The sequence below is a fragment of the Manacus vitellinus genome, unplaced genomic scaffold (genome assembly GCF_001715985.3).
Source record: "Manacus vitellinus isolate BGI_N305 unplaced genomic scaffold, ASM171598v3 scaffold_24_pilon, whole genome shotgun sequence".
Lineage (NCBI taxonomy): Eukaryota > Metazoa > Chordata > Aves > Passeriformes > Pipridae > Manacus > Manacus vitellinus.
In genome coordinates, this window is record NW_021939798.1 from 2,333,206 (window position 1) to 2,403,183 (window position 69,978).

General features: G+C 52.2%; 1 protein-coding gene across 1 annotated transcript; it reads left to right on the forward strand.

Annotated features, from left to right (window-relative positions):
* Positions 1–30,876: 30,876 nt before the first annotated feature.
* Positions 30,877–58,355, forward strand: PIK3R5 (phosphoinositide-3-kinase regulatory subunit 5). The gene is given in 19 exon segments (XM_025895146.2): positions 30,877–30,973; positions 39,780–39,880; positions 41,268–41,336; positions 42,083–42,221; positions 44,513–44,582; positions 45,746–45,920; positions 46,437–46,590; positions 47,040–47,123; positions 48,261–48,782; positions 48,785–49,025; positions 49,122–49,269; positions 49,374–49,505; positions 49,747–49,872; positions 50,652–50,745; positions 51,971–52,047; positions 52,664–52,757; positions 54,317–54,399; positions 54,594–54,703; positions 55,731–58,355. Coding segments are annotated over 19 exon segments (2,658 nt in total). The 3' UTR covers positions 55,873–58,355.
* Positions 58,356–69,978: the final 11,623 nt, after the last annotated feature.

Sequence of the window (69,978 nt, forward strand, 5' to 3'; positions counted from 1 at the left end):
CCCCTGAACATCCCCCTGTGCTGCAGCCTGGAGGGTGGACAGGACCTGTCCTCAGTGCTGGCACCCTGCCCCCATCACCAGCCTCCGGGGTGGGAACCTGGGGGGTGGCTGCATCTCCCGAGCGCCTTTCCCAGCACGGACACCGAAAACCCACGTCGCTGTTTTTCTGATCTCGTCCCTGGCCGCCAATTAGCACGACGTGAGAACCTGTCTCCCTGATGACCGTGCCCGTGTGACTCCTCGATGCTTTAATTGCCGGGTTTTCAGCAGCCCGGCTGCGATGAAATGGTGATTGTTGTGATTGTGTGGTGATTGTTGTGATTGTGTGCCGGGCAGTAACTAAAAGATGCAGCTCTTTGGCGAAGCCTAATTAGGAAATAGGGACACTGTTGGGAATGGCTCTGCGATGCGATTTTCCTAATGAAAGCTACTGAATAGGCAGCCTTGTAATGAAGCACAGACTCGCAAGGGCACTGCCAATTGCTCTTCTCTAGTGTTAATTTTGTATTTCCTCCCCATTGTTTCTAATACCCTCTTGGAAAAGCTTGAAGATAAAATGCTTTATTTTCTTACGCCTCGTATCCTGTTTGGCAAGCAGCGATTATAGCATGTGCATCTGGAATACATGAGTGGCCAGGCATGAGCTCCTTCAGACTTGGTAATCTCTGATTTCAAGGTCTGCCACTGAAAAAAAAAAAACCCACCACGAAAATAAAGCAACTTCAGCTTGCAGATGATCAGCTCCCTCGTGGTGTGGCACAGCAGGAGATGCTCGGCTGAGGTGGCAGATGTGAGGCTGGAGAGAGCTGACTCTGAGTGATGCCCCGGGGAGCACAGTTCGTGTGGAAGCAGCGTGGTGGGGTTTCGTGGTTTCATCTCAGCTGTCCTCTCCTCGCACGTGCTGTGTTTAACCTGCTGCATCTGAGAGTTCACCCAGGTTTGAGGCTCCTGCTGGTAAGGCAGAGCCTGGAGGTTGGATCCTGCCCGGGGCAGCTGTGGCTGAGCACTCCCACCTGTGCCACACCGTTCCCGGAACAGGGCTGGAGAGCCCTCCGGTGTGCCCGGGGAGGAGCAGGCTCTGGTGCTCCCTCCCCAGCTGTGCTGAGCTGGCCAGGCAGTGAAAAGGCCTGCAGATGTTTTTAGCCAACAGATGTGAGCATGAGCCTCTTGCTGAGCTAAAAGGGGAATAGGAAAACACTACCTGGCTGGGTGGTGTGGTGCTGTGACAGTTATCAATGACTGTGGGTGCCGCAGGGACACCACCTGTGTTTGTAAAGAGAGACGGGGATGGGACTTGGCTTTCCCTCAATTTAATTGCCCAAAATTCCCACAGTGCTTGGGGTGAGAGCAGCTTGGGTGCTCCTAAAATGCTGCTGGTCCTTATTTTGGGGTGGGTTTAAGCAGAAGTGAGTGGAGCCTGGCATGAGCAGCTCATGTGATGAGGGTGGCTGGAAATGGAAGGACGCGCTGGAGCGTCGTCCCCCCGGTCACGCCGCTCACTGCCCGACGCTGCTTTGTCTGGGCAGGAAGAGCTCAGCCTTAACCTGATCTTGTGACTGTCCTTAGCAGCTGATGGGGTAGGGAATTTGTCATCTTTTTTAACCTGCGTTGGGGGGTTTCGTGCAGTCACATCAGGGCATTTTCACTCCTGTGTCCGTGCCTGTTCCGTGGACAAGGGTATGGTTGGTGTGTGCACACTTTAGGAAAGATGCTGTTGTTTTGAGCCTGCAAAAGTGTTTTTCATCCCTTCCACAAAGGCCCATTCTTTGTTGTCTCAAATTAGGATGAAACGCTTCCCCTTTCAGCTGCTTCCCCCATTGCTCGATGTCTATTTAAACCCTCAGCCCAGAGGCTTCTCGGCAAACAAGCTCTCATCCTTTCAGGTGGCATTTCCCTTTTCTCATTGTTTCTGGCAATCTGTACATGTGAAACTTCACAAATGTTTCTTCATTCTCGGTGTCTTTGTGTTGATAAACCTCATAAATGGGCACACACACCACCCACAGCCTCCCCCTGCCTGGTGCAGTCACAGCATCCCTCGGGTGCAGAGGCGACCGAGCAAACTCCAGCCTGGCAGACCCATCCCTGCTGCTCCTCATCCAGCTGTGTGAATCCTGCTTATCTGAGGGAGTTTCTGCTTGAGGTTTGCCTCCCTGGATCAGTTAGCTGGGTTGCAATCAAGGCCAACAAGTCCCCAAAGGGCTGCTCATTAAATGGAAATTGTTCCCAGATGGGTCTGGTCTGAATGCCGGTGGGTGCTAATCCTTTAGGGAACTCGGATGGTGTGAAGGAATGGCTCTGTGGGTCTAAATCTGCTTTTGCTGGCACAGAGCACACAAGAGCCTGGGGATCTCTGTGGCCCTGAGCTGCCGGATGGTGGTGCAGGGTTTAGAAGTGATGGCAGGATAGCGAGGATTAAACAGCATCCCACCTGCTCCTTGTGGTCTCCAACCAGAACATCACCACGAGGGTGATTCTTTTTAGGATGAAGGGAACAGCCTTTGACTGGGGAAACTGTATGCTTACAGTCACCATCATGCCAGTTCCCAGGAGCTTGGCTCCTCGGGAAGAGCTGGGATGAAGGACTGGCCTTGTCCCTGTCCCGTGATGCTCCTGCCCATTGTGGGAGGAACCAGGGGCTGGAAGGGGTTCAGGCTCCATGAGCTGCTGCGCTCCTTGCTCCTGTGACACGTGCCTGGGGGGGCTTTGGGGACTTGCTCTTCGTGTGAGAACCAGCAGGTTGGGGCTGTGCCAGCCTGGCTGGAGGCACTTCACAGGTGGGCTGCTCTTGGTGCTGCTCGTGGCTGTCATGTCACTGAGCCAGGGGGAGGGGATGGACAGTCATGGATAGGGCCTTCATGTGGAGAAGGGGATGCCTCTTGGCTTGCCTTCTCTCTGGATTTTTGGGCTGATAGGGATGTAGCTCTGATGGCTGTATTAGGCCAGCCCAAAGGATGGTCCAGCTCAGGGTTCTGCCCTCAGGCTTGGACTTTGCTCATTGCAGTGGGACTGGCCCAGGCTCTCCAGTCCCTGCAATCTTCCCTCTGTGCAGCCTGCCCTTCTTCACATCTGCAGGTTTGGCACATCTGGGATGCAGCAGTGGCCTCCAGCACTGAGTCTGCTTCTTCCCAGAGGTGAACACTGGGTTTGGAAAGGTTTGAAGTCCTGGGCTCATTGTTCTCCTCTCAAATGTAAATGTGAATGCTGCCCTGATGTCTGTGCTGTTGGTTGTCTGAAGGTGCTCAGGGGATGAACAGCCCAGTGGGGTTGGTCACTATTGGGTGGGTGCCCTCCTCTCCTTGGGCTGTCTCCTTGTTTGGACACTTCCTTTCTCCTCTATGACTGTGATGGTGGTGCTGTGGTTGTATTGAGTCCTCTGGTCAAAGTGACCCCTGTGGGAGCTTGGGAAGCGTGTGTGAATCTCAGCCTCACTTGCCCTTGGCCCGACGGTGATGGGGAACAGCCAAAAATGTCCTTGCCATCATCTGTCTTTTGTGGTGCTGCAGCCAGCGGTGCTGGAAGTAAATTGAAGGTTTTGGGCAACCAAGCCAGGGACTGAAAAGGCTCCTGGGTTCCCAGCAGGGCCTCCACAATGGCAGGAAGCAACTTCTAAAGCTTCCTTTGGATACACAGGGCCTTGGGGGAAAGATTTACTTGCTTGTTTATGCTGTAAGTTAATCTATTTAGTAGGTTTGGCATTAAAGCTCACAAAAAGCCCTCAGAAATGGTCACGCTGTTTGTTTGTAGGGCTTTGTCTCTCACTTACTTTGTTTCACAGCTGGAGTAGTTAAGCAGAGACAGAGCCAATTGAAATCTCACGTGTTAACTTGTTTTTCCAAATAGGCTGAAGGAATTAACACCAGTTCTCACTGTCCCTCACCACAAGGGAGCTGTGGGGGGAAGGCAGTGTGGGGCAGGGGTTGGGTCCCCTCTGGGAGGGATCCTTGTGCTCTGTGCCACCTTGCTGGCATGTAGGATGGGGATGGTCCCTGGCTCTACTCTGGCTAATTTTTGCAAAAGGAAAAACCAACAAACCCAAACCAACCCCCAAACAACCCAGCACCCCTCCCTGTGAGCCTCTGTAGCAGAGTAGGGAGCAAAATGACATGTTTTTTTAGGTGAGAAGTCTTGGGAAGAGTTTAGAGTAGCACAGAAAAGTGCTGGATCAATGAAACAAAGAGTGGGTGATGAGAGTTTTTCATGATATCTCAGTATCACTGTTTCCCCTTGTGTTTGATGCTATCCTGAATACAATAGTGCCACCCATCTGTAATCTTGCACTGTAAAAGTGGATTTTCCCCATGAACCATGTCCAAAGAAGCCCCACATACACAGAAGGTGATGTAGGAAGCACGGGGGACAGCTGGGGTTGAGGTCTGTGCCTACAGCAGTAGGTGCTGGGCTCCCTCCCAGGCTGAACAACATTTCCTTGCAGCATCTTCATCTTGGGAGGGAGCCCAGCACCTGCTACATGTGGACATGGACCTCACCTCCAGGTGCCCACATGCTTTTGGGAGGGTGTCTCCTGCTGAGCATGGAAATACCTCCAGTCTTATCACCTTTACCTCATGTGAGTGGCCATAAGACCCTTCAAACAGGGATGTCTCCTCGTGGTCTGTCCACCACCCTGGGAAGTGTTGGGAGGGACTGTTTGATGCTGTCATGTCCTTCACTTCCTTCTTGGCAGGGGCAGCTTGGGCTGCTGCCTGTATTTTGGGAAACACCTTTTTTCCCCCTCCCTAAATTCTGCACTTGCTGAATTTTTTTATTTTTTTCCCCCGGTCCTCTCCTGTGACACCCAGCAACTTCTCTGCTCAACTTCCACCTTCCCTGAAGAGCAGCCCTGGAATTTCCATCACATCCTGCTGACAGCACCCAGCACCTTGCTGGGCTGTGACCAGCACCACGGGCATCTCCAGCCTAAATCTTCTTGGGCTTGAGAGAGAGCTTGTAATTGACTGTGATGTTGGGTGAAACTTTAACCTTTATTAGTCTTGTGATAAAGACTGATAGAAGCTAAAATTGACACTTGCATCATGTGGCCAGGGGTTTTCATAATTGGTGCCAGGAACAAGTACATTTCCTCTCTGAAAAGTGAGTATATAAAACTGATCTTCTCTTACTCAGATCAGTTGTGTGTCATTGCTGTTGGGGGTTTTTTTTTTAGGAGAAAAGGGCTTTTCTTACCCTGGCTGAGTTCTGCCAATCTGATGCAGCCCATTGAGTGGTCGTGGGTGAGGTTGGGGTTGTTGATGTCCTGGGTGACCTCTCCACACCCATCACAGGCTGGCTGAGAGCCCTGTGTGGATGCCAGGCAGGTGTCCCTGGCTGCCTGGCACTGGTGGCAGAGCTGCTTTTGCTGATGAGAGCAAGAGGAGAGGAGATGGGCTTTGACTCTGCTCCTGGCCAGAAAGCAAAGCCTGGGCTGCTGAAACCTGCCAGCCTTGGTCTGGTGGGTCAGAGGGTGAGCAAAGTGCTGATGGAGGGGAGATAAAGAGCCCAGGGTAGGGCTGGTGTCCCCCCTCCTCCCCTTTTGTTTTTTTTTTTTTTTCTTTTCAGAAAGTTACTGTTAACATCAAGATGTACTTTACAATGATGAAATCTGAGAAATTACCACAGACTCTGTAGCTGCTCATTTGCCTCAAGGCAGGAGGATTGAAAAGGCAATGGAGTGCAGACTGGAAGGGCCCTCAGGACTGGAAACACTGCTGAGGGTCCCTCCCTGGCCTTGGGACAGGGAATACGTTCCCTCTGTCCTTCTTTCTGAATCTCTTCCTGCTTGTTCTGCCTTCAAGCACATGGGCACAGATAAGTCTCCCCCTCTTTACAGCAGCCTTTCTGTGACTAAGTTCATCCCATTTCCCACCCCCTGCAGACCAGAGCATATTTTCTCCCCATGCTTCAATTTGAACCTTGTCCTTCACCATCTCCAGGAATGGGACTTCTGCAGTTTCCTTCAGAAACCATTGCAAAAAATAATTGACTTTATTCTAAAGCATCAGGGAGAAACATCCCTCCCTGTGCCTTTCACCTCCCAAAGGCTGATAATTGAACCACACAAGAGTGTTGTGTCACAGGAGCTAAAAATAATGGAATATGGAGATGAAGAGTGCCAGTGGTGAGAGCGTCTCTGATTGAAAGGACCTGCAGTGAGTCACTGGGGTTGCAGACAGAGAAATGTCATTTTGGAGGAGAGAAGGTACCACAGCAACTGTTCTTAGTGGGACTAATTTAGAGATTTGTATTTCTCAGCATCAAAATACATCGTGGCTTTAAAGGGGTAGTGAGTGGAATTCCCCCATTGTCTGTTTGTCAAGAACACACCAGATCCTGTCCTGAAAAATGGTAATTGTAAAAAAGAAGGTTTTAAAAATAAGTCAAGAGGAAGTCTCAGTTTGCAGAATGGCTGGTGGGGAGGTTCACAGCCAGTTCTGTGCTGGACACTGGTGCTGATGTGGTTTCAGTTTCCCCTAAACACTGTGCTGGGGTCTGCTGCTGGTTGTGGTCTCCACGTAGTCACCCTGTTCTCACTGCCAGCCTCCTAACAAGGGAGTCACTCACGTACAGAGAGTCCCAGAATAGTCTTCAAGTGTCTTCAGCTTGTGTGAGTCTGTGATAACATCACAGGCTGCTTCTGTTCCTCAAGGAAATGCATCGTTAGGGTAAAATTCAGGCCTGGATATGGAAGCAACAAACCTTCAAATGACTGGTTTGAGCTCAGGTCAGGTTGAGATGCAAAGCCAAAGAAAAATTTTGCAATTCCCACTTAATTATTGTCGAATGTCTCTAGAGGAGGGACCACCCAGATGATGGGAGGGATGGAGCAGCTCTGCTGTGAGGAAAGGCTGAGAGAATTGTAATGGTTCACCTTGGAAAAGAGAAGGCTTTGGGGTGACCTAATTGTGGCCTTTTGGTACCTGAAGGAGCTACAAGAAAGATGGAGAGAGATTATTTACAAGGGCCTGGAGTGACAGGACAAGGGGGAATGGCTTCAAACTGACAGAGAGTAGAATTCAGTTAGAGATTAGGAAGAAATCCTTCCCTGGGAGGGTGGGCAGGCCCTGGCACAGGTTGCCCAGAGAAGCTGTGGCTGCTCCATCCCTGGAAGTGTCCAAGGCCAGGTTGGACAGGGCTTGGAGCAACCTGGGCTGGTGGAAGGTGTCCCTGCCCATGGCAGGGGGTGGAATGAGATGGGCTTTAAGGTCTCTTCTAACCTAAATCATTCTGTGATTCTTGACATCTCCTGTTGTCTTCTGCTGTCCAGCATTAAGGAGGGTGGGTGCTGTACCCCCACTGCAGGTTTGGTACCCAAATGCTGAACCCAGAATCCACAACTGCTGAGCTGCTGCAGTTCTCATGCTCTTCCAACAGTTCCTACGAGACCCCGGGACTGGAAAAGGGGGTCTCCTTTGTTTGCATCCCACACCTTCACTTGCTGCCAGCACTGCTGATGGGGAAGGTGGAAGTGATGCAACAAAACCAGTACATCCATGTTTTAATCCAACACTTGTTCACCTTGGCTGGATTGCACATTACTGAGACTCCTTTTCTCTTTCTTTATCCAACTGCAGCTAATGCTGCACAGGGGCAGACTCAAAGGATCAGAGGGGTTTTGTGTGAGCCCTGAGAGTCTCCTGAGCTGCACGTGGTCTCCTTGAAGTTGATCCCATGGTATCTCCTGCAAATGACTAACTGCTGTGAGTTCTTGCTAAAACTAGAACCAGTGCATTGCTCTGGACTTGTCCTGGTGTGACCAGAAGCTGAGCCTGGTGCAAACTCAACCCTTTGTGCTGCATCTCCATCCAGCCCTTGCACTGTGTCTTGCAGTTGCTTTACCTCAGTGTCTCTGGTCAGGCTGAGAAAGAGACTGTTTTTCCTGCTTCATTCAAGTGAAAATAAGCTCCTAGAAATGAACTCCCTGGAGCTGGAGCCTGGTCAGTAATATTGTGATGAGAAGTTCATTACCAGGATGATCACATGGTGATGGTTTCACTCTGAAATCACTAAAATTTTGTTGTGGTTGGGTTTTGTATGTTTTAGGGCCAGCCCCACCTGCCTGTCAAACTTTTTCTTACTAAAGAATGACTGAAAAATACTGACTCAAGAGAGGAGAGCCAGTGACAGCCCCAAACATCAGCCTTCAGGCAGGATCCTCCACGGGCAGTTGGATGCTGGAGCTTCCTCATTCCTCTGCCATCACTTCAAATCCTGCTCGTGTCAGTCAGCCTTGGCAGGGTGGGTGAGAGACTGGATCTTCCCTCCAGGAGGGATGGGGAGGTGCTTGGTTATAGACACAGGGCAGTTGATTTTAATAACCTCAGGGCATGGTCCATGACTGGGAATTGATGTGAATTCTGCCCCTGGCTGAAGAACCAATGCAGATTTGGTGTGGAAATGAGACCTGTGCTGCCCTGTCCCACACACTCTGGGCTCTTGGTGTCCATGACTATTTGTTGCCAGACCTCACATGCTCCAAAGAACTCTCTTATTTGTGTTTTCTGGATTATCAGTGCTCTACTGCAGTTGATCTGTGAAATAGCCCCACAAAATTGACCTGAGGCAGTTTTGAAGTGCACATTCCATCTTCAAAGGTGGGAATAACTTGGAGCAGAGACTTTAGAGTGGCGCTTGTAGAGCTTTCTGGGACTGGTGGTTTATGGAGAGCTGCTCACTCCAGCCTCTGGCACTCTTCCTCAGAGCTCACACCTGACTGTCCAGAAGTGGAACTCTAGTGAGGAATCCAGGGAATTTTCAGCAGAAAAAAAAATCCCTTGTAAAAAGGTTGGCTTCTGCTTTTGTTTCCTATGAATTAAATTTGGGAGGGTGGGAAAGAAGTAAAGCTAAACTGAGTGAGTCTAATTGCAATTTCCATGTTCCCATTATTGCATTATCTGAGCTTCTTACAGGCTTTGAAACATTTGGTTGTGCAACTGCTGGCTAAGGAAGGAAGTGTGATTATTCCTGTTTTGCATGTGGGAAGCAGCTTAGGAGAATAAGGATGGGAGTTGCCTGGCTTAAGGATGCCTGCCTAAAAATTTAGGCCTCTAATTTAACTTAGTTTATGGGCCAACCCTGAAGTGGGGTTCAAGCTAGATGGGTGAGCTGCCCTCCATAGCAGGTGCTCTCTCTGTCTGTAGAGGTTGATTTGTTTAGTCACCTCATTTTTGCATAGGTAAAGTTGGAGGCAATGAATCCTGCCCTGGGATAGACCCAGTGTGTGACCACGGAGCTTCACAGCAGAGCAAAGAGTTGAGGTGGATTTTCTGAAGTCACTGAATAATTTTTTTTTAATTTGTACCTTGGTCTCCATCAATTTGGGGGGCTCAGGATGATATTCCTGAAGTTCAGAGCCTTAATTACATCATTGTAAGAAATAAGATACCAAGAGTTTTGGCTGGTCTGCTTTGCCTTGGCGTGTTGTTGGCTTTGCAGCAGGTTCAGGGTGTGAGGGACTTTCTTCATTTCACTGTGCACTTTTTGTGCTGGTCAGAGCCCTTGTGGGGACGCCAGCAGGGCTGCTGGGGATCCAGGGTGTTCAGAGAAGGTGTGAAACTCTGCCAGAAAGTCTGACTGAACAGTCACTGTGCATGTCAGTAGGAGAGCTGCCTCCAGCTCTGGGGGCCCAGCTCAGCAAGGACATGGAGCTGCTGGAGCAAGTCCAGAAGAGGCACCAAGATGATCAGAGGGATGGAGCAGCTCTGCTGGGAAGAAAGGCTGGGAGAGCTGAGATTGTTCAGCCTGGAGAAGAGAAGCTTTGGGGTCACCTAACTGCGGCCTTCCAGGACCTGCAGGAGCTACAAGAAAGATGGAGAGAGACTGGACAAGGGGGCAGGGCTTCAAACTGAGAGTAGAATTCGATTAGAGATTAGGAAGAAATCCTTCCCTGTGAGGGTGGGGAGGCCCTGGCACAGGTTGCCCAGAGAAGCTGGGCTGCCCCATCCCTGGAAGTGTCCAAGGCCAGGTTGGACGGGGCTTGGAGCAACCTGGGCTGGTGGAAGGTGTCTCTGCCCATGGCAGGGGGTGGAATGAGTTGGGCTTTAAGGTCTCTTCCAACCTAAAGCATTCTCTGATTCTGTGTTTCTGTGAATAAGCTCCTCCTGGACCACAGCACAATGCACCTGACCATCCACAGCCAGCTCTGGACAGCTCAGCTGCAACTGAATCAACAAGATCAAGCATTTTGTAGGCAAGTAATGGCAGTTTTCTTCTTTAGATGATGGCGAGTGTCAGCTTGCTGTTAGTCTTGCATCCCCAGTGGTTCTCTCTCCCTCTCTGAGGAACTGCACTTTGGGGATTGTTTGGAGGGGAGCTGCTTAATCCACTCACATGGCAGGGCTGTCCTGCTCAGCAGTGTTAGACCTGCTGATACCTTCTCTTGGGCCCCTGCTCTGAGGCTGCAGCTGTTTCTTGCTACTGTCTGTGTGTGCAGTGGGAAGTGTGGGAAGTCCTGTCCCAGCCTGACTTGCTCTGACACTTCCTTACCAATAACTTGTGCCCAGTGGAGGAAGCTCTGAGAGAAGAGAGGCTGGTTAGGGTGGGGCCAGGTTAAGAACTACTTGATGAATGACCTGAATGGCTCAGGAAAGTGAATCTGCCCATCTGCATGACCAATGAACTTAAGACTTTCTCTAGTCATAACAAGCCATGAAAACAGGCAGCTCCATCCCTCAGACTGAAGGAACCCTGCCTGAAAGGCTGAAGCTGCAGGTGTCTGTTGAGGAGTATGAATGGCCATTGACACCAAAATGCTGACAAATTTTCTTAGTAGTTCATCCCAGAAGAGCAAATGTTGACCTTCCCTTATTTCTTTTTTCCCCAAGCCATCAGACTGCTGGACAAAGGCCCTTAAAACCCATGAGTTTCCCTCTGAGGACTGACTCAACATACCCATAGAGCCCCCTCTGAGTTTTGCTGTGAGGTTTTGGTCCATCTGAGACAGTGAATTTTCCCCCTTTGCTCTGGGAAGTGGGAGCCCTTAAAGATGGCACGTCTTGTGATGGCTCTGTGTGTTGTTTTCGCAGTAACTCCCGGGGAGGTGTAAATTATGGATGTTGTGTTCTGACCTTGTGACTGTTCCTATGCATCTCCCTGCTAATTAATGCACTGTAATTCCGGTGCTAAGAGATACTACCTCTAAAAATACCTAGAGGTGCCTCTCTGGTGAGAAGGCTACGGAATGCTTTAAGACCTGATCCATTCTTTAGCTGTGCTGTAGAAAGCTTCTGGTAATGGGGCTTATCAAACCCCCTTGGGGAAGGCATGCAGGAGATTTTGCCCTCTAAATGGGGGTGAGATTTCCATTGGTGTCAGCAGAAACCCAGGCTACTGTGGCTGTAAGGAAAGCCTTCTGTGTTTGGAGTGATGCTTGAGTCTGCCAACCAGACTGGAAAACAGACCCAAGCTGCCTGGGGCCAGTGTAAATCCTGGCCCTCATGCCCACACTGAGCAAATGAGGGGAAACTCTGGTGATGAATCATAAAATCATTAGGATTGGAAAAGATCTCCAAGATCTTGAAGTCCAACCTTTGAATGAATACCACCATGCCAACTAAACCATGGTGGAAATGAGCAGAAAGAATATTTCCTTCAGAACTTGTCAGTGGTTGAGTTTGGCTCCTTTAGCATCAGTGTGGGGAGAGTCCAGCTCCCTGGACATGCAGGGAGGAGTGGATATCTTGGCTCCCCTGGGTCTACTCCTCCCCATCACAGGATGGTGCTGCACGGCCGTGGGAAGGGGCCAAGGGAACTGACCCCTTCAAACAAGGAGAGAAGGCCCCAGGATTGCTTGAGCCCGACTTAGCCACGTCTGTCATCATTTGGGGGAGCACAGAAAGTCATTGCTTGGACCTGGGCAGCTGCTTTCACGTGTCTGTCCTTCCCCAGCCCCTCCATCGCTGCCCAGGTGCCCTGCTGTGGTGTCTCACAGCCTGGTGAGTGCCAGGGGACACCGCAGTTATTTCTGACCAGGTCGTTTGTATGTGGTCTTTATTTTTGTATTTTCTTGAACACGACTGTTGAGTTTCCTGGAACTTGCCTGCCCCAAACCCGAGCCCTTTGCATGTTAGGTTGCGCAGCGTGGCGGGTGCCGCCGGCGGCTCTCGGACGCGGCAGGAGGGTGAAATCATCGTCCAGAATAGGAAATGGTGGCACAACTTCCTCTCCCCCGGCTCCAAAGCACTTCTCCTTTTGGCACCAGCAGGCGGGAAGGTGAAGTAAGAAGATCTCTGTTGCAAATGCAGAAGTGCAGGTTGCTCTTGGAAACCATCTCCATGGGCAAAGCCCTCGCTCCGGCCGGTGAGGAGGGGGGTGTTTCTGTGGGGATGGATTGAGCCGTGTGGGTTGTGGCTTCCTCTTCAGACGGGAAGTCTGCTCGGTGTGTACCGAGAGGCAGAGGGTGGGTGGGCTGCAGGCTCTGCAGTCCTCGCTCTGGACAGTTGCCTTCTCCTGTTCTGCCCTTGGGAACCAGCAGTCCATGTCCTCACTTGCCCGTGCGTTATCTCCGATGTCAGCCCTGCTCATGGAATGCTAATCCCACAGATCCCACTTTCTGTGATGATCTGTCTTGTGCTGGAGAGAGGGAGAGCCCTCATCCAAGCCCGAGCTGTGCCTGTGTGGATGCTGTTGGCTGTTCCCAGGGGGTGCTGCTGGGGAGGGATCAAGGCTGCCGGGGTTTTGGCTGGAATTTTCTTTGACCTCATTTGATTACTGAGTCCTGGGTGCTCAACAGTAGGGGAAAAAACACCACAGGGAAAGTAGCTCGTGCAAAAACACCTACAACCAATACATTTCCAGAGACACAAATGACTTTCCAAGGTCACACGACAGATCCTGCAGTAGACCCTGAGCCTGAGAACGACTCGGCCGTGGCACAAGGCAGCTGAGGGGGTGTGAGGGGCCGTGGGGGGAGGTAGGAGTGGACCCATGGGGAAAAGCAAAAGCAGTTAAGGGCATGCCATGGATGAAGATGACTGAGGGTCATCTCTGTCATAGGTCCCACAGCCCTCCACAGCAGATCTTTCCTCTTCCAGACTGTGCTGGGCACAAGATTTCTGCTGCAGCTGCTGGGGCTTGGGGTGTCTGGTGGAAGGAAGAAGGAGCATCCCCACCAAGGAGAGCAGCCTGTGCACCTTTCAACCCAGCTTTGCTTCTGCTGGAGCAGGGTGTTCTCCGGCTGTTCAGAGGGAGGGTGAGGTTGGGAGGGGCTGGAAGGAAAGCTGTTGTTGGGACTGTTGTGTGGAGAGGAGGTGCCATCATGAGGGAAGTGTCTGTGAGCATTGGCACTGAGAACAGGCAGAGCAGAGTGGCTGTGAATGGCACAACAGCTGGTGCAGGACCTCGGTGCTCTTCCCAGACCTACCAGGGATTTGCCCTGGCACCTTGGGTGAGTTACCTTTTCTCCTCTTGGCTTTTCTCAACCCTTTCTCCTGCCAAGGGCATGTTGGAGCAGCGAGTCCACATGTTTGGGGCCACAGCACAGGCTGCCACCCCCAGTTGTGCCAGTGAAGGGGGATCAATAACTGACAGTGCTGGGCTGCCAGATGTCCTAGTGCAGAGGTGTTGTTCCTGTGAATTTTGCTTCTCCTACTTGAGCTCCCCTGCAAGAGGACTAGAGATAAGATTATGGAATATAGATAGCAGATTATGGAATATTTACATGTAAACAACCCCAGAGGTACGAAGTTTGTAGCCCTGGTTAGAAGGGTCTGTCCAGTCCTGTGTGTCACTGACATCTTCCAACATGCACAAGGCTGTGATCTAGATCTGCTGGAGGACTGAGCTTCTACAAGTAGGGCTGTTCTGCTCTATTCCAAGCTGAAATGGCCAAACCCAGGGCTAAGACATATTTGATTTGGGTGGATTATAGAGTATTTTCAGGTTTGCCTTTCTTGCTGATGTGAGAAGTTGTGGTTCAACCTCTGTTGCTCGGTTGGGTTGTGAGTCTGAAGCCAAGACCAAGGGCTGCAGTTTTGTGTCTGAGGTCACCTGCAGCATGGGGAACATCTGCCTGGTGACACCTCACCTTGGACTGGGGATTTTGTCTTTGAAAGTCAAAGCAATCCCAGAAGAGCCACCTCCATCTCCCCAGTGAGGGTGAAGCCCGTGGCAGTGCTGCTGAAGGGGTGGCTGCAGGGGCACATGTCCCAGCTCCTGGTGTCACCACAGCACTGTTCCTGCTGGGCTCTGGAGCTGCTGTGGTGCATGTTTGATCACAAACAGGCACAGCAGCTCTGCCATGATGCACACACAGTTCTCTGCACTGTTTGGACTCTGTTTCTTGGTATCCAGGTTGCTGCTGAAACTGCTGAACTTCTAAGAGGACTCTCTGTTTGGGATGGGATGGTCTGTAGCACTAAGGGATGAATGCTGGATCCCTTTGACAGTAGATTTAAGCCCAGATCTCTTGTGTCCTTGCAGGCAGCCCAGGCTGCAAAGCCATTCTGCCCTTGCCAGGGATGCTGCAGTGCTTTAGGAGTGGTCATAGGAGTGAAGAACATCAAGTCTCTCTGGTGACCAGTGACAGGACCCCAGGGGATGGCTGGAGCTGTGTCAGTGGATGTTTAGGCTGGATATTAGGAAAAGGTTCTTCCCCCAGATGGTGGTGGGGCACTGAACAGACTCCCCAGGGCAGTGGGCACAGCACCAAGGCTGCCAGAGCTCCAGGAGGGTTTGGACAACGGTCTCAGGCACATGGTGGGATGTTGGGGTGCCTGTGTAGGGCCAGAAGTTGGACTGGATGATCCTTGTGGGTCCCGTCCAATTCAAGATATTCTGTGAAGTAGATAAAGCAAAGGCTTTGTTTGCCACCAGAATCTTCAGTGGGGTAAAGTTTCATGTGTACAGGACTGAACCTTCTTTCTAAAACTAAAGGCAGGAGGTAAATGCACACAGACTCTGTGCCTGCCTCCTCCAGCCTCTGAGCAGGGTGGCACCCGGGGGCTGGTCCTGTGTGAGTTCCTCTGAGGTGAACTCCCTCCCTTCCAGGTGGTGGGTTGTTGTGGGAGTGAGAAGCTCTTCCAGCCTGGGCCGTACCTGACAGCCCGATGCTTCAGAAGATTTTTATTTTCCCCCCTTCCCCAGCTCTAACTTTAACGGCCGCGCTCGGGGATGAGCACTTTGAAGCCTTAATTGCAATTATGAATCTTCCTCTGTTCCCAGGTTTCCCCTAATTGGCTTCCTGTGAGAGTTTACAAAGCTGGTAAAAACAAAACTGCTGGTTTTTTTTTTCTGTGGGGGAGTTGGTGGCGTGAGATTCCCGAGCCCAACTAAAACCCTGCTCAGCCGGGACCTCTCGTGTGCTGCCGTGCGGGGCCGTGCCCGCCCCGTGGCCAGATGCTCACAAGGGTGGCATTATCTAAAATGTAAGCTGATTTACATGCTTGCATTTGGAAAGTGCTAATCTATTTCGATTTTTTTTTTTCTCCCCCCTTCCCCCCCCCCCACCTCCCCTCTCTTTTTCTTTTCAGCCCTCTCTAATCTTCTGTGCTCTCTGCCAGGTTCCCAGCTCCTTTGGCTGGAATAGGCCCCAGCTAAATCCTTTATCTGTCTATTTGGCAACCCTGGGCGAAGTAGTTAGCAAACCAATGACACTTTTCCTGGCTCATTAATTAGATTTACTGAGCTGAGTGGTTGCTGCTGCTGCAAGAGTCTGCACAAGGCAGTTCTGTATTTTGTTTCTTAGAAATTTGGGGTTAAAAAAACGTAGTTCCAAAGCAGTTCTGGTACTAGTGGTTGAATCCATGGTTCCCCTGCGTGCACTGCTGTTGAGAACACGTGTTTTTCTCATGTGTAGCTTTATTTCTGCAATTTGCTGCTGCATGAGCAGTTCTGGTTGTGTGTCACAATTTTACTGCTCAAGAAGTTTGAAGATGTGTACCTGGGTACTGTGCTGAGTGCTCGTGGCAGGATGTGATGGTTAAGGCAAGTGGTTCTTGTGGGTTAGAAATAACCTCTGTGAAACATTAGTATGTTTTTATGTATTATAAAAATGCTGCTTGACATGTCCTGCTCTGCCAGCTTTGCCTGCCAGGGTTATAAATGGGATTGGGAAGGCTACAGTAGGAAATAAAAATGACAGGATGAAAGAAAATTATGCTTTCACCTTTACCTGCCACTGCTTTCCAGCTGGTGGCTGAGGGAGTGTGGTGCAGCAGGAGCCTCTGCTGCTACTTTTGGAGGGGGAAACCGAGGCACAGAGAGGTCTCTCCCCATGCCATGGCACCAGAACTTGGGGTTTTATTGCAGACTTTCGGTTCCCTCTGTAACCACTTGACAACACTGTTGTCTTCTCAGCTTGAGCAGTCTGTGAGGAAGGTGAATGTTGGGGTCTTGTCATCCATTGCAACCTGGGAACCCAGTGCCAGGGTGCTGGGGCACCCTGTGGAGGCTGAGGGATGCTCATGGTGCTGATGTGCTGCTGTTGCCGTGATCCCGTTTACAATTCGGGGTCACTCAGCCTGTGTTGGGGACAAGGGGAGGAAGGTCCTGGGCAGTATTTAAGCTCCTCATGTGTAGGGCACTTCATTTGTTGGTATAAACCTCCAAAACTAAAATTGCTGACTTGCCCGTGACTGGATGGGGTGATGAGAAAGACTGATGGATGTGTCTTGCTGGCTTGTCCTCCCTGATCCTCAGGGAGGGGCACTGCTGTGGTCTCCCACTCCTCGAGATTGCTGAGGCTTTCTGTGTAGAAAGGGACATCCAGGAGGAGACTCTGAGTCCCTTTGCCTGTTCTCAGTGGAGCATTTGACCCAGGTAGATTTGTGTGCTGTGAGATGGCATCTCGGGGGGGTGATCCTGCTCCTCCCCTGGGCACAGCCCGCAGTGATTGAGGCTCTGACCGTGCCCAGAGCCCAGAGCAGGGTCTGCCCCATCACCTGGTGTTACTGGACGTGAGAGGGTCTGGTCCTCCTTTCCTGGTCGTTGCTGGGTGGGAGCAATCGGGGGAAGCACTGCCGAGCCCGGGCTCATGCAGAGGTAAGTGCCTTTAGCACAGGTTTCCTAAAGTGACCATCCCTGTTAAATTTTAGTGTGTCGTGTCCAGTAGGAGACAACTGAAAGCTCTGAAGGGAAGAGGGTGTTCAGCAATTTTTAAAAGCCAGGGTTGGTACCAGCTTCAGCCGACAGACCCCAAAAAGGCTGCCTCGAGGAAGGGCTGGCTTTGTGGCTGCATCCCTGGGCTCCTGGAACTGCTTTGCTGCTGTGGCTGCAGGCACAGCCAAGCAGGGATGCTCCATGCCCTGCCTGATCCGTTACCCTGCCTGCTAAATCACTTCAAACCGGGCTGGGTGGTGCCTTGGCTGATCCAAAGTGCCAAGCCCGCCGGTGATTTGGGGCTGGCACTGCTTGTGCTTGTGAAAACCATCACAGTGTGTAGAGAGGAAGAACCGCCGCAGTTCCTGGAAGGAGTTTTGTAGGCAAAGAGCTGGGGGAGGAGAGCAGAAATAGCTGCGAAGTGTCACAAAGCTGTGACCAAACGCAATTCGCACTTAACCCACTTGAGAGTTGCCCTCCCAGCGAAGCAGCGAGGGTTTATCTACCGAGGACCCGCCGCTGGGAGAGGCGAATTGCCTGCTAATTGGCTCTGCTAAAGGTGGAGGGGCCAGGCTGGCTAATTAGACTGATCTTTACGCCTCTCCTGTTAATTTGGAGAGTGGAGGATATTCCCCGAGGGAGGTGGACTTCCCAGGGAGGTGACCCCAGCAGCTCGCTGGGTCTTTTGATCCCTGCCGGGGGCGAGCCGGGGTTGTACAGCTGTGAGACACAAGCCTGAACTCTTGTCAAAATAACCCCGCAGTTATTTCGAGTTAACATTTTGAAGTTAAAAGCAAGGAAACAACTTGACGTCTCCCTGGAGGTAAGTGAGAAGGGGAATAGGTTGCTGCCGGCCTGGGAGTGCTGGGGTGGGAAGTCCAGATCTGGGTCGAGCATTCCCCTGTGCTGGCAGAGTGACCTCACTTGGCTGAACCTGGGCTGCCTGTTTTCTAAAGAAAATTAAATTAAAAAAAAATACCACTTAGGCACTTCTCAGAAATAGTCCCCAAAGCAGCCAGCTGAATTCAGGTGTGACCTGAGCTGTGAGTGTTGCAGATGACATGGAAAGGGTGGAAAAGCTGAGAAAAGCACAGAAAAAAATGTGGTGACTGGATTTTATAGCAGCTCTGAGGATGAAATGCTCTGGGTTTAAGGTGCTGTCGGGATCACAGACTCACAGCATAGATCAGGTTAGAAGGGACCACTGTGGGTCATCTGGTCCCACCTCCCTGCTCCAGCAGGGCCATCCTAGAGCACACAGGACAGGACTGTGTCCAGGTGGGTCTGGAATAACTCCAGTGAGCGAGACTCCACATCCTCACTGGTCTCTGTTCCAGTGCTTGGCCACTGCACAGGGAAGTTGTTCTTCCTCATGTTCAGGTGGAACTTCCTGGGCATCAGTTTGTGCCTGTTGCCTCTTGTTCCATTGCTGGGCACCTCTGAGCAGAGCCTGGTGCATCCTCTGCCCCCTCCCTGCAGATGCTGATGGATGTAGGACACTGGTGTGGCCCTTGTCCTGCCACAGGCTTCCTGGGTGACCTGGCCAGAGCCACTTTGCCTTTCCCAGCAACCTCAGTTCCCTGTCACTGCATGTAAAAACAGTAGTGCTGTTTTCTTCCTTGGAGGAGTGATTTGAGGATAAAGGCATTAAATAATGCCCAAGTCTGGTGCTGAGGGAATAGGAGGTGAATAATTCCCAAAGGTTGTGGCTCCTGGGGGGAGCTGGTGCTAATCTGGGCTTTGGGAATCAAATATTTCAACCTTACGGCTGTGACACGTTGTTTCTCCAACACAGCCTGGAAATTGTTTAAACTCTCAAAGCTCTGCAGGCACTGGAGCTGTGTTCTCTTTCTGCAGCTCTGTAATAAAGCAGGATGTGTCCAATGCCTCACTGGAGGGGCTCTATCCATACCTGTGCCCCTCACAGGGCACTGATGCACCCCCCTGATCGGGGGCTGCTCCAGGAGGTGACTGTGGTGAGCAGGACTGTGGGGACTTCCAGGCACAGGGTTGGGAACAGAGGAAAAAGTGATGGGAACAGAGAAGTTTAAGATTGGCATCCATACTGTGGTGATGCAGGATGGCAGTGGGGGACCTGCAGGCTTGAAACCAAGGCCAGGGCCTTCCGAGCCAGGCAGGGACTGTGTGGAGAGGAGTATGATTGAGGCATTGTGGGGTTCTGGGGCTCAGTTGGGGTGTGATCTAAATGCAGCTTGTCATGGCCCGGCCCCTCCTCAGAAGGATGGATGTTTGGGAGCTGCAGCTGGGGTGTAACACACCCCCATCTGTGCTTGGGGTTTGTGTCTCGGGGCTGTGAGAACCCAGGATGTCAGGAGCTGCACCAGGAATGCCCAGAATGCTCCAAGCCCTCCTCCAGACCCCTGTGGGGTGGGATGTGACTGACTCTGCCCGGGGGTGTCAGTGCTTTGATGGGAATGCAGGAGGAGCCTGTTGCATCAGTGTCCCCATGTCCCTCAATGCTGCTGTCTCTGGGGACTAAAGGGCTTTTTTGACCTGCTGGGACCCAAACCCAAGGAGCATCAAATCCCCAAGTTGCCCATGGGCTACCTCTTCTACCACTGGTTGTCCCTTTTTCACAGTGAGAGGAGAAGGACCCTGGTGATGAGCCCATGGGGGACATGACCAAGAGATCTTCTCTGGCATCCTCCTCCTGATGAAGCCCATTCACATCTGCCTCATGCTCGAGTCTTGGAGGAAACCCTGGCAGGTGGGAGCACAGCAGGATTTGGGTGCTCAGCTCCAGCACCACCCCTGTGGTTGGCACCTTTTGCAGTGAGGATGCACTTGGATGACATTTTGCTGGTCGGCTCCCTGCCCCCAAACAGACACTGGGGACAGGTCCCATCAACACTTGAACTGGTCTCCCAGTAGGGAGAGCTGGTGACAGCCCTGCTTCATCCCTGGAAATCTATCCCTCTTGGCAGACCTAGATTTGGGAGAATCAGGCATGGACAGGGTTTGTTTTCATACCAGGGGCTTCCAAGTGCCATTAATATCTGCTCCAGTTCAGCTTAAAAACAAGATTGGAGGAGTTAATCTGATCATGGTTTGCTTTGGGGCTGGGGCCTCTGTTTTGTTTTGGTTTTTTTTTTTTATTAGATAAGAAAATTCAATGTTGTGAAGCACTGGACTGGTTCTTACTTCAAAGAGATCCCCAGGCCATTCAGAGCAGGTATTGCCACTGCAGCACAATTATAGAACAAAGAAAAAAAAGCAGAGACAAAACTAAAAACAGGAACCAGCAGATAAACAATACTCTGGTGCTGCTGGAGCTGAGCTGGGCCCTTTCCTGCCCTCAACCATCTGGACAGTCAGCAGTGAGGCTTGAGGGAGCTCAGCTCTCCTGGGCAGCTCTTTCCAGCTGGGAAATGATTGAAAAACTTTTCCATTCATAAAAAAAAATTGTCAGGGTATGAGCTGAGCACCTGGGTGTCCTCAGCCAGGATGCCCTGAGTTTACCACTCTGACCCAGGCAAGAATTTTTGCCTGTCTGTACCATGGGGTTCATGCCTTGCTCCTGATCCCAGGAAGACACAAATGTTTCCATAGGGAGTGAAGAATTGAGTGGCAGTGACTGGTGAGCTCTTGAGAAGCAGGAACACAGTCAGTGCTCAGTGGTTTGGCTGCCTCAGGGATGCTGGAGGAGGGCAAACCAGGAGAGGAGCATCCTTGGCAAATTCCTGCCTGGGTACCACTTTTCCCAGCTGGTGTCATGGAAAACTGGTGAGATGCTGATTCCAGGGAGAGCCAGCTTGGTGGGACTTGGTCTAGAGTCTGGTGTGTGGAGGAGAATGTCTCATTTAATCAGAAATGAGAAGTTTCTTTTTTTTTTTCTGGTTTGATTTTTACTTTTTGAATCATGGTCAGATGAGTGCAAACACTGTTTCGAAATGATGAGTTGCAAAGTTTCATTCTGAGTCCTCGAGGACCCCCTCTCTCTGCATCTCACCTTGTGCACCCTCCAGAGCAGATGCATTTCATTTTAAATCCTGTCCACTGAGGAAGCCACTCACCTCAAGACAGTTTCTCTGATTATTTTGTTCTTTTTGCTGGTTTTTTTGCAGCCCTGTTTCTGCTCTTACTGTGATTTAGTTTGCTGCTCTGGTTGCACACCCTTGGGAAAACTTGACCCTAAAGTCAGGGTCAAGCATCTCCATTATCATCAGGTGGTCCTAAGACCACCTCGTGTGCTGACCTGCAGCTGAGACATGGCAAAGCTTCATCCTTGGCAGCTGGTACTCGATGCTGGGAGCACGTCTGGACTCGCTTCACACCAGTGAGAGGTGTGAGTCCTGCCCCTGATGCTGTAAAACATCTCTGCGACTTTATCAGCTCAAGGATAGGGGATCCCAGAGCAAAGGACAGCTAAGGTGGGCAACACTAGGGCTCTGCTTCTTATTTTTTCTTTCTTTCTGCATGGCTTTATCTCCAAAAGAAAAAGCAGTTACACTTTGGAGTTATTGCTGTTTGTTTGCACCTCTTGGTTTTATGTTTTCGAGTTCACAGTGTCTTCATCTCCCAGGCACCAGCCTTAAGCTCTGGCTGCTAACGCAGGTCATCTTAGGGATGGAATTTGGGAAATCCCGTTAAATAATTGCCCTTTGCAGCAACACAAATGGCTTGGATGGAGGTGTTTGTGTGGAGCTGACTTGTCTTAGCCAACAGGAAGCTGAGAAATGCCTTTCTCCTCTGGTCGGCTGAGCTGGGGGCACTCGGTGCCAACTGAGCAGAGCAAAGCTGTACCGGGAGGGGCTGGGGTGACAAACCACTTGTGATTGCCGTGAGCAGCACGGCTACTACGGGATCTACAGCAGTTGCACGACTTCCCTGAGGTTCGCAGTGTCTCTCCCCAGCCGCCCCGGAAACCTCTCCCCTCTTGTGGCTCTGCACAGAGATGCAGCTCAGGGCGGCCGTGCAGACCCCCACCCCTGGTCACCCGCTTCCCCAGCCCCTGCAGCCCTGCTTTCCATGCACAGGGTGTTGTATTTTGGGTTTTTTTTTTTGGTGGTGTCACTCGGGGCTATGTGATGCTGAGCGCTGCTGGCTCCGACACCGCCCGTGCGAGCGCGGAGCTTCGTGGTTGTTCTGTCCCTTTCTCGCCTTCCCCCGGGTCTTGCTGCCTCGTGACCCGCTGTGTTTGCCCTTCCCTGAGAGCCCAGCACCGGTGTGAACCGTGGTGCCAGGCTGGGAAAGGCACGCTGAGCAATAAAAAGTCAATCCTGCTGGTATTAGGGAAATTCCATCTGGATTTCTAATTTCTATCCCCCCCTTGCCTCCCCTTCCCGGCAGCGTGGCCCTGGGGTACACAGTGCTCTGTATCTCCAGGTTTTAGATGTTGTATGACACCTTAGATGTGGGTTTGTTGTTGAAGGTTTGTGTTGAAGTATTAGACACAAAACCGATGACCAGAGGCTGCTTATTTCAGGAAGATGGCAGAGCCATCTGCCTCTCCTGGATGTTATCTTTTCCTTGCTTGGATGATGGTCCATCCTTCAGTTGCAGTGTGTTTTTAAGGTCTTTCCTAAGCTGGAGCCCTTTCTCCTCTGACTGCAGGCGTTTCTGCTTCATCCTGGTACATTGTGTCCATGGTAGCAGCCTGACAGACGGAGCAACAGCACAACTGACTGCACAGATGTTCAGTTGTTAGGTCAGACTTAACTTTCAAACTGTCTTACAGTGATGCTCTCTGTGCCCTGGCTGTGGACTAAGGATGGCCACCACTGTGCCTTCCCATTTTCTTACAGGAATGTGTATTGGGAATTAATTTGGACTTCTTTCTGCAAAGAAGCATCTCATGACCTAAGTCCGTGGCTGGGTTAATCCACTCCAGCTCTGCACAGAGTTGGGTGACTGCCTTGGAGCTAATTCACACTGCATTTAGTGGAGAGAGACAGAAATGTCCTGGCAGGACACGGAGGACCATCTTGGTGCAAACTGAGCAGCCCCAGGTAAGCATCTCACAGAGGGGTGTCTGAATTTAGCTGTTGGCAGTTTGCTGAGATGAATCACATCTCACGTTTCAATTTCTTGGGCTGGGCTGAGCCCCCCTTCCTGCACTGCTGCCAAGAACACCCCCAGCCCCACGATGCCCACTGTGTGTGCCTGACCAGCCCTCGGGGGGGAACAGGCAGCCAAACCTGGGTGTAAAACCTGGGTGCTGTTTTACCCATTTTGCGTTACCTTCTGTGGGTGCCCTTTGATACTAAAAGGACTCTGAAACTGCTTTTGCACGTTAGGTGCTTTCCCTGCTCTGTGCTGGGAGTCTCTCATTCAGCCCAGTTCTCAGACACAGTGAGAACAAGGAGTGATCTCTGTGTCTTAGTGAGCTTTCCAGTTCTCACGTTTTCTGGTGTAAATGAGGCATTGCAGTTCAGGAAAGCAACGACGTTGCCCAGCTGCTCAAGGAGGGCTTGGTCCTGTAGTGTTCTTTATTTCCAGGGAACTGCCAGGCTTCTTGTATCTCTCTTCTTCCCAAAACAGCATTTACTGCTAATAAATCAGATCTTGATTTCCTACTGTGAGCGTGTAGGGATGTCCTGTGCCATTCCTACCCCTCAGCACTGTTGTCCTGTTTTCCTCTTGTACCATGAATTTTATCATCCACTTGAAGACAAAATCCCTGCCTAAACCTTTCTTTCTCACTTCACTTCCAAACATTGCAGTTTGCTCAGAATCCTGCATTAATGTGTCAATCCCACAGCAATTTTAAGGTTGATGGTTCATATAATGGCTTGTTGCTCATTTATTACATTGAGACTTTCTACATGTGCTGCTGTTCCAGGCATCCCAGAGCGGGGGACTGATTGCTGTGAAAATCTTCCTTCCAGAGTCATTCAAGAAATAGGTTGTATCTGTTGCTTGTGGGATCTCCAACTCCTGTCCTTCCCAGCAGAGATACAACCCTGCAGCTGGATGGCTGGAATGTGGAGTTTGCCAGTTTTCAGGGCAGCTCATTCCTGGCTGCAGTTTTTCATATCAGTGTGGTTGGTGAACCCTCCAGACACGCCGTGTGTCCAGGAGGCCACATGCTTTCCTGTGTTACCTGTTCAAACCAATGCCAAGTTGACCTTTTGGTGGTTTTGGTCTTCTGAAAAGCCACCTTGGTCTCAACGTCTCTATCACCAATGCCTTTTTGTGTGGATGAATTCTCCTTGGCTCGTGCTGCTTCCTGGATCCTCACCACCCAACCCCTGACTGTGCACTGCTCCTTGGAGCTGTTCCTGCTCTGGTTCTTTCAGTGGTACCCTGATGGCAGCAAATACTCCCAGCACTGGCCCCAGTTGGATTTGTTTACCCCTTTCCAACCCCGTGCTGGGTGAACCCGTCCTGTTGCCCCTTCCCAACAGCCTGTGTCATTTCTTTCCCCCTAAATCCTGCTCTGGATGTGGCTTGCTCAGGGACCAGTCACTGAGGTCTTCGTGTCCCCTCTGGGAGTAGAGCAGGAATGGGCTGTCCAGGTTCCTGTACATCTCTCAAGGTGACTGAGCCAGATTTGTGCAGACAGCACTCTTTTTCTTTCAGAGTTGACTTGTGTCCTGGAAGATCCTTCATTCTGGTGTCCTCTTCCTTTCCTTCATCTGCACTCCTAGGAAAGGAGGAGGATAACAGAGGTGGATAGTGTATTTTTTTCCTGGTTTTGTTGGTTGTATTTTTCTCTGTGTAATACAGCAGGGAGCATCATGGGGACCCTGCTGTGGTTCACATTTGTAATCTGTCCTGTTCCAAGTTGTTTGGCTCCTCGCTCTTTGGACAAGGGGGTGATCCCACAGAGTGCCCAGGCACTGCTAGGACTGACTTCTCAAGAAATCAGACCTCATGACAACTTTTTCAGTCCTCTCAAGCCTCTACCAGCACCCAGGGGCAATGGTGGTGATGCTCTCACACGGCTTGGGTGGGTGAGTAGGTGTGTGGGAGATATGAGTGGTGACACATAAGTGGATTTCTCTCACGTTCCCCCTCTGTGGCCTCATCAGTGTTGGTTTTGGTCAGCTTGTCCATGGCCAGAATTCAGTAAGGGCTTGGTCTGGGTTTTGGAAAAGATTCTCCACGTTCCTTCTCTGTTGCCTGTTCCTCTGTTGACTGGGGGAAGGAGACTCCCCACAGGAGAGGTTTTGCAGTCCAAGGAGTGCAGGCCACTCATGGTCCCTGCCATGGCTCAGTGTGCTCTTATCCTCAGGGTGAGAGCAGCTCCTGTCCTTGCTCAGCGGGACAGGAACCCGAGGCCCTATAAGGCAGCCGGGATGTTGGATGGTGCACGCTCCTTTGCGAGCACCCTCAAAGGATGTTTGTCAAACCAGTTGCCTCCTGGATCTTTTGACACGCTGCCTTTGTGTGGTTTGAAGGAACATCTTATCACCTTCATCTCCCTGCTCTTTGCAGAGCACTTACTTGGTGGTAAACACACGCAGGCTGAAGCTTGAATCTTGAAAATCGCAGGTTCCTCCCCTCCTTGCCCCGATTTCTACAAAGGCTTCCTCCAGCTGCTCCCTCCCTTGGCTCAGAGTTTCTATCTTTGGCTCCCCTATGGGGTGTAGAGGAGGCAGTAAAATCTTGCAAGTAAAGGGTAGTTGAAAACCAAGATTTCTTCTGCAGTCTAAGAAAAACAGCCACTTTTGCCGGAGGAGCAGGTACCACACGTGCCCTTTCTCCACTGTGTGGCATAGCTGCGTATCCAGCTCCTCCATGGCAGTGAGGATGCATCTCCTAAAGCTCCCTTCCTGCCTGTTGCCCACTACCCCTTTGGGGGATGAAATGGAGGAGGCAGAAAGCTGAGGTGTAGCTCAAAGGAGATGACCTTGCTGTGGAGCTTGTATGAGGATCTCGCCCTGAAAAAAGCTCTGCTTAGAATCCCTTTGCTTTGATTCCAAATTAAGTGGTTTTCCTTCTGTTGTAGCATCAGCCCAAGCTCCTCTTTTCTTTAGTCTCTTGCCCTTGTCTCCCCAGTGCCCTAAGCCCTTTGGCAGCATCAGGCCAAGTGCTGAGTCATGTCCTGGCACCAACCTGGGAGTTGGTGTCTCTGTGAGACAGTTCGTGTCCCTCCACCAGTTGTCAGTGCCAGCAAACCTGGGCACTGTGTTCACAAGCTGATCCTGATGGTGAAGGGCTTGTTTGTCCTCTCCTGTTTCCTGCATGGGATGCTCAGCCTCAGAACAACTGGGGCAGGAAAGGGTGTTATCCTGCCGTGAAGGTACCTGAGGCCTTTCTCTGGTGCTGGTGGAGCAGTGCCTTGCTTCCTTACTGCAAGGTTCCCTCTGGGAAGGTACAGAACTTTCAACCAGGTCCTTTCCTGCTCACAGGCATCTCAAGGAGGTGCTGCTGGGATTTGCCATCGTGGAAGGGGAAATGACAGCTTGCTCCGTGTTTCCTGGATTTGCTGTCTTGGAGGGTGGATTAAAGCAGGGCAGTTTTCTGGCTGGGGTGGTGCCCCCCTGGGGTATCGTGAGCAGGGGGCAGGGGTGGGCAGGGGTTTGCCCTGCTGGTTGGATTGGAGGTGGCTGGTGTCCCAGAAGGGATTGGGAACACCAACTTTGGACTTGATCTTGGAGCTCTTTCCTTCTATTCCCATCTGATGATGGTTGTCCTGGGCTCCACTGCCTCCACGTCCTTTGGATGGTGAAGATAGGACTCGTGTGGACCTTAATGCAAGAAAAGTGTTTCTCCTTGCTGAAAAGGCTGTCATGGGCCATGTCCCAACTGCGTGGGGGCCGCTGATGTCATCTCCTCGACTTGGCTGCACAGAGGGACCTTCTGGGCAAGAAGAAGTTGATGTGTTCTCTGCTCTGATACTGAGCTGGAGAAAAGCCATGGAAGGGAAAGGTCCCAGGACAGTGAAGGCAAGTGGGGGAACCAGTGTGTCCCAGCGAAGTGGAAAGTCCCTGTGATGGAGCTGTGACGCCCTGCGGGATTCCCATGACCTCAGCAGGAAAATACATTCTATATTGTTGGTAATTTTTCATAGTTTTTAAAAACTTCAGCATTTCTTCAAGCCTTGTGCCTCAAAGCGGGACAAGTGAAAATCTAAAAGCAATGATCAGCAAGTTCCTGCTTCCCACCAAGGGGTAAATGTTTACCTGTTTGGTGCTAGTCAACAGGAATACTGTGATTTACCTGTTCACCTTTGTAACTGGGACAGAGATGAAGGAAACCTCCTAACTAAACAATCTGGGATGGAATTTCCCAAAAATCTTGCATCCATGCAAGGACAATTTCACAAATACTCTTAAGATACTTTCCAAACTGTGCTTTCGTGTGCTGTGCCTTTTATCACTCACTTTAATCAGTGGGTTTTTTATCTGCTTAGAAATTTTTCAGGTGCTTTTTGGACACTCAGGCCTTCAGAGGAGGGGGTGGGTTCATCTTTGCCCCATGCCCACAACGTGGTGAATTGTTGGCCACGTGGTGAAAACAGGGCAAAACCTCGAGAGACAAATTGGTTTCTCTCAGGACGTGGGGCTGTTAAAACCAGGGGGCTTAAATGTTGTCCCTTCTGTGGCTGAGGAGGCTGTAACATCACTGGCATGATGTGACATGAAGGAGAGCAAGCCTTGCTCTCTGCCTGCCTCGCCCTGAGCTGTTTGTGGTGTGGCTGCTTCCCTGTGCCCAGATCAGTGCAGTTGTGGTTCCTGGGTTCCCCATTCCCCTCTCACTGTCAGCTCCTCCATCAGGGCGGGCTGTAGATGCACCTTGCTGCTGGTGGGTGGCTGTCCTGTGCAGGAGAGACAGAGAGGGGACTCTTGGGATGTGCAGTGGTGTGTTTAGCTTGGTTGGTCAGCTGTGCTTGGACCAGAGTGGTGTGAGGCAATGGGGACTCTGTCTAGGTGAGATCTGACCTGGTTCTTGTGAGGAGTCCAGTCTTTTCTGACCATGCTGATCCTGTAAGTGGCAGAAGGATGGCATGGGGCATTAGGAATGTGCGTGGAGAGCTGGAGATTTGCCTTCTGCTCCCAACTGTGCCACAAGTCACTGTGGGACAGCAGAAAGATTGCTTAACTCATCCAAACATTGTCTTCTCTGCTTCTTCAATGGGGACTGTATGGTTTGCACAGTGTTTGGAGGCTGCTTTTAAGGTGCAGTTGCTGGAGAATAGAAACCAACCTCATACTGGAGAACATTCCAGGCTTGAAATCCCAAGCTTGGTTTTGCAGGGCTGGGGTCTGATGCTTGAATGAGGTGTGGTGGGATAAAGCCCTTTTGCTTACTTTGCTCAGCTCTTGCCAACACTGTGCAGAGCAGGTGGGGCACTTGACCTGGGCACACTTTTCCATATGCAATATCACAGAATCATTCAGGGTGGAAAAGACCTCCAAGATTATTGAATCCAACCTTTGACCAATCACCACCTGGTTAACTAGATGAGCATTGAGTGCCACATCCAGCTGTTTCTTGAACACTCCAGGGATGGGGACTCCACCACCTCCCCTTCCAGCTGGGAGAAGAGGATGAAGGGACAGATTTTTTTTCCCCCTGCAGAGTTGCTCAACACCCTTGTAAAAAGCAAAGCATTGATCCAAAACCTTGACCTCAACACTCATTTTTCTGAGTGTTCTTGAGATGCTTAACAGGGCTTCTTGGAAAGCCAGATTATGTCCTCAAGAACTGTCCCTTGCCTTGTCATCTCATTCAGTGTGGGTGGGAAGGAAGGGAGAGTCGAGGGAATACACAGCAGAAAAGGTTGCAAAGTTCCTGCTCAGTTATGGTGGACAAATGGAGTCCTCTCCCACGAAAAATGCTTCCATAAGCACTGCCCTGGGAGAGGAGGTTTAGATTTGTGTGTGGTCTGTACCACACCAGGAAAAAAAACAAACCAAAGACTCTGTTTTGTGTTTTGAAAGTTGTGGTAGTACCTTGGTTATATTTTGTCCTTGAATTCCCTGCCTGTTGTGTGCTGGCACACGGGAGGCAGTGGGAAGGGATGACTGGGCTGGTGTGGGGTGAGGAGCGGGTTCCCCTCCGGGGCCCAAGCTGTGCCCTAAAACAAGCTGATGTGCAGGGAGGTGTGTTTTTTGTGAGCTGGGTGTTGTAAGGGGTGCCTGTGAGTCACACAGTGCTCGTAGTCACCGTTTTCCTCTTGCCACAGGCTGTGACTGAGGTGCTGGGGTGTGATTCCCTGCTCATTCAGCCGCGGCACCGCGTTCCTCGGCGTTCCTCGCGAGTGCACTGTGGATGGACAAAGCTTATGGTGAAGACCATAAGAACAGGCTGTGGCAGTGGGACACAAGAGGCAGGAGCCCACAAGCCTCTTTGGGGTGAAAAAGAGAACTTGTATTTGGCAGGTCAGTGGTTGTTCTTCTGTGTTTGCTTTCACCTGTTTGGAGCTGTTGGTACAGCACAGGAAGGACCAAGGGGCAAGGCTGGAGCCAACCTCCCCCAGTGCCTGGGCTCTTGGGGAGCCCCAACAGCCAGGCACAGCTTTCCTGAGCCTTTTTGGGGGATTTGCTGGGAATTAAGTGTGGGTGGAGGTGGCCATGCTGAGTGCACCAAGCAGGGAGGACCATGGAGGCTTTGCTGAGATCACAGTGACTTTGGGTCCTTCCAGGGCAGAGATGGGGGGCTGTGATGTGTGCAGCCACCACTGAATACTGAGCACCAAACATTGGCCAAATAAGCAGAGAACTGAGAATTTGGGGTAGCTGTGGGAACTGTATAGGTGTGTGGCATTGGTACAGGAGTGTTCTGTTCAGGGTGAAAGCAGGTGGGCTTTGTAGTGTTGGAAGATTTTGTTTCTTCTTCCTGGATTATGTTTGTGCATTTTTGTTGCTTCTAACCAAAAAGCAAAGAGTCTGTGGGATGAACCCATGTCTGTGCTTTGGGAGAGGAGGGACCCCTGCCCCAGGGTCCCTCTGGACTCCAGGGCTGGCACTGCAGGGGAGGAGGAGGGAATCTCAGCCTGATCACCAGCCTGCTCATGGCCAGGCAGATCTGAGCAGTAAATCCTCTGGGCAAATGACTTGTATGTTCAAGACCTCTCAAGACAGATGCATATGAACTGGGTGGGATAAAATCTGCCTCCCCCAGCCCAGGGTTTCAGGTTGCAGCCTGGGCTGTGGGGGGGAGGCGGGATGTGACAGGGCTGCAGCCCCGCAGTCTGCAATCGCTGTTTCACAATGTCCTCGGGTGTTGGGGCTGAGGTCCCCTCTGGGTTTTCCTGCATTGCCACAAAAGCACGTGGACCTTTTCTGGCCGCGTGGCAGCAAGGTGACAGTGCTGGTGGCCTTCCTGGCCACTTGGAATGGGTTTGTGACCGTTGCCAGTGGACACTAGAGGCGTCAAGGACAATCCATGCCTAATGCAAGGAGTAGAAGTGTGGACTCTGCTGCCACCTTTCCCAGGTTGGACCAGATGATCTTTTGAGATCACTCCCAGCCCGGGCTGCTCCGGGATTCCCATATGTGCTGTAATCTCTTGCAGTCTTATCTTCGAAGGAGGTTAACCCACGATCACCTCCTCACCACAGACACGTAAGCGAGACTCGTTCTGCCCCGCAGAAGGAAGTTGTGAGAAGGCAGAGATGTCTGCAGTAGGTTTGGGGTGCCTTGGCCCCACTGCCTCTCCTGATTGAGTCATGGACACGTGTGCCTCCTTTTCTTTGCCAAGGCTGGGAGGGACTGGGGAGCAGAGGGAATATGAAGCCAGCAGAGTGGGGTGTGTTGTTGGCTTTGGGGTTGGCAGGGGTGACACCAGGCAGTAACAGGGTGGTGATTCACCAGGAGCACCTTGTCTGCACTGCAGCAGAAGCATAGCAGTGCTCCCTTCCTCACACTTCAGCAAGGACATTGTACACAATACTAACCTTCCTGCTTCTTCCCCTTTAGGAGATGAATTAAAATGCAGCACACCACGTGCACAGAGGACAGGATCTACCACGCACTGGAAAGATGTCTACATGGGCTTAGCAGAGATGCTGTCTCCAGCAGATGGGCTGGTAGGTGACCTGTTAACCATGAGCTTGTTCTTCTGTGTGATCTGACCTACCTGGGCACCTGGGTAAGAGAGAGCTGCTGGTGCTGCTGGGGATTTGGAGGCCTTTTTCCCTTCCAGTGTTCCAAGTTATATGCGGGATCCAACCTAGTCAGTCTTCCTGGGCCTTTTGCTGCGGTAGGATGATGTTCCAAGACACTGAACAAGTCATGTTAGGTCTTACCTGTGTAAAGGCTCAGCAGAGAAGTCGTGCGTGTTGCCAGCTGTCCATGCGTGAGCGGAGGGAGGAGGAGTCTTTGCCCACCACAGGGAAGGATTCCAGTGAAGGGAAGAGGAGTCTTTGCCCACCACAGGGAAGGATTCCAGTGAAGGGAAGAGGAGTCTTTGCTCACCACAGGGAAGGATTCCTTTGTGCAATCAACCAGCCTTGCTTGGATGCTCATAGACCCCAAACCCATTGGGTTTGGTCTCTGCTGTGTTGCTGGAAGCAAGCACAGAGATATTGTTACTGACTTGATTTAAACCTGAGTCAGATACTATGGTGGCCATAAAGAGGTGAGCCATGTTCAGAGGGCTGCGAAGGGATTTGGGATGATGGTGGTGAGGGCAGAGCAGCAACGAGCAGAAGTAATATTTGAATGTCATTTTGACCTTTCTTCCTCGTGCTCATGTTTGTGAGATGCAATTAAATCACTCCTAAATCCTCTTACGGTTTAAAGAATTGAAGTGAATTTGAGGGGCTGTCAAATTCAGATTCCTTTTTGTCTTTGCAGTTCTTTCAACCCTTTCTGCTTTTCTTTTTAGCTATAAGTCAACAAAGAGATGCAAATAGTGTCCCACCTGCTGCCAAATGCCAGAGTAATCCCTTTTGCCATGCCCATTTCCTCACACCTGCTGTAGCAGTGCCAGGTGATGCTGTAGCTGTAGCATCACTTGGGGTCTTGGTTCATGCAGTTATGACCAAGACTCCTGTGTCCTTTTCATCTCCCCATGCTCTGGGAACCAGGCCCTGAAGTGTGACCTACATTCCTGGTTCCTGGCACCGTGACAACGCGTGTCCAGAGGAGTCCCATCTCGCCCAGCGAGTCATTGTGCTCTGCAGAACTCACCTCTTCCTGTAATTACGATTAATCAATTCCTGTGTCACTCACAAGCTCCTAATCCCAGCCCCTCAGAGCTGGTGTTTGAGTTAGGGAAGCCTTTAAACAACGACTTTGTAATTTTTCCAGCTCATTAGCGAAGACCAGACTGCACAGGGCAGGGACTGGGGTGGTGGGCTCTGCTGGAGGCAGCTGTGCTGCCCAGGGATTCCTCATTCCTAATGATTTCCCCCCATCTCTCCGCCTGCTGGTTCTCAGTCCTCTTCATGTGGGTTTTGCGGGGTTTGGCAGAATGACCTGGCATTCCTGGGAGAGTCTCAGGCGTGTTACACATCAGAAAGTCCCCTTTCATCCAGGGCATTTGTGCTCTTGCCAGCACTCTCCAGCGTGACCAGCGCTCCCCGTTTCCGCACCGTTAATGGCTCTGCTGTGCCCTGGCCCAGGTTCTGCTGCTGGGGACCCCCCAGGGCAACCCCTCCAGTGCCTTCCCATGGGGGCTGTCCCTCGTTTTGACGTGCTGCTCTTTCACATCCTACCCCCTTGCAGTCGGAGTAGGAAGTATTTGCAGTAACACGTACGATTCAGGGAAAACAGAGCACGGTGCACCCACACCCCATAGCAGGGCATCCTATTGCTTCTCAAAAACAGAGCAGAAATGTTTTCACATCCTTCTGCCTTCCCCATGTTACAGGCAACAGTTTCATTATCCCTGTTCTGTGTCAGATCCAGACTGTTATTTGTGGCAGGGTTGTTCCTCATGTAGTCAGTGAATACTTCTGTCTTGTTCCTAGCTGGGCCGTAACCTTCTCCTCTTTCATTTTTGACTTCTTGCGTCACTTCTATTTCCCAATTTATTGCTTTCCCCTCCTTTTTACCATTTCCGTACACCAAAATAGCACACACCACATTGCAGCTCTTTGGGCTGAGGCCTTGCTAGGGTTTTGTTCATTTTTAAATTATTTAATGGTTTATCTGAAAATTCTACAGGAGGTTGCCCCAGAGTGGGTGAGTAATCGTTTCCGAGGCGTTGTTTCCCCCCCGTGTAAGTGACTGAGTAGCTGAGGTGTGTGAAGGCAGCAAAGAGAAGAAGTTGTGAGTCTTTGGCCACCCCAGATTTACACTCTGGATGAGCCCATGGCCAGCCCTGGGGTCTAAATAGAAGATCTTTCTGTAGAGTTTATTGGAGGGACCAAATTAAAATGAGTTGTCTCATAAAAATCCCTGTTAGAAAAGTGCTTGGAAGGACAACCCCCTTTTCCTCATGGAGACCCCTTTCAGGGTTTGCCTGGTTCCTGTTGCTGGAGAAAGACCAGTGTCAAATTAGAGTGTGATAAAGGAAGAAACATATTTTACTTCTTGCTGGTGAGCAGAGAAACAGGGAGCTTTTGGTGAAGGAAAGCCCTGGTTTTGGGTCTGGCTGCTGGCACTGCTGGGAATGCCATGCTGGAAATCAGAGGTGGGAGAGAGGCCAGAGGATTGTGGTGGATGGGACTTGCTGAAAAGTCTGGAGGGCAGCCCAGTGCCTGGAAGGAGCACTGGGATCTGCTGGGAAGGAGATGTTGTGCATCTACCACAGGGCTCCACATGGGTCAGAGAGGATGATGGATGCTGGTGAGGGAGAGTGGAAGAAGGTCACTAGTGAGCTGGACAGTGTCTCACATGGTGCCCAGAAATTCAGTGTGCTCAGCTCTAAAAAGGAGAAACTTAAGATCCTGTTCCATTGCATCTAAATACCCTCAGGGGAAAGGACCAGTCTGGTGTGGGGCTCCTCCAGCTTCGTTACTGAGTGGTGAAATGCAGTGTCTGAAATACTTCCAGCTTGGGGTGCAGAATTATGGTTACTGGTTACTAAACCTGGCAACCTTTAACCTTTGAGCTGATTTCTCCAGGCTTGTCATGGGTTTTCTTGCCAAAATCACGGCCCAGGGTGGAAGTGCTTGGAGTGGCTCCAGCCCTGGGATGTGCCCCTGTACCCTGCTGCTGGATAGCCATATTCCATATCTGAGCAGCTGCTTGGATATGGCAGCTGTGGGTTGGATTGATGTGCAGTGCAGGATGTATCCCAAGGGGATGCTGTGGCTGTGAGGCTTGGGCTGTCCCCTGTCCTTCGGGCACCTCCTGCCCCTCCTTACAAACTGCTGCGAGTCGGCCCTTCCTCTGGGCAGTCCCTTGGAGGAGCCACCTTCTTCTGGGGAGGACGTAGGGGAAATGGTGGGAGAGGGTCTGGGGGAGGGAGGGAAGGGGGCTGTTTGCTTTTCACCCCTCCAGCTGTGTCACTTTGGACAGCACCAGCACCCGATGCCCAGCCCAGGCACCGTGGGCAGCTTGGGCACGATGTGGCATTTCTGCTTTATTTCTCTCCTTTTCTGACTTGACGGTTGCCCACTACAAAGAGCAGCGGAGGGGAAATGCCACCCCCTCCACGAGGCCAGGAAGGAGCTACTCTGGGAGGAGGAGGAGGAGGAGGAGGAAGAGGGCATCTCGGTGCACTTCTCAGAAAAGAAATGGCAAAGCCTCATCCTTCCGAGGCCGCCCACGGGGCCGCTGCTGCCCGGGCTGTTGGCACCGATAGCGATCAAAGCGTGAGCGGGGCTGTGCCCGGCTCCCTCCCGGCACTGGGGGCTCGGTGCAGCCCTGCCCAGCACCCCATCCCTGCTTGGAGGCTTTGCTGTGGTCTTTGCTCTCCCAGAGGGAGGTTTTCCTTTGGGTCTGTGTCACGCTGGGCTCAGTGGAATGGCGCTGTTGGATGCTGGGATAAGCATGACTTAGTCCTGCTCTTGCTGCAGCTCCACGTGCTGCAGCCCCAGGTTCTCCCAGCTGGGGACATGATGTGTTCTGGGCTGCCTGTGTTGCTGGCAGAGAAATCTGACTCATTTTCCATGTTTTAAGAAAAAATAAATAGTGCTGGGTCACTGGTTTAGTGAAGCAAAACCGGATGGATGAGCACGAGGGCAGGGTGGATGTCAGCAGTTTTTTAGCTATGGGGCTTCCTGTTGCCCTGCTGGGAGGTCTCCTGTGCCTCTTGAGACAAATTCATTGGATTTGGGGGCTGAAGGTGGAGTTCAGGTTTGTGCTGCCTGTACAAAGGGTGTCTGTAATGCTGATCTGAACACCTCTGGAGCCGGTCTCAAAGGACTGCTCTCCTTTGAGGCGCTGAGGGATTTGTGAACATGAGTTTACTTCCCACTTCCCTCAGCCAAGAGGCTCCTTTCTGAGCTCTGCAAACCCTGCCTTGCCATGGGCTTGGGTGGGTGAGGTGAAGTTTTTCCCTCCAACACAGAACTTCCTGGACCTGGCACAGCTCGACAGACTGGAGGTGATGGGGAGCTCAGCCCCTGTTTGCAGTGATGGCAGGGAGCATCCCTGCACTTGCCTTGGTGATGGGGAGCTCAGCCCCTGCTTGCAGTGATGGCAGGGAGCATCCCTGCACTTGCCCTGGGGACTCTCCAGGGCATCTCTGACCTTGCACCCTCCACACAGCCTCGGGGCCTCCCTTGCATCTCCTAGTGACAATGTTTTTTGGTAATTAAAGAGCAAGTGCAAAATTCAGGGGAAAGCCTGGTTCCAGCTTCCCACATGCCCTGGGTGCACATCTACCCTTGTCCACCCCGGGACAGGGAGGGTGCCCAGCATGGTCTGGTGCTGCTGGCACAGTGGGACAGATGCAGCTTGTCTTTGTGCTGGTGCTGCTCTGGCCTGGTGTAAAACATCACTGCTGAGTTGTCCCTGTGGTTGTTGTGCCTGGTCCTTTGTGGTGACACAGTTCAGTGTTGCAGCAGAGCAGCAGTGTAACGTCTGCTGGGGCGTGTTGAGGTGAGGGGTGGCTGCAAATAAACCTGTCTGGAAACCTTCTCACCTGGCTGCAGCCTCTCCCTGGCCTGGGGATAAACCAAGTGCTGCTCTGCAGTTCATGAAGTCTCCAGGTGCCACCACAGCCCCAGCTGTGTCCTACAGGGACACAGGACATCTGCAGAGGGGCAGAGAGAACTTCTTACTGCTGTTAAAGTTACCTTGGGCTTTTGTGCCTAACCTGGGCACATTAAGAGCATCACCTTCCCTGCCCAATAACCTTTTTGGTCTGGGTGCAGGGGATGTGGTTGCAGGGACTAACTCTGTTCCCAGTGGTGGGAAAGTGGGTGGAGTGGTGGGAAAGTGGGTGGTTGTGACCTGCACTGTGAGAGGAGAGAAGGGAATTCCCACCCAGGTCTGGATCCCTGTCCTGACTGATGCCTGGTGGTGTTGGACACTTTGCTTTGCTGTGTGGTCTTTGTTTATTGTGTGCAGGATTTCCGAGCTGCATTTTGTGCTTGAGACTATTTTTGCAAGGGTACAGCTGTTTTGGTGTGTCTCTGGTTAATGCAGCTGTGCCAGATTTAGGAGCTTGGATCCTGGCAGCCTGCTGCTTCCCAGCACCGAGTAGCTTAATCCCAGAGCCTTGCTATGTCCATGAGTTAAACAGAAATTTGATTATAGCAATATCATTCAAATATACCTGATTGCATCCTGGAGCTTCAGCTCATAGCTCCTGTAGAAGACCCAAAAATGGGTGAGAAGACCTCAGGTCTGAATCACAGAATATGCTGAGTTGGAAGGGACCCATAAGGATTCAGTCCAACTCCTGGCCCTGCAAAGAACACCCCAATAATCCCCCCATGTCCAAATACTCCTTGAGCTCTGGCAGCCTTTGCACCATGACCACTGCCCTGGGGAGCCTGTTCAGTGCCCAACCACCCTGTGGGGGAAGGACCTTTTCCTAATACCCAGCCTAACACTGCCCAGACACAGCTCCAGCTGTTCCCTCTTATGTTTGTTCCTTTATGCTATGTTTGTAAGATGCCTCTATTGAGCTTTGCCCTTGCCCCTGCTCCCTGCCCATCCTCCCAGCCTCTCCACAGTGGGTTTGCCCCAGTTTCCCCCAGGGGAAGTAGCCCAGTGCCTCTCCCTCTGCCCCATTCAGCACAAATGACTCTGTGAGCCGCTGCCACCGCAGTTTCCTCCTCCCTCGCTACAAGTGAGAGGAAGGAAAGAGCCCACGTCGTGCTGGGCTGTTGGTGTTTGTGGTTATGGTTGTGCAGGATGCTGTGTTCTCCTCTCTGGGAGATGCTCCCCATGGCCAGGCTTTGTCCTTGCAGTGTAGCAGGGCCAGAGTCTCACAGGTGAAACAATCATGGAATGGTTTGGGTTGGCAGGAACCTTAAAGATCATCTCGTTCCACCCCCTGCCATGGGCAGGGACACCTTCTCTATCCCAGGTTGCTCCAAGCCCTGTCCAACCTGATTTTGGAAACTCCAGGGCTGGGGCAGCGACAGCTTCTCTGGGCAACCTGTGCCAGGGCCTCACCACCCTCACAGGGAACAATGTCTTCCCAATATCCCATCTAACCCTGCCCTCTGGCAGTGGGAAGCCATTCCCCTTGTCCTGTTGCTTCAGGCCCTTGTCCCAAGTCCCTCTCCAGCTCTCTTGGAGCCCCTTTAGGCACTGGAAGGGGCTCTAAGATAAGTAATCCTCCCAGCTGGAGCAGGATGGGTTTTTTCAAGGCACCACGTGAGCCCAGAGACTTCTTGCCGAGGTCAGCAAAGCTCCCAGCAGCTCTGACCACTTCTGCTGGGCCAGTTGCTTACTTGACTATCTCCCAGGTGCAGGAGCTTTCTCTGGAGGATACCACGCTCTGGGACAATATTGATTTATTTGGGCAACCTGCTGGAGTCATCCCAGCTGATCTGTGTTTTTGTGGCATCCGCTGGTTTATGGAAGTGGCTCAAAGGAAAACTGGAGCATTGCTGAATTCCTGGGTCACTGGGGCTGTTCCCTCACTGACAAGATATCACAGTGTCTTGGTGGGTGTCAGCAAACCCAGGAAGATACTGGGAGTACTGGAGGCAAATTAGAAAGTGCATCTGAGCTGCTTGGAAACTTTCCAGAGGGATCTTTCCTCCACTGGAAAATGTTGATTCATTGAAAGTAAAAAGTTGTGTGGCAGCCCAGGGGATTTCCCCGGGGGAAGTCTCCTGCCCTGTTAATTCAGCTATAAGCCTGGCATAAAGCCACAGAAATAGTGCATGTCCTGGTGAGCAAACACTTGTCTACAAGTCTGGTTTTGCAACCTCAGCACTAGTTTTACTTGTCTTGACATTGGTCTTCTCCCACTGGGCCATGTCACCCTCTCCCCTGGTTTAAATTCCTCTTGCTTAGCACCCAGAAGGTGTGTAAAGGTATTTTTATGACATGTCTGTGTTTGATGAATCTGTAGCCTCTGCAGTTGGGAATAATGTTTGAGGGCCAGACAATGTGATCTGTAGGTTTGTGCTGGACTGCTGTCCCGTGCCAGCTCGTGGTGTTCTCTTCCCTGCTCCAGCTTGGGTTGGTTTTTATATCCTGGGCCACTTAATAGACCGTGTGAGTGAAATCCATTTGATTTATATTATTTTTCCTCTCTGATCTTTAGCACCTCTTTTCTGCAGTGAGAGATGCTCTCTTAATCTTGCTTTCTCTTTTGAGCTGAGACTGGGAGAGCCCCAGTTACAGCACTCCCTGAACTGTGCCGTGGGCTGCAGGTGAGCTGTGTAGTGTCCACCCTGTATTCCCTTCTGCTGGAAAAAATCCACAGCAATGCAGGATGGGGGAGATGCCAATGTGGGCCTTTCCCAGGTATTTGTTAGGCTGTTTGCTTGAAGTTTTCCTGTAATGTTTCTCCCTGGGGCTGTGTGGGGTACCCAGGTCCCTGGGAAGGAGGAGGAAGAAGGGGAGCAGGAGGTGCTGCTCCCTCCTTGCTCTGCAGATCCTGGACTGCCGGCGGCCAGCAAGCACCTCCTCCTCCCCTGGGACGTGGGGCTGGGATGAATGGAGGCAGCCTGACAGCCTTCACACAGATCATTTCCTCTAAGGCCCTCTGGGAGCTGGCCCTGGCCGCTGAGAAGAACGTCGGGAAACACCTTGGACCATTGTCACCAGTCAGATCCCAGCAGATGTCTGGGGGAAGGAGGTCGGGGGGTTTCAATCCACTGGGGTGAAGGACCCACCACCATCCCTTTGCATGGCAATTCTCTTCCTTCACCCTGCCTAATCTTCTGGTGGGGTTTTAAGAGATTTAATGAAAATTTGAAGGTGCCAAGAGATGGATTAAATGCTGGGCAGGCTTGACAGCAAAGCAGATCTGTATCTGCTGACTGTGGTGGTGCTGCTGTGTTGGTGCATCTCCAGGGCCCGGGGAAGCTGGACGGGTGTGATGCAGCTGGAGGGGATTGAATGTCTGCTGACAGGAAGCTGAATTTGGCAAGATTTGAGTGAGTTTATAGTTGGGATTGTGCATCTGGGGCGTTTGAGCCGGGGGGCAGCAGGGCAAGGGGTCGCACTGGTGGGTTGTCTGTGCCTGGGCAGAGGGAATGTGGGTTCCACCCATGCCAGGCACATCCCTCTGGCCTCTGCACGTGCACGTGGCAGCTCTGGCCTGTCAGCTACCCAGCTGGCACCTGGGGAGAGGCATCCAGCCAGGCTGGGTGTGTTGGGCTGTGAGAACACAAAGGTGCTCAGGTACGACGGTGCTGCTGAGACAAGCACCGTTGTTTGAGGTCAGATCCGTCTGGAACCAGGGTGTGAGGTTTATTCTTCTGCTGTAATCTGATGCCTGTGGTCAACACCTTCCTCCCTGACCCCTTCCCATTGTTCCTCTCCTTGAATGGGGGCTGTGACAGTGGCTCTGTGTCCCCACAGCAGGGCTGTGCCTGAACTGCTGGAGCCTGCAGGAGCTGGTGAGCCGAGACGCTGGCAACTACCTCATCCTCGTGGAGAAGATCCTTGGCAAGACCAAAGAGGTGAGCTGGGGGGCTGTCGGGGAGGGCTGTGGGCTTTGAGACATGGTCAGCTCTGTGGCTTGCCCAAAATGGAGTTTTGCTGAGCTTGCTGGGTGATTTTGGGTTGTGGTAAAGTGTTGCTGGAGCCCCAGGGCTTGGGGTCAGGCGGTGTTATGTCAGCAGGTACAGAACTCTGGTGAGAGTAATGCTGCATCTCCCACATGAGAACTACAAGGGAAAAGCCCAGCTATGATATCTGTTCTTTGGGTAGCACTGCAGATCCATGGGGTGGGTTTTGACTCCCCAAAGTGCTGCTCGGGGCACCGTGGGGCTGCACTGATGGAGCCAGCCTTCCCCAGGCCTTCCCCAGCCATCAGCTGGGAGCTGCTGGTCCAGAGCAGAGCAAATTGAAAGGTTCCTGTTGCTTTGGATGGAAACTTCTCTGTATCCCTGCCGGGCTTCCTGTGGAGCTGTGACACTGAGGACCATGGATGGGGTTTGCAGCCCAGCAGGTGACAGTGGGGTGAGGCACAGCAGGGAGGTGAAGTGGCAGTGGGGCCAATCTGTTGACCTGCTGTGGTCCCACCATGTGCCAGAGAACCTCAAGGCATCGCTGGCTGAGCAGGGTCATCCCAGGCTGTGGCAGGGAAGGCCTTGGAGGAATCCCTTGATGTGGCAGGAAACAGTGATGTGTTTCCTAAATCCCCAGCACTGGGATTCATGTGATGGGTAAATGCTGCCTTTCATTTTTTGGGGAAGAAAGGCTGCAGAGCTGATAGCAGTTAAGTTTAGCACAGTTTGGTTACATTCATTTATGTATTTTTGTAATGGTTGGAGTTGATCTTGTTGCAGAGAGTGGTTTATTACATTAGGGTTTATTGTAGGGGTTTATTGCACTTTGTGCTGTGCTCATGAACGAGGGGAGACTGTCTGCAAGTGTATCCTTGAGCTATCACTGTGTCCCTCAGTGAAATAGTTCTGCTGGGTATTCCCTGGCAAAGCCTGGGATGCAAATACATGGATTTCACTGTGCTGCTGAGCTTTGCAAGCTGTTTGCAGGGGCTGGGCTGCCTCCCTGCCTCTCCTGGCTGCCTGCTTTGAGGCACTTCCATGGAATTTCATGCAAGGATCAGGAACATCAAAGGGCTGGGAGCTTGGCCAGATCTGAGCAGAGGCAGAGCAGGAGGTTGTGCTTATCTCTCTGTCCCATTGGTGTGGATTAGTGGGGCTTTAGGGGTTGTTTTTCTGTCGGGATGAGGGAATTTGCTGGGCATGGTGGTGTGGTGGTGCAGGTTGGGTGCTCGGCTGCACTGCTGGGGAGTTCCCTGGTACCTCCAAGGATCCTTTTGGGTGGTGCTCATGGCAAGCAGCCCAGCTCATCCTCCCACCCTCGGGCTGTTTCCTACAGGTGCAGGAGAAGTGCGACTACGACCTGGTGACGCCCCTGGCTCTGCTCTTCTACTCCGCCGTCCTCTGTGTAAGTGCTGAGGCTGCTGCATGGAGCTGGATCCCAGCCCCAGGGAGGCCATGGAGCCACATGGAGCAGTCACTGAAGTCAGGGTGGCTTTGTCTGAAACACCACGACCTGCTTTGATCAGTTCATCTCACAGAAAGATTCTGTACAAGTTGATAGAGATCAGGATCAAACAACCATTGCACAAGCTGACTGAAAAAAAATGAGCTTCAGGATGTTTAAGCTATTTTTTAAAGGGTGGGCTAATCAGAAAGGGAGATGGACAATATCTCTGTGCAGAGGAGGGAAATTTTTTCATTACCCTTTATACTTGTGCAAAATACATTGACAGTGTGAATGAAAAGAAGGAGCGGAGCCTTCACAGGAAGTACTTTTTTTATTATTATTATTACTAGCACAATGCATCATTATCCCAAGGAAATCATTGCTACCAGATCCTGCAAAAGCACAGGCTGTAATGCAATTCATCTGTATGTGTCTGTGGTGGTTAAAAAGGAATTTATATATAGGCTTTGGCACGTGAGCCACAGCCGGGAGGTTGGGAAGGTGCAGAGCGGAAGGAACTTTCTTGGAGCTGTGCCCAGTGGGGATCCTTCCACCCTTCCTTGGGAGAAGATGGGGTGTCACAGGGTGAACCTCTGCTTTGCTTCTCCTCCTCCCACTTCCAGCCTAACCCCTCGAGTTTTTACACAGCACTTGCAGTTTGTGTCCTTGCCCCCTCTCTGACCGTGTCTCCCTGTGCCCCGCAGGCTCCTCACTTCCCGCCGGGCTCCGACCTGCTCCTGAAAGCTGCCAGTGTGTACCACAGCTTCCTGACCTGGCCTGTGCCCTACTGTGACATCTTCCGTGAGCTGCTCACCTTCATCAGCAATGAGCTGAGGGCCCCTGGTGAGCGCTCCTGCCCTGCACGTGCTGCTGCCACTGCTGCCCCAAAAACACCCCCTGCCTGCACTGCCCGTGTTTGCTCCCCTGGTGTTGCTGCCTCATTCCCCGCTTGCTTCATGAGTCCTGTGAGTGTGGTATCCCCAGTTACCTTGGGCATCCCAAACCTCAGTTTTCCCAGGAGGTGAGGACTCTGCCCTGCATCCTCGGGATGTGGTCCAGCACAGGGTGAGACCAGACTCCCCTGGAGGAGCAGGGCAGGGTGGTGTTTTTGGTGGCTGCCAAGGTGGTGGGAGCATCCTGGGGACTCCCAGCGTGGGGAATTAGCAAAATGGGTAACTATTTCCTGGCTGCCTTTCAGTCTGGTGGGTCTTTTCCATGGCAGAGCACGTGCTGGCTGCTCCCTCCCAGCCCTGGCCTTTGTTTGAGGTGCTCAGTGGTGCAACTGGGATGATAACAGTGAGTCCATTCACTGGTATCAAGGTGGCTGGAGCCTCCGAGCCTGCCCTTGCGTGGAGATTTCCATAGGGCTGAGGGACTCCCTGGCTTGTTCTTTACAGCCCAGACACTACCTTGTGATCCAGCTCTGACCACATCCAGCAGCAGCAGCAGTGCTCCCCTTAATTAAGGACTCCTCCTAGATGTCCTGTTGTTCCCAATGGAGCAGCTCTTCCAATTATTTCTAAAAGGCCCTTTTTCCTAATCTCCCAGTCTTTTGGTGGCTTTTGAAGAGCTGTTATCACACAGAGCAGATTCCAGCCCATGTTTAATCCTGTGCAGGGCCATGGCAGCAAGACTGACTCTGAGGAGGGTTTGAGAGGCCTTGGAGGGGGGTGTGAGCTGTGGCTGAGGCTGGGGGTGCTCCCCACCTCCTCAGACTGGGAAGCTGCTTCAGAGAGCCCTGGTGAGGGTGTGAAATGCAGGGTCTCTGTCATGGCTGCAGCATCCTGTGAGATGGGAGCTTGTAGATGTAGGTGGGATGAAATGTGCTTTCAAATGAATGAAAGGATGAAAAAAAAACCCCAGACCCTGTGCATTGTGAGCACTGGAATGGCTGCTTTACCCCCAGCATAAATGGCCATGGCCACCAGGCAGGGTCTGGTTGAGTCAGGGCTGTTTTACACACTGCTGGGAAGCTCCAGTGCTGGGGAGGGGGGGCTGCTACACCCTGCTCTTGTGCCATCACCACCATCACCAGTGCCCAGTGCTGAGTGAGCTGGGGACTTTGGTCCAAAAACTTTCCCCTCCTGTGAGCATAGTGGATTCCCCACCCTACCCAAGATGCCATGTGGGAGGCATTGGCTGCAGTGGCTGAGGAGCCCAGTGCTGCCCCTCACTGTGGCCTCTCCCCTCAGCTGGACCCAGAGCCAGCAAGAGCATGTCCTGTCCTGGTAAGCTGGCCAGGGCCTTACGGGCTCTTCCAGGCTTGTTGCATGGCCTCTGTGACCTGCTGTGAGGCTGAAGCAAAAACTTTTTATTGAGATGAGGGTAAATATTAACTGAGAACAAGCTGTTGTCAATATTTGCCAAGAATGCAATAACTTTGATCTGCTCACTGGGGCTGGTGCCTCTGCAAGAAGGGTGAATGCTGCTGTCATCAGGGGGCCTGTGTGATCAACCTGAGCCCCCCCTGGGTGCTGCTCCCAGACTGCTGAGCTGGGTTGGGATGTGGCTGCCTGCACTGATAAGGGGGCAGGATCTTGTTGATGCCATAAGATGTGCCCCAATCCTGCTGTTTGGGGGAGACACTGGCTTTGCTGTTCCCACCCAGTGCAGATCCATCTGATGTCACCTGGTTTCGGTTCCCAATGGCATCCTGGGGACAATCCCAGGGAGGCATCCAGGGCTGTGGCTGCCCACACCAGCCTCTCTCCTGCTGGGGCCAATCTGGGCTCCACCTGTGGGAGGGAAGATGGCAGTGACCTCCTGTCCATAAGTGACATCAAGGGCCTGGGGGGCTAAAGCAAGTGGGAAAAGCTGCCAAATCCATGGAATTCCCATCCCACATTAGCAGTAGAGCAGAAGGGACCAGGGGTGGAGCAGTTCTCCTGTCTCATCCGTTTTTTTCCCATCACTCTGGGCTTTTACCCTTTACCTCCCAAGCTTCCTTGTTCCTGGGCTGGTCCATTTACACTATGGCTGTGTCTTGTCTCTGTGAGGACTTTTGGTGGGGCCATTCCCATTCCAAGCAGCAACTCAGCCATGTCTGCACTACACTGGGAGGCAAAGTCGATGTGCTGTTGAGGCAGAACAGTCTGCAGTGGTTCCATTCCTCATGTCCTGTGCTCTCTCCCCAGGGATCACTTTCCAGAGGCTGGTGAGGACAGAGCAGGGGCTGCCTGTGAAGAACTACCAGAGCTCCACTGTGTGAGTGTGGCCATGGGCACTGCTGGTCCCCTCTGTGGCACCCCCACGCTCTGACACTGAGCAGCATCTCAAAGGGATCGTGGTGGGTGCTGGGGAGAAGGGCTGGATAGTTGGGCTGAGCTGTGGGAAGGGATGAGGAGAGAGGCTGTAGCATTTCCACAGCCGTGGGACTAGGTCTGTAGGCTCCCCAAGCCAGTTATCCTGCAGGACTGCTTAACTCTAGGGCTGCAGATCTGGGTGACAACAGCTGGGGAAGGCAAAGTCTCCTCCACAGGGAGCTGCTGATCTCAGCACACATTGGAGAACAGCTGGGAAATGCTGTGATCTGTGAGTTTGGGAGCCACCACCCCAACAGAGGGCAGAAGCAAGTCCATCCCAGTCCCAGTGCAGTGCTGAATGAAAGCCTTGCAGCTCTGAGCACAAGTCAGACTTTGCTCCTTGTTTGAGGGCTGAACCTTTTTCCCTACCAGGGCACCTCATTTGTAAATAGGGAAACAAGCCTGGGTGGTGTCTGCTGTCCTGGCTGAGCCCAGCCTCAGGGACAGTCCTTCAGGCACAGCCACTCTGTGCAGGAGGAGTGTCCTTCTCTTTTGGCTTGTCCACTCATGCCATGCAGCCCTGGATCTGCACCCTTATCTCACCCAGCAGCACTAGTGTATTGGCTGTATTTTCATAAAGAGCCCTGAAAACCTGGCACAGGTCATAGAATCCTAAAGTATCCTGTGTTGGAAGGGACCCACAGGGATCATCAAGTCCAGTTCCTGAACTCTGGGCTTACTGGAAGCTCGTGCCCATTGCCTGAGCTTTCTAGATCCAAGCACACCCCAGCACATCCTTAATTCAGAGCCAGTTTTGCTCAGTGGACACTGTGTGCTGTTGCCCATGAACAGAAGCACGTGCTGTCTGGGCTGCAGGTTTGGGAATTCAAAGCCTGTGGATATTCATGTTGTGGTCTGGAGCAAAAATGCAGCTGAAGAATGTGGCTCTTCTCCTTAAAGCTTCTTCTCTGACCTGCATCTTGGAGGAGAAAGATAGTTTGGGGGCCACTCATGTCCCACTTCATCCCATGTCCACTTAGGGCAACTGGCTGCTGGGCTGGAGCCCTGCCTGGGGTTCACTACCAGTGTCCAAGCCTGGCCTAACTGGTGTCCCCTTGTCCCCAGGACGGTGCTGCTGCTCAACCGCTCCGAGGTGCAGAGCGAGTTCCTCTCCATCGCCGAGAAGCTGAGTGCCAGTGAGCACCCCCAGCACGCCACGCTCGTCCTGCTCCTCGAGCACCTCTACCAGGCCAACTTTGGCACCTGCTGCGACCTGGACAGCCTGCACCACCTGCTGAAGGTAGGCTGGGACAGCCCCGGCTTTGGGGATGCCGCTGAGAGCAGTTTCGTGCAGTTGGCTACTGGATTTCCTGACCAAAATAGTACATAATTGGCAAAAGAAGTTTTGATAACACTTCTTGTAGGAAAGATACCTGTCTTTCACTTCTCAGGTCAGACCTGAGGTCTGCGCTTGGGTTTTGTGAAGTGTGTGTGTGGGGGGTCACTTGCCTTTTACCCTGTTCCTCCTTTCTCCCTCCCTAAGTGTAGAGAGGAAGGGCCCCCAGATTTGAAGTGCAGCAAAAGTGTTTGTTTGACCGGAGAAACGCTTGGAGGAGGGGCAAAAAATTTTGAAGAAAACCCCTTGGGTGTTTTCAAACACGCTTTTATTTTCTTCGCTAAAGTTTTGGGTGACTTGAAAGGGGGTAGAGGGCGGTGGAGGGAGAGAGCTCCCCAGTTTGTGATCCTACCCAAGGACCTGTGTGTTGCCTGTGTGGAGGGAACCCCTCAGTCTCTCACCTTGGCTCTGCTCCCCCAGTCCAAGACGCTGGAAGAGCTGTTGGAGATCTACTCCAGTGCCGCCGACGCGCAGGAGATCGCGGCCGCCAGCAGCAACCCCGGGCTGGCCCGGGAGCGGCTCCAGGCTGTGCTCAGGGACATCGCTGGGGCCGCCTCCTTTCCTGCCATCACGGGTGAGAAACCCCCCAGGCCCCTCTTTTCTCCAGGGTGTTCTGCAGGCTCAGCCCCTGCAGCAGCAGCAGCAGAGAACATTTTGCACAAAGTCTCGACCGAGCGAAAAAACTACAACAAAAAAAGCACCAACCCAGGTCCTGCTTCGTAACCACACAATGAGCCAGAAAAGGTTTCATTAAAACAGCAACAAAACAAATTGTCCAGCCTGTATGGGTGAGATGAAAACATTAAATCAGAAACTGCTAGTAGCTATGATGTCTGATGGCTCTTAGGGGTGTGAAATGTCCCCTCATCCCCTTTGCATGTGACTGGCATCATTGGTGTTCAGCATGACCTGGGCTGCCCAAAATGTGTGCGTGGGGTGGGTGGCATCTCCCGCCAGGAGAGGCTGGCAGGGGTGGTGTTGGGGATCCTTGGAAACTAAGTCCTCTCCCTCCTCTCTTCCCAGGTGAGGCTCAGCCCCACAAGCTCCACACCATCCCCATCCCTGCCGCCCGCTGCTACACGTACAGCTGGGACCAGGATAACTTTGGTAAGTGGAGGGGGTCCCCCAGTCATCCCAGTGAGACCACAGCCCTCTGTTCCCCATTCCAGGGGTGACTGAGCAGTGTTTCAGCTTGGCTGGGGCTGCCACATCCAGCTGGGTGTGTGAAAGAGCTGATAACACATTGTTGGTGCTGGAGGGAGAAATGACCCAGTGGGTGTCAGTGTCCCCTGGATGGGACAGGATGTGGGTGACAGCTCAGGTGTGATGCCTGCTGTGATCCCAAGCAGAGGGCACAGGACACTGGTGGCCCCAAATCACATTTTTCCAGAGACAAATCATGCAGGGCTTAATCTCCTGGGCAGGGTTGTACCTTACGTTAAACCAGAATAAATTCATTGCACCCAAGTCCATGGGAATATTGGTAGGACATGACATTGTTTGGTAGGAAGCTCCTCTGCAAGGAGGAAACCTTGCTTATGCCCTGGAAATAATTGTTGCTGGGAAAGCCTGACTGGGATACTGAGACTTTGTGGAATTGAGACTGGTCAGACCTGACAGCTCTTCACCCCCTCAGCAAGGGATGGCCTTTGCTGTGCCTTTGCTGTGCTCTCAGCCTGGCCACAGCAGTTTTGGAGGGGAAGCAGCGGGTTCCCCTTCTGCCAAGCTGGTCTCTCCAGCTTCCCCATTCCTGGAAGACCTTGTGTGTTCCTGTGAATGTTCAGTGGTCATTGCCTGCTGGCCCCAGCAAGCTGGAGTAGAGCTCTGGCTCAGGCTTTGCAGTGAGTCCAGCCTTGCCAGGAAGCCACAGTGGGTTCATTTTGGGGTTTGATCAGCTGAATACCTGGCTTTCCTCCTGCCCTCTGGTTAAACCTGGAGTGCATTGTGAAAGCTGTATAGGAAGGAAGTAGAAGCCCAAGGGGTGTTTGCCTTTTGAGAACCCAAACAGAGTGTGACCTTAGGGAGAGAAATACCTTTTGTTTTGCATTGCAACTGAGCACTTTAGGGAAATCTGAAAACATTCAGGAGGAGGTTTCCAGCTCCTTGTTTGAAGCCATGCAGGATCAAAGAGAGTACTGGCCATGACACAGTGGTGGTGTTGTCTGGGGCCATCACATCTGGGGCCATCACAAATGCAGTGGTTCTGCTGGAGCCCAGGTGGATCTGCCTCTGGTTGCCTTTCAGATATCCTCAATGACGTCCTCAGCAAGGAGTGCAGCGTTGTTGAGCCCATGGCCTCGGAGAACGAGGAGGAGGATGAAGAGGAGGAGGATGTGGAAACCGACGGCTGCTCCCCTGAGCGGGACTCGCTGCTCTCCCCCCTCTGTGCCATTTCCAGTGACTCCGTGTATTCTGTGCTGTCAGAGGAGGGATCTAAGCCCTCGCGGATGTCCCTCTTCACCTCCTCCAAGGACTCCATCTCGGAGCTGACAGTGGTCTCCAGAAAGTCCCTGAAGTCGTTCGTCTCCAGCCTGAAGGACTGCATGGACAGCGGGTACGCAGAGGACAGCGACGAGAGCTCCCTGGACATGGTGGGGAGGACGGAGCTGAAGGCGGAGAAGGCCCACCACAAATACAGGCAAACACTGACCACCAAGATCTACAGGCTGTTCAAGAGCAAAAGCCAGCTGGTGCTGAGGAGGGAGCTGAAGGACTGCCCGGACACGGGCTCGCTGTCGCTGCGCCGTGCCGAGAGCCTGTGCGCGTCGCAGGCCCGGCTGCGCGTCCCGCGCGCGCTCCCGGCAACGCCGCACTCGCCATGCCCGCAGCACGTGCCTGAGCCAGCGGACCTGCCGGCCCCGCTGGCCCCCCGGCCCACCTCAGCCTGCCGCCGCAGCCGCGCGCCTTCCTCAGCTACGACGAGGACACCAAGGTGTCCACCCTGCGTGTCGTGGTGTTCGGCTCCGACCGCATCTCGGGGAAGGTGGCCCGAGCCTACAGCGACCTCAGGTGAGCCGGGAGGTGCGGGGTCTGACCGCAGGGACCTGGCCCTGCTGGGACATTCCCCGCTGCTCTGCTCACCCAGCCCTCTCCACCTTCTCCCAGGCTCAAGGAGAGCACCTGCCCCTCACTGACAAGGTACTTCAAGCTGCAGTTTTTCTACGTCCCGGTGAAGAGGAGCTGCTTGGCTCCCTCAACGCCCCTGATGCATCATCCCTCCCCAGCCCTGGGGGACCCACAGCTCCGGGCACAGGTAGGTGTCCTGCTCACCACAGGGCTTGTGGTACCAGGGCTGGCAGGGTAGGCTGAGGGGAGCCTGGGAGACCCTCAGAGTGACCCCAGTGTGTGTGGTTTCAGGATCCCACCTCGGCTGGGATGGAGAGCAGCACTAACGACATCTCCCACTACATTGGTGTGTTGGACCCATGGTACGAGCGCAACGTTCTTGGGCTGATGAACCTGCCCATGGACGTCCTGTGTCAGGTACGTGTGTGCCAGCTGGTGGGGCTCATCCTTCTTCGCAGAGGAACTGGGGACCTGATCAGAGAAACTTCTGCTTAGCACTGGGCCACCATGATCCTCTGCAAGAGCCTGTGTGACATGGACACAGGATGGAGATGGTTCCTGGTGGTCAGAAGGAGGGTTTCTGTCCCCAGTGGGGTGGGATGGACAGTTCTGAATGTAAGTACCACATACCCCATCATGTTGCTGACTTATTCTCCCACCACAGTCTGCCAAGCCGGAGGCTGAGCCCCAGGAGGACTCCCAGGAGCAGCTGCCCATCCTGGCAGACATGATCCTCTACTATTGCCGCTTCGCCACACGCCCCGTCCTGCTGCAGCTCTACCAGACAGAGGTTGGCAAAGGGGCTCAGCCCCATCTTCTGAGGGGAAAGGGAGGGTCTTCTGCCTGTGCCACCAGGTTGGGACCTGCCTGTGAAGCAATGTGGGTGTGTCACAGCCACCACGTGCTGGTGAGGCAGAGCTCGGTCTCTGAGTGTCCACATTGCTTTGCTGATGCTTCTGGCTCAGGAATTGAGAGCATGCAGATCCTGCCCAGACAATCCTGAAGTCACACAAGCAGTTTTCCATCATAATTCCTTTCCTCATGACACAAATCAATGCCTGTCAGTGCTGGCAGGTTATTCACATTGCTGGAAGTCTCTCCAGTGCTCTGTGTCCCGAACCAAGGCCCTCTGTGAACCTGTTTCCCACACCCAGCTGTGTGCCTGTGGCAGATGTGGTGGAGAAGGTTGAATGTGGGGCTACAACAACTGTTTTGGTGCTGTGGCTCTGGACCAGATGCAGCAGGTGTGTCGTGAGCCCAGCTGCTGCTTTTCATGGAATTTGTGCTCCCAGAGCAATGCCCAGACTCATCATGGAGTTTCTTTCCGGTGGGCTGTAGAGTTTTCTTTTTGTGAAAGTTGGGGTTTGGGTTGTTTGACTTGCTGGTGGTCTGTTAGAGCAGCCTGAAGTACAGTGTCACCCAGAGCAGCTCTTGAAAGGTGTGTTTTGAGAACATGACAGGATTTTCCCAAACTGACCTGTTTTCTGTGGAAAGCAGTTAGGGGGTGAACACTGCCTGGCACAGGCTGGGTGGTCTCACCACCACATCTTCACTGTTCTCCCCTGGCAGCTCACCTTCATCGGGGGAGAAAAGATGACCGAAGTCTTCATCCATTCCCTCGAGCTGGGCCACTCAGCAGCCACACGGGCCATCAAGGCATCAGGTCTGTACCTGCTGCTGCACCCACCCACCCACTCTGGGGTCTGCAAACCATGGGGCTGGGAGGTGAAGGGAAAGAGGGGCTGGGAGGGAGCATGGGCTGTGGGACATGTCTGACCCAGCCTGAGCAAAGGTTCAGACAGCTCTTCACTAATTTGGAAGAGAAATATCCTAATTCTTGCACTCTTCTTCAGGAGCAAAGACATGGCAAAGCTTTGTTTTTGCTGTTGTTAACTCTAAAGTGGATTTACAACAAAACAACTTCAAGCCCATTTCCTTCCCTTCATCAGCACCTGGTCAAATGCAGCTTTACATCTTTTCTTTTCGCTGCTGTTTGTGCTTTCTCCCGGAATGGCATTTATAAAACCCATATTTCCGTTTCCTTAGTTTACTGGGCAAAGCAAGGTTTATGTGTGTGCGCACTTGGAGCCTTCCTGAATGTACGTTTGTGTTAGGAATTCGTAAAATTAATAGTGCTAGAGAGGAGGAGCAGTGGCAGGAGCATCTCCAGCTCGTCCCGGCAGCCGGGCCATCGTGCTCTGGTGCAGCGCACACAGACCTCTCGTGGCCCGCCCGCAGTACTGCACAGAAACACGCGGCTTCACGTCTTTAACCAGCTGCTTTTCTGTGATCTCGCCTTGTCTTTCTAAACAGAGCTCGTAAAACATCCCCCACGTGAAGTGTCACCACCCCACTCCCCCAAAATACAGGCTCGGGCAAGACCTCTTCCCACTAACTCGTGAAACCACCAATCCTGACTCGGATGGTTCTCCCTTGGGTTGTGTGACGAAACACCACATCTGCAAAAAATTATCCAGAGTTGGGGGGGGAAAAAAAGACTTAGGAAGTGTTGGGCACAGTATTTCAAGGTTAATTTAATGTGGGCAGAAATATGCCTGGAAAAACAGGAGCCGGGTTAGCAATGTGGCCTTTTATTGCTTTGTGTTTTCCCTGGAGCACTGACCCCTCTGCACCAGCTTAGCCAGTGCCTCTTTCAGTTCTGCAGAGCGGCTTGTGGTGCTTTGTGTTGGAATTTCTGCACGGGATTAATTGCTTTCTGGCAGCTTTGAAGCCACCTTTTCTTTTTTTTTGCCTTTTTGCTCCACAGCCGTGTTCAGCAAACCATTTCCCCCCCTTTGTGTAGGTACTGATTGTGCTGCTCTATCAGTAGCCAGTGAAGGATGGGGATAAAAAGCCACTGTGTGACATTTGCTCCTTGTTTTGTGCAGGTCCAGGCAGCAAAAGGCTGGGCATAGACGGAGACAGGGAAGCAATCCCACTAACACTACAGATTGCCTACAGCAAGGTGAGTGTGTGGGACTCACACAGACAAACGGGGCAGAATCCACCTCTGTGCTGGGCAGGCAAGTCTCATCTGGGGGCTGAGAGAGGCAAGGCTGACAGTCTGCTGGAGGAGCTCAAATCCAAGCCAAATTCAGGCTAATTGTCTATTTAGTGGCTAATTGGAGGTGGCTTTCCACTCCTGTTCAGCCCAGTAAAATGGAATGTGTAGCTACTTCCATAGGCTGTTTGTGCTCTCAGTGCCACTTGACACAGGTAGACTTTGCCTCCAGGGAGCAATCTTGTGCTGGGCACAGCAGTATTCCTGTTTTATTGGTTCCTCTGCAGTCATTTAGTGGTTTTGCCTGGGCAATTTTTTTGTGAATCCAAGATTAAATGAATTTTTATGCCTACTCAAACTTTGTGCAGCTCCAAGTGAATCCAGATGTGAGCCAGCCCACACTGGATGGTGTAGGGTGGGAGGTAGGGTGGCATCACATGTAGATGTGGTGCTTAAGGACATGGTTTAGTGGTGAGCTTGGCAGTGTCAGATTTAGGGTTGGACTCAGTGATCTTAAAGGCCTTTTCCAAGCTAAATGATTCTGTGATTCTCTCTTCTGGGTTCTGCTTGGTCCCTGCAGACAGCTGTCAGTGGAAGAAGTCACTGGAATGATGTTGAGAAGGTCTGCACGTCTGTCAACCTTAGCAAAGCCTGCAAGAAATATGAAGAACTTGGTGAGTAGGGGTGGCTGTGCCTAGGGAACAGTGGGAGGGACTGGTGGAGTGACAGGACAGTGTGGATCTTCTGGCTGGGGCAAATGAGGGCTGTGTGAACACAGGAGATACATGGGAGGTGCCTGGGGTTCCCTAGTCCTTGGCATCACATCAGGGACAAAGGGAATTTCATGTCCCGCTGTCCTAAAGCTTCCAACTGGAAAATAGAATATCCATTAGGGATGGGGCTGGGATGATCCAAACAGCAGGGTGATCACTGGAGGGAAATGCTTTCCAGAGCACCACTTGTTCAGTAGGGAGGTACAACTGTTTTTAGATGAAGCAGGACCAGAGCAAGGTGCTTGTCCTGCATCCACAGCAGCCATGTCTCACAGCCAGCTTTCAGCAGCTCTTGCTAAGCTGGTGCTTCAGCCTGGTCCCCTTCCTGCAGCTCAGAGAGAGCTGCCTGCCATGTGGGTTGGATCCATAAGGCTTTTTTTCTAATCAGGTTTCCAATTAATAAAGCTTTGAGCCCTTTAAAAGCACCAAGACTTTTAGTCCGTGTGTGTATTTAGAAGCAATAGAATCACAGGATGTGTCACACCGTGTGCCTGAGAGCATTGTCCAAATGCTGCCTGAACTCAGACAGGCTTGGTGCTGTGATTCCAGTGCTCAACCACCTTTTGGGTGAAAAACCTTTTCCTGAGATCCAACCTACATCTCCCCTGACTCAGCTCCAGCCGTTTCCTCAAGTCCCCTCACTGGTCACTGATCTGTTTGCTCTTGCTGAAGAACTGCTGGTTTGGCATTCACACATCCAATTCTGAATAAACTGAGGGATTTTTAGTTCCTTTTTCCTTGCGTGCTTCATTCCTGGCAGATGTGGGGTTTGTGAACAGAATAGTCAAGGCAAATGGCTGATCTGCCAAATAGGAGACATCCCCTACATGCTCCATGGAGCTCCACCTAAACCTCCATCCCTCCTCTCTCTCCTCTTGCTGCCCCATCCATGAAGCCATGCAGACAACTCTGGGAGAAAAACCAGCAGGAATTAGTTTGTCACCTCCTCTATACTTCGAGTTGGTTGTTCCTGCTCTAGTTCAGGAGCTTCACCTGTGCTGCCAGTGCTGTGGCTTTGCATCAGGGGGTGTCCTCAGCTCCACTCTGAGGAGAAGCTTCATGGATCTCCCTCCTTCCAAGAGAAATCTGGTCCCCTGGGTGATCTCCATTGGTTTTCACATTCAGCAGTTTGACCACAGGATGTCACTGTGATTCCAGGCACGAAGAAGCATCTTCAAGTGGACATGCTGGGAGAGTTAAAATTTCCTCATGATGATGGGGCAATGTTTTTTCTCCTGTTTGAGTCCTAGGACAGTTAAATGTCCTCTTCCCTCTGTGTCCCTGTTGCTTGCTTTCCATGTGGATTAGCCTGAGGGAAGGAAAGCTGGAACTGTACTGCATTTCTCCCAGCAATGGGGTCCTGCTGGAGCCACTGGGGTGCTTTGAGGGGTGGAGGGACCACTTGGGTTTTCACCAGTGGTCCAGAAACCCCAGCTGATTGCAGTTTTGTTTTGTTACAGCCTCAAAGACAGAGTGTCTCAACTTAACCATGACAGAGGTGGTCAAAAGGCAAAACTCCAAATCCAAAAAAAGTTTCAATCAGGTAACTCTAATCATGGTGCTTTTACACTTGGTAAGGTGAGGTTGGCCTGACCCAGCTGGAGAGAGCAGCTCCTTGGGGATCTGTTTGCTGGTGGCCCCCAGACCTGCCTTAGGGGTGCCCAGCTCCCCTTCCCTGCACAGGGGAGTGCACTGAGCCCACCAGCTCCCTCACCCCAGCTCTCATTCTCTCAGCAGATCAGTGTGTCCCAGATAAAAGTAGACAAGGTCCAGATTATCGGGGTCCAGTCCTCCTTTGCTGTGTGCCTGGACCAGGATGAGCAGAAGATCCTGCAGAGTGTGACCAGGTAGGAACTGAAATGGGGCCAACTGCACTCCTGGGATGGTGCATCCTGTGTCCAGGGCTTGCCTGTGAAGTGGGGGGGGATGAGGTCCTGAGCACCGTGGTGGATCTGTGCCAGCTGCCCAAGCTGGGTGATACAGCCCCAGGCTCTGCAGGGCAGCTGAGCTCAGCTGGGATGGGTGGTCCTGCTCATGTCTCAGCAGGAGTTTACCTTCATGAAGGCCCCAGTCAACTCTTCAACCCTGAAGCCATCTTTTCCAGCAATAAACTGGAGGCCATGTGAGATAACGAGGTGTTTGAAGAGCACTGGGTATATGAGCAGAGCCTTCAACTTCTAAACCTCATTTGGGTCCTTCCCTGCCTTTGGCATCCCCAGAAGGAATCCGTGATCTTCATGGGAGAGTCTGGGGTAGAGCAGGAATTGTTCACTGGACTGTTCATCTCTGTTGTCTCCTCAGGGCACCAGAGTGGCTCCCCAGGTGGTGAAATTTGAAATCTCAGTGTAGACAAGATATTTCCATGAGTACAAGAGATCAAACCAGTTGATGTACAGACATTGTAATTTCTCCCTCAGACTGAGCAGAACTCTGCAAGGTTATGCTGCCTCTAACAGAAAAATATTGGGGATCTTATGTCTTAAATAACCCCAAAGAGAAGTGTTTCTCCTAAAGTTGTTTATCATGAAACTCAGGGGATAGTGGAGTTCAGTGCATGAAATGGTAAAGGAGCTCTTTCCATCTCCCCAAAACTTGGAGGGTGCAAAAGTTGTTGTTTTGCCAATGAGTTTCAGCAAATACTCTTTATGGATGGTTCTGCTCTTGGTCCCAGTCTGAGCCAGCTGAAAGACCTGAACTCCCAGCACTCAGACTCCAGTCCTGTTAAAAGCTGCACTGATTCCTGCTTGGTTTTAGATATTCCTGCTGCACCTGAGGAATACCAGGATATACACAGAATATCCTAAATTATCAGAATATACTGTACTATAATATTAGAGTATACTTAGATCTTGGTTTCTCTTTGTTCCCCTGCAGGTGTGAGATCTCTGTGTGCTACAAACCCAGGGACAGTGATCCCTTTGCACTGAGAGGGTGCTCTCTGCCTGCCCAGGACCCCTCTGAGTTCCACTCTCTCCTGTGTTTACCCATTGCCACCTTCAGTGGAGCACTGCCTTGAAGACCCCTGTGTCCTTCCAGACCAGACTCCCATCCCACACCAATCCAGGCTCAGGAAAAGGAAGCTGACTGTCCTTCTTTGGACACCCAGCCGTGCTCGTCCAAGACGTCCTGTAGCTGAAGTGTTATTGTGGTGGCTGAGCTGCTCCTGGTCTGGGCTTGGCCCATCCTTGGGAAATGGGAACGTTGGTGGTGTGCTCTGGTGTCTCTCAGGATTCCTCAGCAATGGGAAGAAAGTGCTTTCCTTGAGATCTCCACCTGGTTCAGCCAACTGGCAACACCTGGGTGAAGAGGGCAAGGCAAGGACAGGGGGATTTTCCTGCCAGCAAAAGGTGCTGTGGCTGTGTTTGACAGGGACTGCAAGGCCAGTGGGATCTGGGGTGGGGAAAGTGAGCTCATGGGGGGATATTTTGGCCAATGAATGTCCTTGGCTGAGTGGTGGTAGGTGTCCTGCAATGTGTGTGCAGTTACAGATCACCCAGCCGGTGCCATTTCACCTGTAACAGGTCGAGGATGCTCAGGGCAGTTCTTTGGGGATGGGGATGCGCTTTCTCAAGGTTTCCTTTAAATTCTGAAGATTGGGTGTCTTGCAGACAAGCAGAGCAACCCAACATGGGCTGTAAACTGCTGTGTGTTCCAGTGAACTGAGTGCCAGAGGCCATTCCAGGGCATGGACAGCATGTCGTGTATCCGTGTATTTAATGGACATCCAGGACCTGCAGGAGAGGAGTTTCCAATTTCTGCAGAATTTCAGCATTCACCCATGAGTATTCCCTGTTCAGCCCCTGGTCTTGCTTCCTGCTCCCCAGCACAGTTTGCTGGAGACACCCCAGAGGCTGAATCCTCCACAGCTGCTTGAAATACATCAGGAACCATGCTGAACTCAGGGAGGGAGGGAAGCACTAGGGAAACCATTAGGATTGCCTTAAACTCACCTGAAGAGGCACCTTTGATAGAGAAAGACCCAGCACCAGAACCACTAATGACACTTGCAAGGGACAACAGGATTTGAGATCCCTCTCCCTGGCAAAAGGCATTCTTCCCTCTTCCTTCTCTCTGCAAGGCTGTAGGTACAGAAAGGTGCAATATTTGGGGGTATTTAGAGGTATTCTGACCCAATGAGCAAAAAAATAAGACTGGAAAAGCCTTTCAAGGTTTCAGAGCCCTCAAGCTGTTTCTTGGTAGTTTTTGGGGTTGTACTAGAGATAAAGAAGGAGCTCCCTGCTTCAGGATCTTGATGCCAAGGACATGTGCTCCCTGAAAATGTCTGAAAGGGGCCCCCAATACTGCTGGGGGGCTGCAGGGTTCAGCCAGAGTGTGATGGGTCAGGTATGTGTGGATTCCCCCACATCTCCTGGATGTGTTTGGGGAATCCCTCCTGTGCCATCAACTCTGGTCCTGGCCCTGCTGGATGCTGGTCCTGCTTTCTGCTCCCACTGTGTGGCTGGGGACAGCTTGGTGACACTTTGGGTGGGGGGTCACACCCTTGGGGACACCCCAGGGGTGACATCGTGGTCCTTGCTGGCTCTGGTGTCCTCAGCAGTTGTGTGTAACTTGTACCAGTGGCCAGAGATGAGCAAATACGAGACATGAACACGCTCCTGAGGCCTCTGTGCTCCATCCTTCTACTTGAATCAACCATCCCAAGGATGGTGTTGCCTTGGGGACTCCAAGAAAAGACCCTCCTGTGGGGTGAAGGATCCACTGAACATGAATGTTGAACAGCTCTGGCTCCACCAGGATGCAGAGCCAGCTTGGACTCCCAGCAAGGGCCCACCTTCCCCAGCCATGCACCGGCTCCAGGAGCATCATCTCTTCCTGCATGGAGCAGTGTCCATCCCTCGCTCTCAGCACAGGCTTGGCAGGTCGTGCTGGGCTGTCTCCTCCCTCACAGGCTGCCTGCAGGGTGAGGCAGGACCACTGAGGTCACTGCTGTGCACTTCTCTGCATCACTGTTTTAAATCCAGCAGGCTCAAGGGATCAGAAACAGATTTTAATGGCTCTTTCCATGCACTTGGAATAAGTTTTCTTCACTGACTTTTCATTTCCCGGGCAGGTTTGTGTGTGTTTTCTCCAATGGGGCTGAAATTTGACAGCTGGTTATTGTTGTTCAATACTTTAAAATAGCACCTTATCCTGTCAAAACATTGCTATTTGTGATCTTGATATCTGTGGCTAAATATATCCCTGCCACTGGTATGGTAGAAACCACTCTGGTTTCAGCTGGCCCTCCAGGAATACTGGAGAAGAGAATTTCCAACCCATAGAGGAAAAACAAGCACAAACTCTAAGGACTCGTAATCCTGGCCAAGGTTTTGACCTCTGATGCTTTCTGGAAACGAAGGAATTGCAGGGTTCTTTCAGGTCATCTTTGTACATATGTGCAGCCTCACCAGATCTGTGTAAAGTCTGTGCTGATCTGTAAAATACTGGTCGAAGAACTTTTAAAGTAATTGTAAAGTATTAAATGTTGATTTATTTCGAGTACAAGTTTGGGTCAAGTAATTCCTGAGCGGGGGGGAAGCAGGGGAGGAATCTCCACGAGGAGGACAGGCAGGTCCCTCACAGAGGAGCTGCTCTGGGAGCAGGAAAAAGCTTATAAAGGCCATTATAGTCATGAGCTCGGTCCCAGAGGGCACGACACGGACACCTCCGGAGGTTAATTGAGCTGCTTCTGTTCTGTGAGTGAAAAAGCAGGTTTGGCGTTGTAAATCCCAAATTGGCTTCGTGCTGGATTAAGGAGAAAAGAAACGAGCAGAGCCTGTGTGTGCAAGGTGAGACCTGTGCATGCCCTTCCCTTCTCGGAGGCTCCCTGACCTTGGCTGTGTTGATTTGCTCCTGGGGCCAGGGACAAGGTCCAGCCTGGGGGGACAGCAGAGCTCTGGGATGAAGGGTCCCTGCTCAGGGTCAGCAGGTGGATATTACAGAATGACAGAATATGCTGATACTGGGGGATTTCTGACTTGGAAATCCCTTCTGCTTCTTTGGGGATGCAGGCTGGCAGCTGGAGCTGTTGCTACTGAAAGTGCTCTGAAATATGAAATGACACTTGGAAACATTAAACTCTCTCCACTGTCATCTGTGGATATTCAAGGAAAGAGGCCCAGTTGGTAGGTGTGAGGGCCAGTGTGTCATGATCAAATAAACAACACAGGAAAAGTCATTTGAGCTCAGAAAAGCCAACAACCAGATGAGAATAACTTCTGTTAATCAGCACTTTGTCATGTATTAGCTGTCTTTTTTCACGCTGATTAAACAATAACAAAAAGTGTATTTTAACTAAAAAGGTCTTTTGAAAAGGCAGATAAGGAAAATTTTCCAAGCTGGAATGATAATCTGCTTTTGTTTGTTCTCAACAACACAAACACCCCTAAACTACACATTGCCCCCCTCTCTGTTCTTTTCTTTTATAGAGGTAAGTGGAAAGAGGAACAGGTATGATTAAATCTGAAGCAGTAAGAAAGTACTTTGTTCTAAAAATGTGCATGTCAAGAAGTTTGGGATCAGGGTTCAAGTCTGATCCCTGAAGTCCTGCACAGCTGAGGTGAAGTGGCAGTTTCAGGTGCCTTGCTCTCTCAGGGCTGGTCATCCCACAGCCACCTCAGCTGGACTTGGCAGAGCTGGAACGTTCTAGTGTGTGAGGTGAAGAACATCATGAGCCCGTGCTCATCCAGAGAAGGGGCTCTTAAGTGGCCACTCATGATCTGGTGGTTAATTAGAAATACAGAATTAATTAGTATCAAAGGACAGGAATGAGTTGACATGTCTGTGGGCTTGTGCAGCTCAGCACTGCTGACCCCCTGCACGTGTTGAACTGGTTGGTTGTTGGAACTGTGGGGCAAACCTTCCTTTTGTACTTCTGTTTCCTGGCAGACACATGTGTAGTTCCACGGGTGTCATTCCTGGGTGTCCCACAGCAAGAGACCAGCAGATGGGGGGATGACACCAGGTGTGGAAGCCCACAAAGACCCGGGGTTTTGGGGACCTGAATGACGCTGAATTAAGACCTGAATTATTTCCAGGAGATCTCTTACAGGAGGCATGTCAAAGGTGCTCATCTGCTCTCTCAGCTGTAGCAAGAAGTAGCAGAGAGCAGAGTCAGCTTCCCAGCAGTGCTCAGTCCCTTATTCCATTAAGTATTCCATTACAGGACTGGGATTAACGTGCCTGGGATGTCTCCTGGGTCACAGCCCCATAGCATCATCCCTTCCTTTCTGTCTCTGTGCTGCCTGTCTGCTCCCATCCCTGCAGCTCAAATTTCCTTCAGCCAAGGCAGGGGCACCTGGGGCCAGCTCAGGTCCTGCTGGCAGCGAGCCCCGAGCTGGGCTCCTTGCCTGAGTCAGTGAGGGGCTAACCCAGCAAATGCTCCCCTGTGCCAGGGACAGGATCTGCCTGACCCAGAGGGGTTTGTCAAGAGACACACCAATAATCCAGCACTTCCAGAAGAAAAGGGAGAAGCAAAAGAAATCCAGAGAATGTCTTCTCCTGCCACCTTCCCTGCCTGGTTCCCTCTTGGGGCTGCAGGTTTCTGGGCTGGCAGATCCGGCTGCTTCCCGTGTGCACGTTTTAGCTGCTTTTACAGGCAGTTGTAAAGTAAAGATTGGAAACTTCTGTGAATTTTACTAATTTCTGAAGGGTTCTGTCCAGCACCTGTGACTGAAAAGGGCATCCCTGGTTGTTTCAGGACTGGCCTTTGCTCAGGACTAACGGGAGTGAAGCTGGACAAGTGGAACTTTCCTGGGCTCCAGGCAGCTCTTCACCTCTCCTGGCAGTGCCTCTGCTCCACTGCCCTTATCTTACCGGTGCTAATCAATGATCAATTAAAAGTTAATAAGGCTCCCTGGGCCTGCATGAGGAACAGAGTTTTCCTGGCAGGGAAAAGACTGGAGAGCAGTAAGGGTGTGCTAATGGTGCAAAGTTGCATAATTACCAGTCTGCTCCGATGCCTGTCTGGCTGTGAGTTGGTGCAGACAGATGACTGCATGAGGAATGGGGGGCTTTTCTGTCCCAGTCCCCAACTCACCTTCTTCCACTATTCTCTGTGCCCTCAGAATCCCCTCTCCTCTCCACAGGCACCTTCACTGCAGCACTCACAGAAAGACATGCAAAGGTTAAGGGGTTGGAAAGCGCATCCTAAAATTGAAATCCAAGTCAAAGCAAGCATGACAGATATTCTGTGGTGTTTACCCATCTCTAGGATAACCTGGACTTGGGTTTGGCCACATAAAACTCTCTGGGCAGCAATGGGCCAGTGTAATGCTGTGTGTTTAGCTGGTGTTTCCAGCCACAGGCAGGGCCTGGAGCAGGGTGGCTCAGTCAGATGAACGCTCTCTGTCCTCACAAGGGCAAGTCTTGCTTCTGGCTGTGGCTCCTCTTGCATCAGGGCTCCTGTGTGACCACTCTGTGGCCAAAGCAATGGCGTGGCTGTGACCAGGGAGATGCAAACATGATGTCCAGGGGTGGTGAGGTGTGGATGGGCTTGGCTGCCTTTGTGTGCTGGTGATTGCAGTGTCTTTCCAGGAGACACCTGTGAAACGCAGGTTGGGATGTTGCCCCTGTAACTGGAAATCTGGGGAGGGTCTGTCTGGTTACCCAGGACCTGGGTCCTCCAGGGAGGATCTGCTGGGAGATCCCTGCTTTGGGACTCAGCGAGGGGCTCCCTCTTGCAGTCACTTTTGGAAATAGGTGGAGAAGAAGTGAGGTTGCAGGACTGGAGAAGGCTGATGACAGAGGATGTTGCAGGACACATTCGGGGTAGGCAGGGTGAGCAGGCAGTGCAGCACGAGCTGCTCGATGGTCCCCCCTGGGCATGCACTAGGGGCTGGTTTCTGAGTCCAGCCCTCTCCTGGGTTTATCCAAATAAGCAAACCTGAGATCCAGAAACAACCTGCCCCTTTCCCTGCCTTCGAAGCTTAATCAGCATTTCAAAAGCCCTGCTCTGTTCATCCTGAACAACAACTGTAGCAACAGCTTCTCCACTCAGCTTATCAGCGCAGCGAGTGCTGCAGTGACTGTGATTAAAATGAGCTGTTTCCTGTTGCACTTTATCTCTGGCAGAACCGATAAGCTCAAGGAATTGGGCTCTTTCCAAAACCATCACATTGGTACCCACGGGGGAGAACCGTAAATTCTGGGAGGAAGATCCTGGGAGTGTGAGCAGCAGGCACATAACCCTCGATGTACATGTGTGCAGCACTTCAGACTTTGGGCAAAAAGCAATCTGTCCCCATTTCAAGGGGCTGATCTCTTCCTCAGCACTGGCGAGTCACTGACAACCCCTGTGAGCACAGACACGCCCAGCTCATCAGCATCAGGCAGTTCCAGCAGCCACCAGGGATCCCTTTCCTCCAGGTGCCTCAAAGTTTCCTGCTCACAAGTGGGTAACTTGTGTTTGATCAATCTGTAGGTAAGAAACTGCACCTCCTGGTGCTGGTACCTGTACAGTATTTACCAATTAAATGATATTTTCCACCTTTGCAGGACAAACTGAGACTTGAACAGTCTGTGGTTTATTATTATTATTATCATCATCATCATCATCATCATTATCTTTTGCTGCTGCTCTCTTTTTTTCAAGACAAATAAAAAGAGTTGGAGATTACTCAGTTTAGAGAAATGAAAAAGGCAACTTAAATACCATCAAACTGGCTGTTTGCTTGGCTTTCCCTCTCCCCAAATCCACCCATCATCTATATTTGCTGAAGCCAGGATAAAAATAGAACAGGTCTGAGTGCCAGGGTGGAAAACAGAGATGCAGTATCAAAATACTGCTTGGTTTGTGACCTGTTCCCTTATAAACTGTAAGGAAATCATCCACGGGCAGAAGTGTTGGGGGTTTGGACATGTGCCAGGAGGAGGTTTCCCTGCAGGATGGGAGTGGAGCTCAAATAGCACCAAGCAAATACCTTTGCTTCCCTCAGAAACTCGGATGACCCGGGAGGTATGTTACTGAAGCAGCCACGTAATGATGGAAAATTGAGGCAGGGAGAAGTAAAGCATCCACGAATAGAAACCAGGGCAGGAGGAGAGTTGTCCAGAGCTCCCCTTTGGCGGGGAGGGTGTGGAGCAATGGCCAAAATAGGAACGGAACGTCAGCGCTGCGATGGGGAGGAGAAGCAGCCCCGCCTCTGCCGGCCCCTCTTGATGCCAGGGCTGGCACTGCCACCGCTGCTCTGCCAGCCCTGTCAGTGCCAGTGCCAAGAGAGGGGCTGTGAGGGGCCGGGCTGTGACCCCCGGGAGGGACCCAGACCTGGTGAGTGGCTGCTGGTCTCGGTGGGGAGCTGCTGCTGCCGGCACGAGTTCAGGCAGCGGTGGGACCTCAGGAGCACAGAGAGCTGCGTGCTTCCCGTGGCAGGAAAGTCCCTTTCTGGGCAGCAAGTTCCTCTCCAGGCTGGAAACCTCATCTCCTGAATTGGTGCTTCAGGTGAGCTCTTTCTGTTTCATGGAATCCCAGAATGGTTTGGGTTGGAAGGGACCTTAAAGGTTGTCTCATCCCACCCCCTGCCATGGGCAGGGACACCTTCCACCAGCCCAGGTTGCTCCAAGCCCGGTCCAACCTGGCCTTGGACACTTCCAGGGATCCAGGGGCAGCCACAGCTTCTCTGGGCAACCTGTGCCAGGGCCTCACCACCCTCACTGTCTAAAATTCTTTCCTAATATCTCATCTAAATCTACCCTCTTTCAGCTAAAGCCATTCTCCCTTGTCCTGTCCCTCCATACCCTTGTCCCAAATCCCTCTCCAGCTCTCCTGGAGCCCTTTTAGGCACTGGAAGGGGCTCTAAGGTCTCGCCAGAGCCTTCCCTTCTCCAGGCTGAACATCCCCAGCTCTCTCAGCCTGGATACAGAGCAGAGGGGCTCCAGCCCTTGGAGTATCAGGAGACCATTTCAGGGGACAGACTTTTTCCACTTGAGAGATTCAGACTGCTTCAAAACTCTTGTGTACCCCTGTCATGCACAGAAGTGAAGAAGAAAGGCTCCCACAATAACTTTAAGTCACAGAGGACAGTGTTTGCAGGGAGAAAGAGATGTTTTGCCACACAAGAGATTCTTTCTCTACTTCATGTTGGTTTCTTTCTACTTTTTTTTTAATCTTCTGAATAAGGCCTTTGTTTGAGCAGGGTCATACCTGGCTCTTCCTCTCTCCATGGCCAGCAGTGTGATGTTATCTGGGGTGATTTGGCAGTTCCCTGTCCTGTTCTCAGGATGCCCCTCAGCTGTGTTTCAGTGTTTAATGACATCAGCTGCAGAAAACACGGAGAACCAACCCCTTCCTCCCCCTTCCATGTGTTGCCACAAGAGAACGTGGCCCTGCACCAGGAGGGCTGCTGCTGTGACTAGAGATGGTGTGTATGGAAAAGGCAAGGGGGGAAGGTCTCCAGAAGGACCCTTTAACTAAATGAATTTTTGGGTTGGGATCCCAAAGCTGGTGGCAATGAGGGAGGTGCTGGATGTGTGCTATGGGGACACTCCAAGGAAGGTCTCTGGCCTCCTCCTTCCATAGCTGTGCACTGGGAGAGAGTCTAATTCTAGTGAAAATAAGGGGAATGGTGAAGGTTTGGGGCCTGCAGGGACCAGCTGAGAGGGGAGGAGTGAAAATATCCAGCAGCATGTGGGAGATCCCAGCCTTGAAAGATGCCTGTGAAGCCCCAGCAAAGTGAGAGCACATCTGAAAAGGGGATGCCATGTACCAGAGCCACTCTTTCCCCCTCCTTTGCAACCTGTGGGGCTCATCCCCCCACTCCTGTGAGTGCACTGGCTTTTCCTCTGGCATTTGCACGGGGAACAGGATAGCATGGCAACTTCTGCATGTGGCCAGAGCCCCTGCACGCTGGTAACTCCTGCAGAGGAAGGACAGACAAACATGGCATGAAGATGGATGGTCAGGTGTGGGACAACTGAAGAATCATGCAGCCTGGGCACATTGAAGGTGCTAATTCTGACTCCAGCAGGGACAAAAGCTTTGCAAACAGGGCTCCATGTGTACATCCCACAGCCACAGTGCCTGCAGTGGCCGGGCTCTGCAGTGCTTCTGTCCCGGGGCCAGGACACGTGTGTGTGTGTGTGTGTGTGTGTGTGTGTGTGTGTGTGTGTGTGTGTGTGTGTGTGTGTTGTGATGTGTGTGTGGTGTGTGTGTGTGTGTCCTTCATGAATGGGAGCGATTGTGAATGAAAACAAGACAGGGGAAACGAGGATGTTATCGTGTGCTGGTGTGTGCTGCTGTTGTTGTTTCCCCGGAGCCTTCCTGCCCGCGGGGCGGCTGCTGGGGCTGCGGCGGAGCGGAAGCCGGGATGGGAATGGGGATGGGGATGGGAATGGGGATGGGAATGGGGATGCTGCTCCGTGCGGCAACTTGGCACCGGCGCAGGGAACGGGAATTGAATGTGAGTAACGCTGACAGCCAGTTTAACTGCCTTTCTCTCCAGTCAGGAAGGAAGCAGGTTATTTTTAAATCTGGGGCCCAGGTATGTAACTATACCTAATGCTTTTGCTCATGTAGAAGATGGGAAGTGATGCAGCATCAGCTGCAGTTCCCACACTCCATCCATAAGTACTTTCTCCCCCCAACTCACTTACCCCAGCAAAGCTCAGCACTTCAAACCCTGCTCTGGGTGAGAGCTGACCTAGCAGGTCCCTGGCCACAAATGGGGACGGTCCTGGTGGTGGCAGTCACTGGCCAGAGGGGTTGGCCCATGCATTGGTCTGTCCCGAGCACTTTGTGCAGCAGAGCATGGGACACACACACATTTGTGTTCCAGCAGCTCTCTGGGATGACAGAGCTGGCAGGCTCATCCCAGCCCTGCACCCACATCCCATAGGGATCAACATTTATCTCCTGCTTTGGGCTGTCTGCTGTATCCATGCATTCCTCCCATATGCCAGCCTGGGCTCATGCCAACACATCCCAGTCTTAACTGAGCACCAGGACATGGGCAGCCCTCAGCAGCCCTGAGCAGCCTCATCCAGGGCCCTACTCGGGCTCATCCCGGGAGCTGCACTCCTGTCACCGAGTCACAAGTGGTGACAATGTGATGCCCTGCTGAGCACAGCCAGACCGCTCCAGCCAACACCTCTGTCACTGCAAAGCCAAACTTCTCCATGAACACATTCCAGAAGGGGCCGGGCATCCCCTGCCCAGGCTACATCCCGGAGCTGGCAGCAGGCAGGGGCTGGCACTGAGCAAAGGCAGATGTGCCCGAGATGCTCCGGGCAGGAGGTGCTGGCAGAGGCACAGAACACTGTGCCTGGAACGGGGAGCTGGAAAACTGTCCTCTTGGATGGACTCCTGCTCGTCTCTCGTAGCAACGCTGTTTATTCCAAGGTCCGGGGTGTGCAGCTGGGAGGCGGCAGTGCCGGATTTGCCCCGGCATGGGGTGGTCGGCGGCACGGCGGGGGCTGTGCGGGCACCAGGGCTCACCACGGCTGCCCCGGGACAGGCTCGGCCCAGAGCAGCCCGACCTGCACGGCTGGTTTGTGGGGATCAGAGGCAGGGCAGGACCGAGCCCTCTGCCGCCTGCTCCTGCACGTCCGGAGGGCGCCGGGCGAGCGCGACCTGCGCGGGGACAGATTTCTCCTTGGGGGACTTCTCTGTGAAAGAGGAAGTTGTCTTGAAATAACCCGTCGCTTCCCTTTCTGCCGTGCAGACTTTGAAGTGGCTGCGGAGCTCAGCAGCCGCCCCGACGCTCTGCCGGCCCCCACCGACCTCCCCACCGGGCAGAGCAGCCCCCGTGACGACCCCCCCAGGACCCTCCTGTGCCCCCGCGCTGGACGGGACCTCTGGAGTGTGTGTGACTCGCTGGGGTCCCGGTGCCTGCCCTGAAGAAGCAGGTAGGAGTTCCGGGGGACGCGTTGCTCCTGGGTCTGTGCACGGGAATTGTGTTGCTCCTCCTCTGCCTTGACTTCTCCCTGTTCCCTTGAGCGGCACCTGCTGCTCTGCTGGTCCCCTGCGACTGGGGAATGCTTTATGTCTTTGAGGTTGGTGGTGTGTGCATGAGTGCTGCATCCCGGTGGACCAAAGAACCTGGAAAGCCACGGACAGGGGCAGTTTGATTCCTTTTCTCAGGAAGAATTAGGGGAGGGGGCACCGATGGTGCTGGAGATGAGGAATGTGCTGCTTCTCCACAGGAAAGGAATATCTGTGAGAGCTTCTCCTGCTGCACCTTACCAGAGAGCAGGATCCTGGGGGGAAACAGGGTTTGCTCTGGAGCCTGTCCCAGGGAGGAGTGTGGGAACTTTGCTGCCTGAGCCCCAGAGAAGACACGGGTAGTTTTGATGCTGTTACTGCTCTGGCCATCGTTCCAGGCCCCCGGGCACTCGCTGCTCACTCATCCCCTGCACAGACAGCCCAGATGGGTGAGTTACATCACTGACTTGGGGCTGGTTCAGCACTAGCTCATGCTTGTTCATTTTGCTCTGTGTGAAACAACTCCCAGCTGCAGGGAGGAGAGTCACCTGCCCAGTGCCACTCCCAGCCATCACCAGGGGCTCCTCCATCCCAGCTCCTCGTCCCGTAGCGCGGGCAGCACTCGTACACCCAGCCGGAGGGAGCCCTGTGCTGGGGATTTTGGCGTGGTGCACACTCCAGAGCTGGCTGTTTGTGCAGTGCTGTGGCTGGCCAACTTCCCCTCCCCTTGGCCCGGTGCCTCAGCTGTCCCTCGGGGCCCGGGCGCTGCAGCAGTGACGGGCAATAAAGAGCGATGGCAGCGGCGATAACGAGGAGAGCGCAGAGCCCCGTCCAGAAAGGAAGCAAAAAGCTGCAAAAAATGTAGATAAGCCAACTCTGTGCAACAGGCACGTTTTAGTCCTCCTCCCCTGAGTGCTTTCCTCTGCACTCTCTGTCTGCAGCAGAGGCACTGAGCCATTGCACCCTGACTGCTCCCTGGGATATTCTTGACTCCCACGGGAGCTCTCCCAGTGTCTGTGCAACTTAGCAGCACTTTTTCTTTCTGTTTCATGACCAAGGCTGAACACAGAAACAAATTCCTCTGAGCTTCAAGGGCTGATTTATCACCTCTGAGTATTACACAAACTTTTAGGTGTGTACTTGTTTGGTACTGGGGTTACAGAATGAGTATGTGGCTCCCAAGGCTTTCCCGATGTTTCTGAGTCCCTCTGTTGGCAGCCCAAATCCACAAGACATCAATTCAGCCTTTACAGCTAAAGGTACATCCTACATTTGCAATGGAAGGAAATATGGGTCAGTTTGGCAAAATCCATGAGCAGCCTGTGCTCAGTCACATGAAGCTGTTCAAGCTGCACAGCTTTCTCCCAGATGTTAATTTGACCTGAGGAAATAGTTTGAGTCCTCAAAGCCTCCAGTTGTTCTGACCAGACCTGGGCCTTTGCAGAGCTCTGTCTTGGGGGCTCTCCCTGCTGGCCCTGAGATGGGGCTCCAGTGCACAGGATTGCCCTGACAGCAGGTATTGGGGGGCTGCTGTAATATCAGCTCTGATGGTGTTTCTACCTTAAAATAATTTGCCATATATTTTGGGGTTTAGCCCTGCTTCCTAAAGAAATACAGCTATGAGGCATCACTATTTGTTGCCTGTCCATATTCCTGACTGGCTGGCCTCAAATTGGACTTCTTGGCCCTGAGTGAGATGGATCAGGGCAACTACCAGTGGTTTTACAGGAGTGTCCTGGACCAAGTGTTCAGCTTGTTCTGTGACACGAACAATGCTTTCCTTTTTGTCTCAAAAATAAGATAATCTCTGCTCGTGGAGGAGCTGGGGGGAAGGAGACTGGCCACTGTTCCCCATTGCCAGGCACCAACCTGAACATCCTCACTGGAGCAGATTCCATGTTCTCTCTTTTGGTTCAGATGGTTTCCCCTGGGGATCCTGTGAGCTGTCTCAGACATGTCCTGCTTGGACTCACTCCACAGGTGACAAGAATCTTGATGTACAACCTGTGTGTGGCCCCTTTGGCAGGGGTTGCCCTGTGCACCACCTCACCGGTGCCTTCAGAACTGCCCCCTCCCCATCACCTTGTGATGTGGGGTGGGCACAGCTGCAGTTATGACAGGCCATAACCACCCTTTATCAATGGCAGCTGCCTGTTGGGGTGTGGGCAGGAGCAGCACCACTCCCCAGCACTCAAACTCTTGTTTTCACTTGGAGATCCTCTGCTCCAAGTGCTTGGGAGAGTGCTGACATGAGAGAACTCTCACTGTAGTTGTGCCCAGCCTTCCTAATGCTGACACATCTCCTACTCAGCTCTCAGGAGCTGCTTTCCCAGTTTCTTTCTTGCTTTGGTGAGCTTTGCTGGTGTTAATGGTTGTTCTGAAGGCAGATGCTGTGTTGGCTGAGTCACGTCTTTCTGTTTTGAGGTGTGACATGCCTTGAAAACAGCCCTGTTCATCAGATGTGATTTGGGCAGGAGCTCTCCAAGGGAGCTGCTGTCATGAGTGATCTGTGCTGGGATGGGTTTTGCTTGTGAGTGAATCTCTGCTGTGGTTCTCCAGACCAGACTGGAGTTACAGGGGTGCTTGTGGTCCTACTGAAAGCTGAGGTTTCTGTTGTTGCCTGTACCATGTAATCAAATCTCATTATTGACCTTGCCTTCCTGGCACAACACCATATACCCATCCCTTCCTTGCTAATCTTCTCTGTGCTCTGTGTTAGCCCTGTCAGCAGCTGTCACATCATTCTATCCCCACTGCCAGAGCAGTGCCAAGAGAGCACCACCAGCCTGCTTTATCTGCTGACAGCAGGGGTAGGTGCCACACACAGCTTGCTTTGGTCACTCTGACTCTGGTCACCCTCCTTATGTGACCCCCCAAGTCCATGGGCAATCACCCTGTGCCCTCCCTGAGTCCCAGTGACCTCCACTCCACTGTCAGGCAGGTGTGGCCACCTCAGTGCAGCTTCCAGCAGAGGTTGGGTGAAGCTCCTCCACTGTGGAGAGAACAATCCTGTGTCCCTGCACAGAGCTGGGCACTGAGACACCGTCACAGCATCTGGGGACAAAGGGCTTAAATCATAAAAAGCACTGGATTCACCACTGAGGCTTCTGAATACAGGAGCCCCTATGGAGGTCTCTTATGGTCTGGTGGCCAGGTTGGACCTGTGGTCAGGTGAAGCAGGTTGGTACCTGTGTGTTACCAGTGGCC